Genomic DNA, 72,089 nt, shown 5'->3' with positions numbered 1-72,089 from the left:
ATTTGTAGTACAGGCTGTACAACAGAATAGAAATAAACATATACATCAGTGTTACAGGAATTATGACATAAGTAAATACATAAAAGATCAGAAGAATGTTTGAAACATCACCTTCACATGTGAGCAACAAAACAGAATAAATAATGTCTAAACATCTTTACAAAGTAAATAACAGAGTATTAGAAAAAGTCTACAACATAGCTCTCATCAGCTAAACACATAAAGACAGCAAAAACACAAATACACAAGGGTACACAAACATATAGAGGGATGACACAAAAGGAAAGAACAGGGTTTGTTTTACTGCAGTATTTTGCATGGAGATCTCCCTTCGTTCATCATTATTCCCAAAAGTCCTATCTAAGCATGCTTTCTGTATTCTGTTCACATCCTCTTTCAAAAATAGTTTTTCTCCACTGTGCACTACTTTTTTGGCCAAACTATTTTCTTATAGCTTCTTAATGCATTTCGTCCAATTCATCATAGTTAGTTTCTTATATAGTCTACCCCCTCTTAAGCTAACTTAAATCTACTGAGCTCAGATGCTAAACTAAGGGACGAGGCAATGCAGCAGCACATAACAAATTAACACAAACAGCAATGCAAAAAAAATGGAAAATTGCAAAGCAAGCTACAGTAAATCTAAATTACCAAGCAATGCAACATTACAACTAATATGAGCCAATGTGCAGCAACAAGAAAAATAAATGAGTAGCAAAACTAGCTTAGAAGAGTAATACAAAGTGAAAATTTAGTAGCACTATGCCTGGCAAACAGCAGCAGCAAATATAAAAAATATAAAAAATATAAAACTTATATCTATACATGACAAAGCTCAAGCAGAAAAAATATTACACTAAAATGGCCATGTCTAATACCTATGTCACATCTTAACACTAGAGTGATGCATCACGAGAACTTACACTAGCAGATAAGTTACCAAATCGTAATGAAATTATTTATGCAATTCCTGTGAAGGGAAATGTCTATTTATGTGCCCTCGTTTTCTTGGAAGTATATCATAAATTTCTTATTGACTGAATCTGTAGGCATAAAATAACTATATTAGTACATATATTAAATTTTATTTTAACCAATGCTGCAGTGCAGCTAGGAACTAGATATCAAAGGAAATGAGCAAATATGTACAAAGGACGGCATGAAACATCATTCATTAGCCATATGTCATTTCATAACGCAGTAAAAATTCCCTCAATTCTAGAGAAAGACGCTTGTCATAATCAGGTGTGCAGATGTAAGTGTGTCGTGTTTGCGGTGCTTTCTACAAAGGTATGTCAAAAGCGAGGATAATGGCCTCCCTTTTTTTTTCTTTTCTACCTGTGCTTCCAGGAAAGGCACACCCTAATGGCTTGTTCTCCAGGTGTCTGACACAGCTGTGTGCCGAGGACGCACGTGCAGGTGGTCACTTAACTTTCTTACGGAAATATTTACGGCAGCAGTTTCGGCTACAGTGACAGTCTCATATAAAAATATCACAGGTCGAGAATTTATGTTGCAAATGTGTAGAAACAAAATCCTATGAATATAACAGTGTCCAAAAAAAATTTTCGTCGGCATTGTGATACATTCACGCATATACGCACACATATCATAACTCTTAAAGTACGATTCTTGGTTTCCAACAACCTTTTTCACAAATCAGCGTCCCTAACCATTATTCCTTATTCCTTACCTTATTTGTCGACACTTCTTCGATATTTCATCATAAGAGATACGTAGCATAATCAAATAACTCATATAGCATCAGCCTATTAATCATAAACATACCTCAACAGCATAATACACATCGTCGTCATAAAAATAACATCATAACACCTCAGTCAAATCTCAAAAACGTCGTAGCTTTCTGCAATAATTTCAAAACCTAAGGAAAATTCTCTGCTCATTTCAGTAGTGTCATCTACCTCAAACGTACTTTAAAAATCATGATCTCATACCAAATATATCGTTCAAAGCTCTCATAGTATCACAATGGGTCCGAAAAAATATGAACAGTTCACAAAGTACAGACAAAATACAATTTCATAAGTGTGAAGTTATCCAACGGTGTAATCACGTAAACATCTGTCACTGACGTAGAAAAAACATGTTTATCTCTCAGTTAAATGATCAGATAGCTGTGTAATTTATGTTTTAGAGAAATATGGTACCGATGTGTAAAGTTGTATAAGCAAATACCATATTAGCTAGGGTTCCTTGTGCTTGCCAAACACATGTTACACAAAGTAAGCGTGTACCCCCCTGAGGATTAATGTAATTATACCCTCAGGTGTTACAGATTACAAGAATGGAATTAAATGTATTACGGAAAACCTTTGTATCATTGTACTTCAAATATCTTTAAAAATAAATGATTTAAGTACAAAACTAATCACTCAAATACGTGTCCTGTAGCGCTAAATGTGCAACTAGTAGTAAGATAAACTCTGTGGAAGTGTCGTAGTTATTTTCCTCTGAAAGCTAAGCTCTGCAGAAGCCAATGTTCTTACCTCATGATAAACAAAAGTGAAATGCTTTGCATAGAGATATCTTAGTTATTACGATTATTATTGTGATGATGAAAGTACTGTGCTGTAACGTATTGTTGTGCTATGGAAAAGGCTGTCTCCTTGTAGCTATACCACAAAAGTTACTACTAAAACATATTTTACTTTCCAGAATAATACAGAAAAACTGTGCAGATATAAAACAGATACACCGCAAAAGAAACATTGTAAATTGTCACTCATTAGTAGCGTCGTGATAAAATCGTGTATCTGTCACATAAACTAACCACTGTGTCATCTGGCATTTCACAGAAAGCACCTCAAATCCAGAATCCACTCTCAAGCAAACCAAAATGTTGCATTAAAATCTCATTAGCAGTGCCGGTATATGTTCTAAGTATGTAAGCCGTATATTCGTTACGTAATCGTGCAACTAACAAGGAGGAATGTATAAATAACAACACTGTGTCGTCTGTTCGCAATAACAATGCATTGGTAATTACTGTCTAAATATGTACCCTAGGTTCTAGACTGGGTAGTTAACTTCAAAACATAGTTGCATGATAACAGTTTCTAAGTGTGACAATGCATACTAGAAGTGTGAAGCGAAACGTTTTATGGCAAAGACAAAGTTAAAAAGCAGATTATTTTTCAATAAACGGTTTTACATGTGAAATGTGGTGTAAACCTTTACTCTTCCTAGTACGCAGAGTTTCAACTTGAATGCAATTATCATGTGGTATTCGTCCGTAAAGAATACTGGAATTTTGCTCAAGGTTAGCGTCAATGTTATTTTTCCCTGAGCCAGCGGGCGCAGGTGGCCGCCTGCGGTGCAAATCATTGTCTGTTTCTTTGTTGGCATGTGCCGTTACTGGGATTTGGTGTCCTAAGTTCCACAAATTTGCCTTGCCGAGAGGGCCCAGCTCTGTTTAAAGCTCGCCGGTTCTGATGGAATTCAGGTCCGTCGTTTTGTCGGTAGTTTACACAGTTTCTTTCGTGTCGGTCACGTGGTGGAGAATCTCTCCCTGAATCGTAACTACGCGCTGAACTGTTGCATCTGAAGTTATTCTGTCTCCCGTGATAATAATTATTTTGGTTCCCATATTGTCTGTTTCTCTGATTGCCTCTGTCATATTCATTACTACGGAAATGCGATCTTTCTCTGTAACTATTACTCTGCCAGTGGTTGTCATATGGGTAGTGTCTGTTTTGGTCACGATTTACGTTGTAAGAATAGGCTTGTCGTGGCCATTTATTGTTTCTGTCGTCACGGAATTGTGACGGATGTGACCTGTAGTGATTGTTTTCCTGTTTTTGCATCGCGCGACTGTCTGTGTCAATTTCTAATTCTTGTAAGAGTCCCTGAAAAGCTTCAATGTCCTCTTTGCAACGTCCTGCCAAAATAATATGCCGTAAATGTTCAGGTAATTTGATTAAGCAAATGCGGATGAGTTCTGAGGGGCTGTATGGGTTTGACAGGTACTGATTTTCGTGCAACATGTCTTCAAAATATTTGACAAGACTGGAAAATTCAGATTGTTCAAAGTGTTTCATCATCATGATGCTATGTTTTACTCGGTCTTGTGTAGCTTGTGACCAATATGCTGAGAGGAACACATGGTAAAATTCTCCTTCACTGTGACAATCGTGAATGACCGATCACATTCTTACAGCTGGTTCATTCTCCAAGTAGTCACACATAAATTCTAACCTGTGCTCCAATGACCAGTTGGGAGGAAAACAATGAGAGAATTGATGGAGCCACGCTTGTGGATGAATGTCGTTGGCAGAATTCTTAAACTTTTTGAATTTACGTGTAGTAATGAACAGCTTATAGTCAAACTCATCGTGTCGGCGAGTAGCATGTCGGTCATTGTTACGTCGTATCGGCGGTTCCATCTCAAAATTCGGTGCACATTGCCAATTTCTTTCATAACTTCCGAACTGCCCTGTGTTATTATTTTGTGGCTGTTCCGTATTTCTATGTCCCTCTTCCCGTATTGGGGCGCGAGTGTCCTCTGAAATACGTAATTCTTGTATTACCTGTGTCAGCTGATCTTGTACTTCCCGGATTTCTCTTTTGTACTGTGTATTGATTTGATTCAGATTTTGTTTCAGTTTCCTAATTTGTTCGCACTCTTCTGTGTCATTAAAGACTACCGGTTTTGTGTCATTCAGATTATCATCTACCTTCGTAGATAAGTTAGTGACCTGATCCGAAAGTTCGGCTACTTTCTCCGATAGTGAACACATTTCCTCAGTGTGTCTTTCTGAACCAATTTTCAGAGTATCTACTGTATCCTTTAAGTTTTCTTGAGTTTTTGCAAGTTGCGTAACCGAATCGGTAGATGCAACTGAGTCAATTTTAGCTTGCAGGGTCTCATGATTTTCATGAACAATGGTTTGCTGTTCTTTTATGGCTGCTTCGTGATTCTGTAATGCATTTTCATGCCGCGAAAAAATAGGTTGAAAATGCTCACAAATTTGTGTTTTTACGTCATTACAGACCTTTTGACATTTCGATTCGATTTTATGTAACTCAGTAGTTAAATCTTCACGTGTTTGTTCAAGCGCATGTTCTACTGAGTCTAACTTTTGAAGCTTTTGTTCCATTGTGTCTAACTTTTGAAGCTTTTGCTGTGTTTGTCTCTGATTTTGTTCCATTGTGTCTAACTGTTGCTGTGTTTGTCTCTGATTTTCCATTGTGTCTAACTTTTGAAGCTTTTGTCCCATTTGTTGCATTAACTGTAATAACAATGCACTGGTGTCTGAAACATGTTCCTCAGTGCTTTTCGGCAGTGAATTTACACCGGCAACATTCACATTTTGACAAGCAGAAAATGTGTCTTGACTTATTTGAGAAAAGGGTGAGGACGCAAAACCTGAATCTACAGTATTTGCAAGATTGTGTCCTGTCATTTCCGATTCCTGAGGCAAGCTGTTGCCGACCGATCGATTGATAATGCTTCCCTGTCCACTAATTGTTTCACTGTCTACACCACTGTTTGCAGGCCGCTCCATTTCCCTATGTACAATTACCAAATTACTACTTTGAACATTAGTTAATTCATTACTCGGTGGCGTTAACACACTGCTTTCGTCTTCACTGTCATTTCTCAGTTTACTTTGGAGCCTAGTGTTACGTTTTTCACACGCCATTATTGTCACAATATTTCACACGACAACACAGAAAAGCACAATTTGAAGAGCAAAAATAAGAGAACACATTAACATAGCACTGAAAATAATATGTAGTTAATTGCAAGCGCAGCTGCGAAATACTTGGTGCAAATCCGCATGTGTGCCACAACTGTTTTACAGTACAACAATGAAAGACTGCAACTACAAAGGAGATTCTCTCTACAATTACGCGCTAGCAATAAACAAAATCTACACTAATTACACAAACTACAAGAAAAAATCTGAAGATTCCAGTGAGGTATCCTAGGCTAAGGGTCGACATATGAAACGTCCCCTTAGAACAATTTATACACGACTGTGCTTAACCTGACACACAATATTTCTAGCGCAACGCAATCTGACTTTCAATAATCCCTACAAAACAATGGCCCTGACTAACATTAAACTATACCTTTCAAAAATAACTTACCTCACAAAAATCTTCGTTACTGGAACTACTGCAATACAGCGAGCGCCACTACTGCCAGCTAAATAAAAGATTCAAACTACTGAAGGCACTAACTACTGATAGGGATAGTTAGCAAATGAAAGATTTTAATAGAGAACAAACACTGTATTTACCTTAATAATCATAATATATATAGCAGTTCAATTTCAAAACTCCGCCATCTCTCTCCCCACATCCACCACTGCTGGCGGCTCACCTCCAACTGTGCAACGCTACGCGCTGTTCACATCCAGCTGCCGCTGCCTAACACTACAATGGCAGACAACAATGCAAACTAGCCACAGGCTGCACACAGCACAGCCAGTGATTTTCATACAGAGCGCTACGTGGCATTACCAATATAAAAATCTAAACAGCCTACTTACACTTCAATCAGCCTCTCGTAATCTCACAGTGCCCAAATGTTAAGGGACATACAATATAGACTGAAGACGGTCCTTAACTGTCCGCTTTGAGATAAAGAACAAATGTTCAGAAACAGAATATACATTGGTGCTGATAAACCTTTCAGGGTATAAGGTCGTCGTCCACGAAACTCTTCTGTTCCTGATGTATCGTCCAGAACTGCGCTGGACGTCTTCAGAGTCGTTGATCCTCCTTTGAGTCTTACGGACTGAATGGAGGAGGAGCGCCTTTGAAGATGTGCAACGCAGTTCTGGACGAAACGTGAGGAACAAAAGTGTTTCTTGGACTACGATCTTATTATATTCCTAAAGATTTACCAGCAACAATGTCATCCGGTCGTGAAAGCCTTCATTGAAATGCACATTTTTATTGACATACATAACATTCATTATACAGCAGAAACTTAACCTCACAGCAAAAGTTCGAAATGATGACGACCAGTAACAATTAATACATTACAACGACGGATAAAAATGCGCCACACACTGTCTTAAATCCCTGTTGTCTGTTGTACAACCAGAGACAGGCAATTATCACCCCACATACCCGGTCATCTACAGTTTCCAGTGTTGCTTCATACATCAACGACTTCATGTAACCCGGTAGGACTAAAAAATGATAACGGTGAGATTGCACTGGCAGTGGAACAGGACTTTCCCTTCCAATCCAGCCATGGTGTTCTATTGTTCAGGTGTTAAGAGACATATGCATCCAAACTAAAAATTAACCTGGCCGTGCGGTTCTAGGCGCTGCAGTCTGGAACCGCAAGACCGCTACGGTCGCAGGTTCGAATCCTGCCTCGGGCATGGATGTGTGTGATGTCCTTAGGTTAGTTAGGTTTAACTAGTTCTAAGTTCTAGGGGACTAATGACCTGAGAAGTTGAGTCCCATAGTGCTCAGAGCCATTTGAACCATTTTTAAAAATTAACCTCACTGCCAGTTGCAAGTTGCCGGTTCATGTGGCTGCCATTAACGTACTTCCTGGGGCAGGTCTTTTGTTGGTTCATTATGCAATATGCTTTGAGTCTACAAAGTGATAATGCAGCTGCAAAATAGGCAGCTAGCTTATCCTCTCGCTCGTTCATTACTCAATATACATTGTGTCTATAAGACGATAATACAGCAGGGAAAGGGGCAGGTAGCTTGATGTCTAGCTCGTTCAAAAAAATGGTTCAAAGGGCTCTAAGCACTCTGAAAAAAATGTGTGTGGAATCTTATGGGACTTAACTGCTAAGGTTATCAGTCCCTAAGCTTACATACTACTTAACCTAAATTATCCTTAGGACAAACACACACACCCATGCCCGAGGGAGGACTCGAACCTCCGCCGGGATCAGCCTCACAGTCCATGACTACAGCGCGTTAAACCGCTCGGCTAATCCCGCGCGGCAAGCACTATGAGACTTAATATCTGAGGTCATCAGTCCCCTAGACTTAGAACAACTTAAACCTAACTAAGCTAAGGACGTCAAACACAACCATGCCCGAGGCAAGATTCGAACCTGCGACCGTAACGTGATTACGGACTGAAGCGCCTAGAACCACTCGGCCACAGCGGCCAGCTCTATCTCGTTCATCACCTAATATACGTGAGTGAATACTGCGATAAGGCAGTTGCAAAAGGGGCAGCTAGCTTGTTCTTTCACACTTTCATTACCCGATATGTTTTGTGTCTATATGGAAATCTCTCGTTCGTTCATCACCCAATATGCTTTGGTTCTGTACGTCTATAACGCAGCAGCAAAAAACATTTAACTATGGCACCATTAGCTCTTAAATGCTGGTTATTTATCCAAGACGAAATCCACAGATTGAATCCATGTTCTCGTTCATTATGAACAGCGCATTCATTAGAGTTTTGCACGTAGTCTACGGAAGTCCACTCGTCGTCCCAGCCAAGATTTAGCCATTCTTCATTTGCCTTGTCTGTCTGTCGTGTCTTGCGGTGAGATTTGTGTTTCAAACCGTGCAAGATTCAGCTGCTACAAGCCCTTCATGATGGTAACAAACAACAACGTGTGAAAATTGTCAATTCGTTCTGGGCGTGAAAATGCAAAATAAAAATGTCCTTTCACGTGTAGTGTTCAGTAATGGAGGCTACGTGCCATTTAAGTGGAGAAGTCCATCACTAACGACGCAAGAATATGGGGACACATCAGTCACATACCATAGTCGAGCTCCACAGGGACTTTCCAAAGCTCTTCACTATTGTGAAACCATGCTAAAAATTTCATTTTTCAAAATGAATCTACATGTTATCGCATTTATTGACAATGCGTTACCTTGGTGATGGATCGGCCCCAAGGTGTGACCGGGCCTTGTATTATGCTATTGGCTTCACAGTCACCTGAGCTCACTGTACGTAATTTTTTAATTCTGTTTTCAAGGGGGTAGAGTTGGGTGCGGTGATAAAGTGCCTTTACAGCTACTTTGGATGAATGCGATGCCGCTTGGCAACTGCAGTAAATGCAGTAACTCCAGACATGCTCGCATAAGAACTTCCTTATGGAAGTGTTGAACTAATTTCACCTCGCCGACACTAGTTCTGCAGTCGTTGCACTAGCGCCAACTGCCTGTACAATGTATCGGTATGATGTCTTTGTGTCTCATGACAGACGTCCGACCTTTCTCAAAGTCCGAAGAAATATGCACGTTCACGTTCTCTGGGCACTCTGTGTTTCGATTTACACCAGAAAAGTCCTAGCTACAGCCAATAGCCATCATGCATTAACATAATTGTTCATCTGTAGGAACACTGTTTTGTTTATGGAAAATAAGCTCGCGTAACGATGAAATTTTAATCAACGATTCCCATAGGCATGGGAATGTTGGAGTTTTCGACCGGTAGCGATCAGCCATGGTGTGACACTTCAACTTCCATCCATGTATAGTGGACTTTCCTCCCGTTCTATTCATAGTTGATCAAAAGGAAGATTTACTAGTAATACAGTCCGCAGCTTGTGGTCTCGCTACCCGAGCACGGCGTCCCGGGTTCGATTCCCGGCGGGGTCAGGAATTTTAACTTGCCCCGAGATGACTGGGTGTTGTTGTGTCATCTTAATCATTATTATTCATCCCCATTACGGTTGGAGGAAGGCAACGGCAAACCACCTCCATTAGGACCTTGACTAGTAAGGCGGTGCGGGTCTCCCGCATCGTTCCCGTACGCTCTGTAAAGAAGCATGGGACTTCATTTCTATACTAGGAATACGTCTGTCTGTCAACCCCTATTACTCCACTCTCCACGGTTTGTGCAGGAGAGACGCAAAATTGCCCGATGAATTTCCGTAGACTAAACCGCGAGTACAACTTCTTGGAGTTTTCTAATTAGATTTTCGCTCGGTATTAAGGCAAGTGAGTTTTTTCACTACGTCTGTTTCACTCTTCCACAAGTCAGAAAAGTGTTATGAAGACCCCCCACACGTGAACAATAACCTAGTGTGGACTGTAGAAGCGTTTTGTCGCCAGTATATTTCTGAGATGAAATGTGCGACGTTCATCAACATTAATGGCGCGTGTCTGTAGCATAAAAGCAAAAGGTGGTAAAGTACAGGGCTATTACAAATGATTGAAGTTATTTCATAAATTCACTGTAACTCCATTCATTGACATATAGTCACAACACACTACAGATACGTAGAAAAACTCATAAAGTTTTGTTCGGCTGAAGCCGCACTTCAGGTTTCTGCCGCCAGAGCGCTCGAGAGCGCAGTGAGACAAAATGGCGACAGGAGCCGGGAAAGCGTATGTCGTGCTTTAAATGCAGTCACATCAGTCAGCCATAACAGTGCAACGACACTTCACAACGAAGTTCAACAAAGATCCACCAACTGCTAACTCCATTCGGCGATGGTATTTGCAGTTTAAAGCTTCTGGATGCCTCTGTAAGGGGAAACCAACGGGTCGGCCTGCAGTGAGCGAAGAAACGGTTGAACGCGTGCGGGCAAGTTTCACGCGTAGCCCACGGAAGTCGACGAGTAAAGCAAGCAGGGAGCTAAACGTACCACAGCCGACGGTTTGGAAAATCTTACGGAAAAGGCTAAAGCAGAAGCTTTACCGTTTACAGTTGCTACAAGTCCTGACACCCGATGACAAAATCAAACGCTTTGAATTTTCGGCGCGGTTGCAACAGCTCATGGAAGAGGATGCGTTCAGTGCGAAACTTGTTTTCAGTGATGAAGCAACATTTTTTCTTAATGGTGAAGTGAACAGATACAATGTGCGAATCTGGGCGGTAGAGAATCCTCACGCGTTCATGCAGCAAATTCGCAATACACCAAAAGTTAACGTGTTTTGTGCAATCTCACGGTTTAAAGTTTACGGCCCCTTTCTCTTCTGCGAAAAAAACGTTACAGGACACGTGTATCTGGACATGCTGGAAAATTGGCTCATGCCACAACTGGAGACCGACAGCGCCGACTTCATCTTTCAACAGGATGGTGCTCCACCGCACTTCCATCATGATGTTCGGCATTTCTTAAACAGGAGATTGGAAAACCGATAGATCGGTCGTGGTGGAGATCATGATCAGCAATTCATGTCATGGCCTCCACGCTCTCCCGACTTAACCCCATGCGATTTCTTTCTGTGGGGTTATGTGAAAGATTCAGTGTTTAAACCTCCTCTACCAAGAAACGTGCCAGAACTGCGAGCTCGCATCAACGATGCTTTCGAACTCATTGATGGGGACATGCTGCGCCGAGTGTGGGAGGAACTTGATTATCGGCCTGATGTCTGCCGAATCGCTAAAGGGGCACATATCGAACATTTGTGAATGCCTAAAAAAACTTTTTGAGTTTTTGTATGTGTGTGCAAAGCATTGTGAAAATATCTCAAATAATAAAGTTATTGTACAGCTGTGAAATCGCTTCAATCATTTGTAATAACCCTGTATCTCCGTCCCAGTAGACGTTTGCCATTAATCGACTGACTGCGTCTTCCGTCCTCACCTTCTCGGGTTACATGGTGCCGGTGTGTGATGCTGGGGCGCTGACTGACGACTCGTCTGAGTCTTGAAGAATGAAGCCTAAGCTGTTACACTAGTCATCTTCGTTGCAGATACTTTTCGGGAAATAAAGGCAGCGTATATTCGCTTCTTTTTGTGTTCGTATGTTCAACCTGAAAAATATTTTCATACTTCAGATTATTTAATAGCGCAATTAAAATGAGAAATATGCAGAAAATAATCATTGATGTCAGAAGCTGATATATTGATCAATCTTTATGAATACATCAAGTGTGTGTAGCAATTCATCCATAATGACAGGCGTCGTGTTGTTTCATCATGAATGTCCTTTTCCCAGTGGAAATTTCGGCATGACCGACAGTATGAGCAATGCATTAAATTGTTCTATGAACCTCCTCGATGCGACATCGATGTGTCGAATTTGTCAACATTTCAGACATTGATTGAATACAACCGTTGGTAACACGACATAACATACCTTAGAGAAACTGGCAGTCACATGTCACATGAGTCGATTTCACCATCAGTAGTGGCTAATTAAAGCACTAGGTAAGTACTCGCTAGAAAAAGGGGGACTCCGTAAGAATTATTAGCACGTGTCTAACATATTAGACTAATGTTCTGGAGAAGCTGGACCTAAATTTTTGTCTGCCCTTTGTAGTTACCGTAAATAACTTCAAGTTTATTTCTGCGTTGCATTAGACAAACAGGTCATGATCGATCTCCCGCACCATCCTCCATCAACTTTAGTTGTCCGTCTCTAATGATTAATATCGGCGAACAATAAACTCAACTCTTATTCCTTATTTCAAATGGTAATGAGGTCACGAATATACAAACGAGTTCCTTTGCCCTTGTATGTCTAGACAAGAAATCTCCCAGTCGAGGGTAGAATTTTTATTTTCACGAAATGTTCATGTCATTGATTTTAATTTACTTATCTTCTTTCATGTGAGCAATACACGCGCACACACACGTAATATTTGTGTACTGAACATAGATAGTTTTATCCAGTGTGTACATCGCAAAAGAATTGTGCGAAGCTGAGTTGGCTACTTTTTGACGAAACTTATAATTCACTGCATTATGATTTTTTCTGATATTGTTTTTCAATCGCATTTGTTTCTCCAAAATTTTTAGGCATATTAATATGAAATCAAATAAAGAGTGAAATAGAAAGCTGTAGTCAGTAACACAGCTGATATAAAATAGGCATAACTACACATGTATTATCTCTTTCGTCTTTGGGATGACTGCAAGATGTTTGGCACAAAGGCCTTTTTGTTTTGAAAACTTATCTTCTCTCTCTGTCTCCTTCTGAAAAAGTTACTAGCATTAGCCACTTAGAAAAAAGCGATAGCGTAATTTTGACATTCTATGTATCACTGAATACTTACAATATTATAACATACAATATACAATATTAAAACATACAATATACAATATTATACACAATATACAATATTATAACATATTGCATTATTTCCGTAGACATAGGACATGTATTATAATATTTACAAAATGCATTTCACAATTGTATGTTTTCTTTGGAAGTCAGAATGGGCATAATTGAAAAAAAAAGGCTTTTCAATCCCATGAGCCATTCTTCACTCTGGCGTGGCGATGTATTGTTGGTTGAATTGGCGCCTGACATTAACACATGGCATTTATTATGTAACCAAACATAAAGTACCTGTGTTCGAATATTATGAAATAGGTTGAAGATAACGTTATATTGACTCAGAGAGAACAGGCTCAGAAAACGTCGTACTTGTGAAACGCAACAGAATATTTATTCACAGGAAGTCATGAGTGATATCGACAGGGAATTTCAAACAAACTGGTTCCGTATTTCTAGATTTCTGACATGGTTCCTCACAATCGGCTTCTGATCAAATTGCGTGCCTGTGAAGTATCATCGTAGTTGTGCGTCTAGATTCGTGATATCCTATCAGAAAGGTCACAGTTCGTAGTTACTGACGGAAAGTTATCGAGTGAAACGTAAGCCATATCCGGCGTTCCCCAAGGAAGTTTTAGAGGTCCACTCCTGTTCCTAATCTACGTAAACAATTTAGCACATAATCTGAGCAGCCCCTTACATTGTTTGCGGATGATGGCGCCATTTACCGAACGGTAAAGACATCGGAAGATAACAAAATCGATTGCAAAAATGGAAACTTTAAAAATCAAAAAGTGTGTGGTCGTCCACGTGAGTACTAAAAGGTATCAGTCAGTATCCTATTACAAAATAAACCACACAAATTTCAACGAAATACCTAGGGATTACTGTTACGAACAGGTTAAACTGGAACTATCACACAGAAAACGTTGTGAGAAAGGCGAACTAGAGACTGCGATTTATCGGCAGAACAGTCAGAAGATGCAGCAAATCTACTAAACAGACTGCCTACATCACGCTTGTACGTCCACTTCTGGAGTATTGTTGAGCGGTATAAGATACCAGACAGAAATTACTGAGGTATCGAAAAAGTAAAAACAACGGCAGATCGCTTTGTGTTGTCATGAAATAGGAGACAGAGTGTCACCGATATCTACGCCATTTGGGGTGACAATCATTAGAACAAAGGTGTGTTACGTTGCGGCGAGATCTTTTCTCAAAATTTCAACCACCAACTTTCTCCTCGTAATGCGAAAATATTTTGTTGACTCTTACCTACGTAAGGAGAAATGATCATTATAACAAAAGAAGAGAAATCAGAGTTCGCACGGGAAGATATAGGTGTTTAATTCTCCCACGTGCTATTCGATAGCGTAACAGTAGAGAAATAGACTGAAAGTAGTTCAAGGAATCCAGTGAGAAGAACTGAACTGTGAATTGCAGAGTAGTCTTGTAGATGTACATCTTTCCTCGATTTCCATTTACTTGATAGAAATAAATTTTCTTTGAAAGATTATTATGATTAACTTTACTGTATGTTTCTTGAACGGCCCTTCCAAATGCAAACCGTAACTGGATATGAGCAAATGTCTCAAAATGTAGTACAAGTATATCATGAAACTGTTACAAATAGGTGATATTTGTGCGATATTTTTTTCTAGTATTTCATTCGCCTGTGCAGGCTGTCGGGAATGTTTCTGTGAATTTGTAAGTAGGCTGTTTATGTTTTCTTATTGGTAACGCCACGTAGCGCTCTGTATGAAAATCACTGGCTGTGCTGTGTGCAATCTGTGGCTAGTTTGCATTGTTGTCTGCCATTGTAGTGTTGGGCACCTGGATGTTAACAGCGCATAGCGTTGGGCAGTTGGAGGTGAGCCGCCAGCAGCGGTGGATGTGGGGAGAGAAATGGCGGAGTTTTGAAATTTGTAAGACTGAATGTCATGAACTGCTATGTATATTATGACTTTTGAACACTAGTAAGGTAAATACATTGTTTGTTCTCTATCAAAATCTTTCATTTGCTAACTATGCCTATTAGTAGTTAGTGCCTTCAGTAGTTTGAATCTTTTATTTAGCTGGCAGTAGTGGCGCTCGCTGTATTGCAGTAGTTCGAGTAATGAAGATTTTTGTGAGGTAAGTGATTTGTGAAAGGTACAGATTAATGTTAGTCAGGGCCATTCTTTTGTAGGGATTTTTGAAAGTCAGATTGCGTTGCGCTAAAAATATTGTGTCTAGTTTAAGCACAATCATGTATAAATTGTTCTAAGGGGACGTTTCAAATTTATGACCTATCTCATTTTCTTTATCTTAAAGCTTGTCAGTATTAGGTTAGTAAAGGTTAGGCTATGTCAGGCACCGTGGGGATAGGCTGGATGTGGCTGTTATCTCTAACAAGGCAAGCGCACACCAAACGTTTTCGCACGGCTGTAGTATACACTTAGGTGTAACGAACGCAGTACCCTTCTGAATCGTTTTCAAGAAATCGAGGTTCAAAGTTATATGAGCCTAAATACGAAACGGGGATGGTAGCCGTCGAACAGCAGTGTTAGCATAAATGGCTAAAGGCGTCAGAAAAGCAGTCGGCTCGTACTGTATTCGAGCCTCGTTATTTTCTTCTGATTTTCCACCAGACCCTTATATCGCTATGACGAATCAACTTTCTTCGTAAAGCAACAGCAATAGTAATACTAATCATAGTATTGCAGTCCTGGCGGGGAATATTCGAGGTATTATAAAGGATCGTAATGACATGAAGGTACGAGGAGGCGCTCTTTTGTGTCGTCTCGTTGTTATTGCAGAGCTGTACCATGGGAGAGCGTGTTGTTTGGTGGGTGGTATCCTCTTTCTGTAACACAAACTGCACGCATATATTAACTGGATTCTTTATCCATAAGAACAGAATGTTACCTAACTCAAAATAGTCGCTGTGGTACAAGCTCTAGTCCACGTTAGCCCCCACCGCTGGTGAGGTACAAGTCCAGCTATGTACACTACTCTGATCGCTAGGTACTGACTGACTCTGAGCTAGAGGCTGAGCTAACTGTGACTGCGACTACCACTGGGCTGCGACTGATGACTCGACTCGTTGACTCAGTGGATGATGGACTGGAACTAACTAGGCCCTCCGGTCCGCGGTGGCGACCCAAATATTGGCGCCCAAGAGGGCGTTGGCGGCGCGTTCTTGCGAGCCTTGCCTTGGCCTCTATCGATCTTGCAACCTCTTTGCTACATGCTGTGCTGGCGCCAGCTTACGCCAGCACACCTTCAGTAAGTAAAGCAACAATTTTTTTCCGAAAGCAGGTTGGTTTTATTCAGTATTCCAATACACCATATTGTTTCCCACTCTTTTGGCTATAAACCCCTGTTTTTGAACATAATCTCTATCAAGTGTAACAGCCTTACGCCACATTAACGAGAGTTCCTGTATGCCATTCTACTGGTCGACATCCTGTTGCATCAATAACCTCCCCGTAATTCACATACTAGTTCCTGCAGAGTGCATGCTTCATTATGCCAAAGAGGTGGAAGTTGGAAGGTGTGAGATCCAGGCTGTGAGGTGGATGATGAAGAACAGTACAGTGGAATTTGGTGAGCTACTCTTGGGTATGCAGACTTGTGTGAGGTCTTGCATTGTCATGGAGAAGAAGTTTGTTTGCATTTTTTGTGTTGCCACAAACACATTGCAGGAGTCACAGCTGCGTGTGGTCCACTGGCATGAGGAAGGTTGAACTGCTTTGTGCGACCTTGTTGTGATGATGACAGACGCCTCATCTATGACTCTCTGTACTGTGCTTTCGTTTTCTGTTGGGTTTCCACACACATTCTGCAAGCGCCCATGAATATCTGTGATGCTCTGGTTTTCCACAAAAAGAAACTCAATGACAGCTATCTGCTTGCAACACACCTCCGTAACAGATGCCATTTTGAATTTTACATACACATCGCCACCTACTGGCACTTCATGAAATTATAGGGTTTAAGCGGGATAGTCCACTATGTCCTGCAACAAATTTCGCATTATTTTTAGCCTGATGAGAACTAAACCTCAAGATATAGCTATTGTTGTCTGTCATCTAATAATGCCATAAAATTTATTGATTTGCAAATTATTTTGCATTAGAATGCGTTTTCCAGCATGGAAGAGTTAGTGTACCGAGAAACATATAATGTTTCTGAGTTGGTACTTCAGTCCAGTGACTAAGTTTAGAACCACGTGAAGGAATGCATATTAGAGACTGCCATAAGCACTTCCCGCCATATTCTACAGATTTTAGTTGTTGCTAGACATGAGGTTGTGCAGCATTTCTAAAAATTTCAAGTTCTACACATGTAAGTCATTTATAATACACACATCAAAAAAAGTTTTGCATCACTTCGGTTTCGAGAGTTCCAGAACCTGTGCAAAAAATTGGAATAGATATCAACATAAACACCATTTCCACCATTTATCATGAAAACCACGCATTGCATGTTGTACCACCATACAGCGAGAGCTTCAGAGGTGGCGGTCCAGATTGCTGTTCACACCGGTACCTCTGATACCCAATAGTACGTCCTCTTGCATTGATGCATGATTGTATTCGGTGTGGAATACTATCCACGAGTTCATCAAGGCACTCTTGGTCCAGATCGTCCCACTCCTCAACGGCGATTTGGCGTAGATCCCTCAGAGGGGTTGGTGGATCGCGTCGTCCATAAACAGCCATTTTAAATGGCTCAAATGGCTCTGAGCACTATGGGACTTAACATCTGTGGTCATGAGTCCCCTTAAGAACTACTTAAACCTAACTAACCTAAGGACATCACACACATCCACGCCCGAGGCAGGATTCGAACCTGCGACCGTAGCAGTCGTGCGGTTCCGGACTGAGCGCCTAGAACCGCTAGACCACCGCGGCCGGCGCCATTTTAATTCCATCCCAGGTATGTTCGATAGGGTTCATGTCTGGTGAACGTGCTGGCCACTCTAGTCGAGCGATGTCGTTATCCTGAAGGAAGTCATTCACAAGATGTGCACGATGGGGACGCCAGTTGTCGTCCAAGAAGACGAATGCCTCACTAATAGGCTGCCGATATGGTTGCACTATCGGTCGAAGGATGGCATTCACGTATCGTACAGCCTTTACGGCACTTTCCATGATTACCAGCGGCGTAAGTCGGCGCCAGATAATGGCACCCCAAAACAGCAGGCAACCTCGACTTTGCTGCACTCGCTTGGACAGTGTGTCGAAGGCGTTCAGCCTGACCGAGTTGCCTCCAACCACGTCTCCGACGATTGTCTGGTTGAAGGCATATGCGACACTTACCGGTGAAGAGAACGTGATGCCAATCCTGAGCATGTTGTTGGACCCATCTGTACCGCGCTGTATGGTGTCGTGGTTGCAAAGACGGACCTCGCCATGGACGTCGGGAGTGAAGTTGCGCATCATGCAGCCTATTCTGCATAGTTTGAGTCGTAACACGACGTCTTGTGGTTGCACGAAAAGCATGGTGGCGTTGCTGTCAGGGTTCCTCCGAGCCATAATCGGTAGGTAGTGGCCATCCACTGCAGTAGTAGCCCTCGGGTGGCCAGAGCGAGGCATGTCACCGACAGTTCCAGTCTCTCTGTATCTCTTCCATGTCCGAACAATATCACTTTGGTTCATTCCGAGACGCCTGGACACTTCCCCTGTTGAGAGCCCTTCCTGGCACACAGTAAGAATGCGGACCGGTAATGTCCGTCTAGGTATGGCTGAACTAGCATGGTTGAACTACAAACAATACGAGGCGTGTACCTTCTTCCTGTTGGAATGACTGGAACTGATCGGTTGTCGGACCCCCTCCGTCTAATAGGCGCTGCTCATGCATGGTTGTTTACGTCTTTGGGCGGGTTTAGTGACATCTCTGAACAGCAAAAGAGACTGTGTCTGTGATAGAATATCCAAAGTCAACCTGTATCTTCAGGAGTTATGGGAACCAGGGTGACGCCAAACTTTTTTTGATGTGTGTATATTAAAGCTATGCCATATACTGCATATAATTTTATGGCAAGCGAAATTCTACATATTCTTAAAATTGGCGATATGACTTGTGGCCTGGTAAAGCCATCCTTCGTCTGTTGTGCACCATGTTGTACCTTGAAACAGAAGAAGGTCTTTAATTTACCAGAATAATTTTTGAAAAAAACTACCACACTTAATATCATGCACTGACGGAAAAAAGTATCGCAGCATCAAGAAGGAGTTGCGCAACATAAAAGAAAGTTGGTCGGCGTGTTTCTACATCTGACGGATGAAGTCTGTTCAAATTGCACGCCAGTGGCATAAGAGTGGCGCTAGTAGCGCGACTATGAGAATGCAAATCAGGTTTGCTTTAAATACACGCTGTAACGGTTGTGATCGTTAGTTACCTTTGAGATTGGTTTTGGTTAGTTGATTTTAGTGAAGAATGCCTCTTAGGTGACAAAGACGCCATTGTGAATACCTCACTGAGTTCATGTCGTGTAACAGGGCTACGAGAAGCCAGATGTTCTCCCTGTAATATTGCAAATAGACTTGGCACGATTGTAGCCACTGTACATGACTGATGGAAGCGATGGTTACGAAAGTGTATGGTCGCAGGAAAACCGGGCTCTGGATGGTCACGTGCCACTGCCAAAAGGGAAGATCTTTGTGTTCAGTATATTGCTCTGGCGAATCGTACTGCATCTGCAGTCAGGGCGCTGATGACCTCGATGTTGAGCGCCCATAAACCCCAACACACACACACTGCATCTGCAGCAGCAATTTGAGCAGCAGTTGACAACACAGTGACACAACGAACTGCTCCAAATCGGTTACTTCGAGAACAGCTTCGAGCTAGATGGCGTGTAGTGTGCGTTCCACTGACCCCAAACCACTCCAATTTGCGACTTCAGTGGTGTCAAGCGAGAGCTCTTTGGAGGTCTGGGTGGAGGTCTGTTGTCTGATGGAAGCTGGTTCTGCCTCATTGCCCGTGATGACCGTTTGTTGGCTAAACGGAGGCCAGTTGAGGTCCTGCAGCCGATCTGTCAGCGTGCTAGACACACTGGACATACAGCTGGAGTTAAGGTCTGGGGTGCGATTTCGTATGACAGCAGGATCACTCCCGTGGTTATCCCAAGTTCCCTGACTGAAAATTTGTGCGTCAGTCTAGTGATTCGACCTGTTGTACCATTCATTGGAGGGAGTGTTTTCCAACAGGATAACGTTCGGCCACATATAGCTGTTTCAACGCAACATGCTCTACAGACTGTCGATATGTTGCCTTGGACCGCTCGATCACCAGATCTGTCTCCAGTCGAGCACATATGGGACATCATCGAGCGACTACTCCTGTGTCATCCACTACCAACATTAACCGTCCCTGCATTGACCGACCAAGTGCAACAGACATGGAACTCCATCCCACAAACGGACATCCGGCACCTGTACAATACAAAGCATGCACGTTTGCATGCTTTCGTTGAAAATTCTTACGATTACACTGCTTATTAATGTACCAGAATTTCGCATTTGCAATGGCTTATCTCGTGCTTATATTAACCTGTAATATTGCAATGTTAATCACTTAAATATGTTACCTAGAGAAATGTATTCCTGAAATTTCGTAACTCTACATTAATTATTTTGTGGTGTTGCGTTTTTTTCCGACAGTGTATAAAAATGGAACAATAAAAAAACTGCCTCCAGGCTTCTGTCTCGGGTTCCTTGTCTGACGTTTGATGATTTTTCTGTCGTTTCGCCAGCAGGAGTGGCTGGCATTCTTAAAGTTTCACCCTCCATTGCTGGTGGAGGACTGGAGTCGAGATCGTGATGGCAGATTACATGTACCTGGCGCTGCAAAGTCCAAGGACTTTTCTGTGGTCATTTCCGGTGCAGTTGTCCTCTTGCTACCTGCAGCGGTTGTTCGCTGCAGCACGGGAATCCAGGATCCGTTCTCCTTGAGGCCTTCCACTTTCTTGTTGAAGCTATTGTCATGCTTCTGTTTTTCTATAGTTTCTCTGAACACGCGCGTGTGACAGCTCTTCTCTCCAGCGAGAACTTCCCTGTCGGAGAATTTTACTACAAATATATGATCGGTCTCACACAGCGCGTGCTCCGCCACGACCAATTTCTCCACCGACCCACACCTGTTCGTTGAACCTGACGTTGATTTATATCCACTCTCTCCAACATACAATTTTCTGCACGTGCGTGATATGTGATATAAAGTGCCGGGCCCCTTTTCTGCATTGCCGATCTGAAACACTTTTTGATCTCCTTTGTCGGTTTATAAATAGTCTCTACGCTGTGTTTGCGTAATATACGGCCGAGTCTGTCCGTCACTCTGGGAGTGTGTAGTACAAAAGACCGTACCGGACATTTCTTTGTCCGATGTAGCACTTACAGGGTTGGCTAGACGCGGATGTCTGAAAGGTGTTCCAATGTACAAAACTCTCCCCTACTCCAAATAAACTTTCCGGGTCATGAATCGAACTCTATTCCTTTAACAGAAGTTCTAAATCTGTTTTCGGATACTGCTGTTCAACCACTATAATGGTTCAAATGGCTCTGAGAACTATGGGATTTAACTTCTTAGGTCATCAGTCCCCTAGAACTTAGAACTACGTAAACCTAACTAACCTAAGGAGATCACACACATCCATGGCCGAGGCAGGATTTGAACCTGCGACCGTAGAGGTCGCGCGGTTCCAGACTGTAGCGCCAGAACCGCTCGTCCACTCCGGCCGGCTCAACCACTATAAATGAGAGTTTATTTGTTAAGATAGCTTAAGTCATTTAGAAGTTATTAATTTTTGAAGGTAGTAGGTACAGTCACGTGTTTTAACGTCAGTATCTAAAGAACTACGCTATGTGATCAAAAGTATCCGGACACCCCCAAAAACATACGTTTTTCGTAGTATGTGCATTGTGCTGCCACCTACTGTGAGGTACTCCATATCAGCGACCTCAGTAGTCACTAGACATCGTGAGAGAGCAGAATGGGGCGCTCCGCGGAACTCAAGGACTTCGAACGTGGTCAGGTGGTTGTGTGTCACTTGTGTCATACGTCTCTACGATTTACACACTCCTAGGTCCACTGTTTCCGATGTGATAGTGAAGTGAAAACGTGAAGTGACACGTACAGCACAAAAGCGTACATGTCGATCTCGTCTGTTGACTGACAGAGACCGCCGACAGTTGAAGAGGGTCGTGGTGTGTAATAGACAGACATCTATCCAGACCATCACACAGGAATTCCAAACTGTATCAGGATCCACTGCAAGTACTGCGACAGTAGGCGGGAGGTGAAAAAACTTGGATTTCGTGGTCGAGCGGCTGCGCATAAGCCACACATCACTCCGGTAAATGCCAAACGACGCCTCGCTCGGTGTAAGTAGCGTGCACATTGGACGAGTGATCAGTGGAAAAATGTTGTGTCGAGTGACGAATCACGGTACACAATGTGGCGATCCGATGACAGGGTGTGGGTATGGCGAATGCTCGGTGAACGTCATCTGCCAACGTGTGTAGTGCCGTCAGTAAAATCCGGAGGCAGTGGTGTTATGGTGTGGTCGTGTTTTTCATGGAGGGGGCTTGTAGCCCTTGTTGTTTTGCGTGGCACTATCACAGCACAGGCCTACATTGATATTTTAAGCACCTTCTTTCTTCCCACCGTTGAAGAGCAATTCGGGGATGGCGATTGCATCTTTCGACACGATCGAGCCCCTGTTCATAATGCACGGCCTGTGGAGGAGTGGGTAAACGACAATAACATACCTGTAATGGGCTGGCCTGCACAGAGTCCTGAACGGAATCCTATAGAACACCTTTGGGATGTTTTGGAACGCCGACTTCTTGCCAGGCCTCACCGACCGACATCGATACCGCTCCTCAGTGCAGCAATCCGTGCAGGCTGTCATTCCCCAAAAAACCTTCCAGCACCTGATTGAACGTATGCCTGCGAGAGTGGAAGTTGTCATCAAGGCTAAGGGTGGGCCAACACCATACTGAATACCGGCATTACCGATGGAGGGCGCCACGAACTTGTAAGTCATTTTCAGCCAGGTGTCAGTATACTTTTGATCACATAGTGTGTTTACATGCTTGTCTAAGAGAATGCACACTGTTGACGAACCTCAGCCGTAGGCAAAACTTTCTAAATTTGTTCGCCGACTGCGAATTCCTTAACGTGAGCTGTATTAGTTATAGGTATACTACACAATGATGTGAAGGAATTCGCAGTTAGCGAATAAATTTAGGAAGTACAGCTGTGGATTGTCAACAGTTCTTTCAGACACACATGCACGTTTATAAGACTAGCACGGCGCACGACGATAACGACGTTGGTCTCGATTCCTCATTGTCTGGTTCTCCCTGTTGTGGGAATCCAAGTAGTGTTGCGAGCATTAGGTAATGTATTTGATGGACTACTACATAGGGATGCAGACAGTGTGACGTTTGGAAGTTTGGGTCAGTCTGGGAGCGTGTCCTCCCTCTTGGTGGGGATGGACTGTGTCTTGCACATGTTCACGACGGAGGGGCGCCCTGTATATCTGCACGATGTTAAAACTGTGGATACGACATTAGACATGTATTGCAGGAATCTTATGGAAGACCTAGCACCAGTTTCTCGTATGTTACCAGTGGCGGTCCAGCACATTTCCCAGTGACTTCGCCATATACGCGCCTTTTATTATTGAATACAGCCAAGGCTGAAACCAGACCTGCGACATCAACCGGCATCTATCAGATTCTTACGGCCGGACGACTTAGCAATTCAATTGAGAGAAGGCATCCACATATCAACTGGCATGCGGTATGGCGATCGATACACCAAGTTTCCTCAGACACAGAGACACGTGCAGTGTCATACCTAGCAGTGAATGGTAAAAATGTCACATGATCCAGACTCCATGCGATTCAAATGAGTGGTTCGCCATTATGTCCTCAGTGCCAAACTCTGGACAGCACTGAATACCGCGTCATATGCGGACCTCGGCAGATGTGTGGCGTTTGGTGACACAAATGACGACTTTCTTGGACCATGGACTGTATTCTTTCCGGAGTGGACGTAATATGGACGTACTAACACGAATGAAGTAACGTGGCTTCGAGACCAGGCGGTACTCTGTTCAGAGATGGCCCGAGAAACATGCAATATGTTTGCAACTTTTTGTAGGAATGACATTTGAACACCTCGTGCAGTTAGAAATACCGACAGTATTTCTCTAACTACCTACGCACTGTGTTTCAAGAACCGCTGTGCAGCTGGAAGGCCCAGGGTAGCAGAACTTAAATTATCACTGCGACTGAAGAACGAACGGAAGATAAGAACCGGTGAATACCATATACATACAAGGAGACATAGCCGGAAGAAAGAGCAGTGGGAGGATTGTGTGCAATCGATAACTACGATGCCACAACGTAGGTGCGTTCTGCTAGGCTGGCACTACGACACACACCGACGACAGCGCACTCTGGTCGGAGCGGGAGAGCTCTACGAGCTCCGCTCCAGATTCTCCCCGTTTCATCAAGAGCAGACGGCCGGGACACTTCGGTTGCTTTGGAGACTATGTACTACTTACGACGGGTCTAAGGCTTCGCACCTCAGTGCAAAGTTATGTGTTCAGTTAATATTGTGACATAGTAAAACCATTTCTAAGAGCAGTACCTAGAGATTTTCACCTTTTCCTGCTACTACTCACTTCCTGCATTCGGCCAACCTTTCAGTTTTCAGGAGCAGATCCACGCGCCACCTTCCAGGCGCGATGAAAAAGATTGGAAATTAAATTTTTCAGTATGGTAAAATGGCTCTGAGCACTATGCGACTTAACTTCTGAGGTCATCAGTCGCCTAGAACTTAGAACTAATTAAACCTAACTAACCTAAGGACATCACACACATCCATGTCCGAGGCAGTATTCGAACCTGCGACCGTAGCGGTCACGCGGTTCCAGACTGAAGCGCCTTTAACCGCACGGCCACACCGGCCGGCAAATTTTTCAGTCTGCTGCGTATTTGTTTCTTTATGTTATGCGAGAATAGTGCTACATTTATATCTTTAAGGGGCCCCGGAACGCCCTATACTTGCAATGTTAAAATAACGCTTATAAATTACATCTCTCCTCACAAAGTATTTGAGGTAGGAAGTTGAACTTTTTACAGATTATTTATTGGAATATGGGCTACAACTTAACACAGGGATTTTACAAAATTTTAGTTCAGTTATTAAAGATGATTTTTTTCAATTGTAATGAAAATTCACAACATTTTTTTGCAATTTTTTATTTATATATTCAAAAATATACAGTTTTTTGGAAAAAGGCTGTGTTAATTATGCAGAAGGTACTGTGTAACATTTACTGAAAGTTTGAAACAAATATGTTTGGAAGATCCTTAGAAAACATGTAATTAGTATGAGAAAATAAAAGTTTTGGGAATCGAGCGACAAAGATTGGATTAACTTTTTAGTGCATTCCAGGTCCATAGGATGGATTATCTTCATCCTCTGCAAACTCCTCCTCCAGCTTCCTCTTGTTCCTCCTCCTGTTTACTCTTGCTTGTATTTCTAGACTCTTTACAGCCCTGTCTGCAGCCCGAAGGCGTTCCTTGTCTAAAGCAAGCATCGCTCGTACCATGTTAGAATCTATCTTCATTCCCATATTTCTAAATACCTTGCACCTTACAATGTTGCCATCATTGAAAGTTGCAACAGCATCATACACACCAAAGTGAAGTGTTTCTATTCCAACAAATACAGTCTTGGGGATTCTCGACCATATAACACTATTTACACTTTCATTGGGGTTTTGAGTTTTTCCGTGAATACACTTTTTCAACAGTTCAGGTGCTGCTAAGTCTCTGAAAATAGGTTTTATCACCTCCATTATTGCATGAGGCAGACTATGCTTATGAGTGTACACTTCACCAGTTAGCAATCCTTTGTTATATTTACACCAACTGTCTTCTTCTTTGGGACACAAGCTATGTTGTTTACAGTAATAACACATACCTTTGGCTTTCCAACATTTCTCCTTTTCTTAAAAGCCTTCAGAGGATTTCTAATAACTTTACTTTTACTCATTATTATACTTCACCAAAACAGAGACTCAAGAAACAGAATTAATTACGAATATTTTCGAGATAACGACAGAGTAAATAAACATGAAACGATCAACAATCACACCAGCGATATATATTGAACCATCACAGGTTAGCCACAACACATACTTTATCTCACATCACTAAAATGTACCTGATGAACACGGACGTTAATAATAACACCATTTGACAGCAGTTTAACAGCGCCACAGTGGGTCACTCCCATGTAGAACACATTTCAAAAAAATTTAAAAATAGTTGTAGTCTTCAGAATTGAATAAATTATATATCTATTAAAAGGTAATAGTCTGCAGATTCAGAAAACGCAAAAAAGTAAAAATTGAACTTTTCATGATTTTGAGCCTTTCCGGAGCCCCTTAAAATAATACAGAAATCCTATTTGAGATATGACAATGAAGTGGTTGTTGCTGAAATTAAAATATACTTAACTGTGATACATGTAAGAGAATTTGATTTATTTTTTTAGTGTGTTATGTGGAAGATCCTCAATAAAATTTGAAACATAATTGTAGAAGTGACATTTTTTTGAAACTTTCATTGTGTTTGTCAATTTTTGATATTTGTTTAACTATCCTAAGTGTACGACTTTATTATAATTGTTATAATGGGCCTTGGAGAGTGGCCCCGTGGTTTGAGGCGCCATGTCACGGATTGCGCGGCCCCTCCCGCCGGAGGTTCGAGTCCTGCCTCGGGCATGAGTGTGTGTGTTGTTCTTAGCATAAGAAAGTTTAAGTAGTGTGTAAGTTTAGGGACCGATGACCTCAGCAGTTTGGTCCCTTACAAGTTCACACACATTTGAACATTTATTATAATGCTCGTTTTATGTCAGTCTAAAAGAAAGTTATAAATAAACAATAATCATGAAAAAAGGTCTTAGTTCGATCCCGGCCATTCACAAATCTTCGTATGTCACTACTGCGAAGTGTGTCTATGCCTAATACACCTGATGTCGAGGAATTCAGTCAGCGAATAAATTTCGAAGTAAAGTACTACCATATATCTACATGGTGAATGTTTACACGTGCTTCTTCGCTTCGTTTCTATCTTCCATCCCATACCATTGCCTGTTCTATATCTCTATTAGTATTGATGTTACTTACGCAGGGGCCTTCAAATAATTTGTGGCCTCGTGAGGTTACGCTTTGCCGGGACCCTCTTTCAATGTACTGGCGAGCAACAGTCGGCACGTGAAAACCACTTAGAGAAACTTTTCAGACTACCTGCTGCACCTAACTGTCGGCTTACTTCGCGGATCCCGTATTCCGCAAATTGCTGAAGCCTGGTTTGTTGTTATCGGCTCTAACAGACAGGCGCCACACGCTCTATCTCCCCGCGAGCTATGTCCGCCTGTGGCAGGAGTCGCGTTATGTCACCTGTCACATCGCTGCGCCTCTAGCTATACGCCTGTCTATCAACAAACAAGTGGAAAGCCGACAGCATTTAACAGTGGGATCTATCACAACAGGATGATTAACGTGGCGCAGACTTGCACCAAGGAAATTTTGTGAATGCCACTTTCTGACACGCACAATTGATTTGTAATACTGATGGCAGAAAACACACCTCATAAACGTTTAAAAGAATGTCCTTCATATACAGTTTTTCATGCAAACAATGTGCATTTCAGCATACTTATTAATAGTAGAGCCGTTAACTACAATCGCAGGGTAGTAAGAGCAACGAAATCTTCACAAGATGATATTTCCTTCTAACATTGCTAGAATCTAGAAAAATTCTGCAATCGCTGTAGGAAACATTTGAATTGCCTATAAAAGTAAAAATGGCAAGACAGGCACAACAATATCACGATTCCTTTTTATATCTCGATTATATCTCGGCACGAATGTACCAATGTGATTATCCTTATTATTGAAATGTGCCTGGTACTAGAGCAGCATTTCTTACATTTAGGCATGTACTACAATCGTGCGGAAGATGAGTAAATTCGGTAAATCACACGGTGGGTGCTTGCCTCGTAAGCTCCACATGCAGAATCTCTGGTTACCAACTCCTACAAAGGAGGAACTGCTTTCGTTATGGTGGAGTTGGTACACAGAGAAGGAAAGGAAAGAGAAGATTATATTCATAATTATTACTTTGGCTAGGTCTTCACAACTGAATAAAACATTTTCTTCTTGCCATACTTGTTTCACCTTTATTACCTGCGACGCATCTACAGTCACCGCGACGCTATACATAGTTGTGTTTAAACTATTTTGCTTTACATTTTGGACTTTGTATACAATAGTTATAAGCAATTCTGGCACAATTTACTTATCTATGATGAAGTGATAGTATAAATTTTCTACTTACAAGTTCGTAGTTGCTAGTCTGCGTGTGTTCTTTTTCCTGTTTTACAGCTGTTCTACTTCTGCTTACTGCCATTGGAATTTAGTTTTCACAGCAATTGGAAATGAACACGTTATGCTTTGTACATGTATTACCAACTGTCGACTGGTGAATGTGTGTTTCTGATATCATTGATCTATCACAGTCCGTGTGTGTTTGTGTGTGTGTGTGTGTGTGTGTGTGTGTGTGTGTGTGTGTGTGTGTGTGGGTGTATGTATGTTGTGTGAATATCTATTGTTTTGATATGGTTGTACTTGGTGAAAGGGATTTTTTAAATTAATGTTTCATTTCCTTTATCAAGTCTAGCAGAGAGTTTGTGTCGACGTGTTTCTGATGGTTTATCATATGTCTGTTCCTCCTATGGCTTTGTGGGTGTGATAGTGTTCCTGCATTGGTATAAGGCATTTGTTGTAGTCGTTTGTCCTAATATATTTTGTATCTTATTCTACGTTCATAGGACGAAGGTTGTGTTTTAAGTCTCTTGCAAAAGTAGAATGATTTGTTTCACATTTACGACACCTGATGTGTTCCTTGTACTGTTTTTTAAAATTCCTGCCTGTCATGCCATTGTACAATGTACAACAAGAGTCACATTCAAGTTTGCATGTTCCTGATCCCTGGAATTTGTTCCTCTTGGTGTTGGTTTTCTAAATGTTGGTTTTGGTTCCTGATGTTGGGAATCCCATGGGTAGTCCCTCACTTTACAGATAATATTCATACTCAAACTGGTAGCGGTTTTGTTCAGTAATGAGTTCAGCATACTTATTATTTCTGTTACAGCTTCTGCACCACTGAATTTCCAACATTAGAAACGTTCGCCAGCATTTTCTTAGTCATTTAGAAAATCAGATACCGAAAAGATAGCCACTGTTGAAAGTTTTGAAGCTCATACTTGAAAAAGAAAACGAAGACCAAATAAAATTTTCTTGACATAGCAATAACAAAGGAAAATGACAAAAGCCGTCTTAACATTCAAAGAAAACGAACAGCCACAGACACAATAATACATTCCACATCCAATCACATCCACAACCACGAGCTAACTACACTAGGACACCTGTCATATAGAATAAACAGGATCTGATTCAGTAAGAGAAATTATGAAAAAGAAATGAATACTGTCACAGAAATAGGAACATGGGTGTGAAAGAGCTAAAACACAAATGGGAAACAAATACAACACATCAACACATTCAACGTATCCAGAGTACAGGAAAGATTACAAGCCTCAAACCCACCAAATTCACTCAAACACACATACACAACGACAAAACTACACCGTGACTTACACACATAAATTAACACACAGAATGGAAAACATACTAACGAAACAGGTCCTCCACATAGCATGTAAAAATGTTCAAACTCTCCAAGGAAACGTAAGCCAACCAGCAATCAAGCGGCACAAATTCTATTGATGAGGGATACACAAATATTAATCTCAAAGTTATTATGTATTGCAAATAGGCATGAAATGCAATATAAAGAGCGGATCAGGCGCTGTAAATATGAAATGCGTCTTTCCACATTTGCAGAGCTCTTAATACACCATAATTTCCTACCAACTTTGAACTACACTACTGGCCATTAAAATTGCTACACCACGAAGATGACGTGCTACAGACGCGAAATTTAACCCACAGGAAGAAGATGCTGTGATATGCAAATGATTAGCTTTTCAGAGCATTCACACAAGGTTGGCGCCGGTGGCGACACCTGCAACGTGCTGACATGAGAAAAGTTTCCAACCGATTTCTCATACACAAACAGCAGTTGACCGGCGTTGCCTGGTGAAACCTTTTTGCGGTGCCTCGTGTAAGGAGGAGGAATGCGTACCATCGCCGGCCGGAAGGGCCGATCGGTTCTAGGCGCTACAGTCTGGAACCGCGCGACCAGCCTCGGGCATGGATGTGTGTGATGTCCTTAGGTTAGTTAGGTTTAAGTAGTTCTAAGTGCTAGGAGACTGATGACCTCAGTCAACAGATGGGGACGTTTGCAAGACAACAACCATCTGCACGAACAGTTCGACGACGTTTACAGTAGCATGGACTATCAGCTCGGAGACCATGGCTGCGGTTACCCTTAACGCTGCATCACAGACGTGAGCGCCTGCGATGGTGTACTCAACGACGAACCTGGGTGCACGAATGGCAAAACGTCATTTTTTCGGATGAATCCAGGTTCTGTTTACTGCATTATGATGGTCGCATCCGTGTTTGGCGACATCGCGGTGAACGCACATTGGAAGCGTGGATTCGTCATCGCCATACTGGCGTATCACCCGGCGTGATGGTATGAGGTGCCATTGGTTACACGTCTCGGTCACCTCTTGTTCGCATTGACGGCACTTTGAACAGTGGACGATACATTTCAGATGTGTTACGACTCGAGGCTCTACCCTTCATTCGATCCCTGAGAAACCCTACATTGCAGCAGGTCCTGTACGGGCCTTTCTGGATACAGAAAATGTTCGAATGCTGCCCTGGCTAGCACATTCTCCAGATCTCTCACCAATTGAAAACGTCTGCTCAATGGTGGCCAAGCAACTGGCTCGTCACAATACGCCAGTCACTGGCAATTTTAATGGCCAGTAGTGTAGATGTAAAAATCACGAGGACAAACAACCACAGCAAATGCCTTATACCAATGCAGGAACAATATCGTACCCAAAAAGCCATAGGAGTGAACAAACATGTGATAAACCAATAGACACACGTCGTCACAAACTCTCTGCTGAACTTAATAAAAGAAACGAAAAAGTAATTTTAAAAAAATTCTTTCATACATACAATGACGTTAAAATAATAGATATTCACATAACGGGAACATGCGCACACACGCCCACACACACACACACACACACACACACGCACACGCACGCACGCACGCATTCGTATACATTCGCATACACTAGGATAAATCACTGATATCATGTACAGACCATACCGACATTCAACAGTCTGTAATAACGTTCAACAGCTGGCAACACAATTCAAAACATAACATCAAGTAAACAAATAGTCATTTCCTATTGCTATGGTAGTAAGCAGAAGAAGGACGGTTGTAAAACAGGAAGAAGATCGCATGTAGACCAGACTCTACGAAATTCGTAAGCAGAAATTTATACAATCACTGCACCGTAGTTAAACAGGAAGTGCCTGAACAATTTATAGCCCCTATTTATAACGTCCGAAATGTGAAGCAAATAGGTGAACACAAATGTGTATATATTACATGCTAATGAAGATGCCTTGTAAATAACAAAGGCAAAACGAGCATAGCAGGAAAAAATTGTTTTATTCATTTGTGGTTAGACGGACCTGAAGTGCCACCCGGGGTAGCCGTGCGGTCTCAGGCGCCTTACCACGGTTCGCGAAGCTCTCCCTGTCGGAGGTTCGAGTCCTCCCTCGAGCATGGGTGTGTGTGTTGTCCTTAGCGTAAGTTAGTTTAAGTTACATTAAGTAGTGTGTAAACATAGGAACCGATGACCTCAGCGGGTTGATCCCGTAGCAACTTACCACCACCACCACCAACACCAACACCACCACCGCGGACCTGAAGTACTAATTATCAAAATAATATTAGACGCAACTGAGGACAAAAGCCGGCCTCTGTGGCCGAGCGGTTCTAGGCGCTTCAGTCCGGAACTTCAGTCCGGAACCGCGCTGCTGCTGCGGTCGCAGGTTGGAATCCTGCCTCGGGCATGGATGTGTCTGATGTCCTTAGGTTAGTTAGGTTTAAGTAGTTTCTAAGTCTAGGGGACTGATGTTCTCAGATGTTAAGTCCCATAGTGCTTAGAGCCATTTTTTTAGGACAAAAAATGGCTCTGAGCACTATGGGACTCAACTGCTGAGGTCATTAGTCCCCTAGAACTTAGAACTAGTTAAACCTAACTAACCTAAGGACATCACAAACATCCATGCCCGAGGCAGGATTCGAACCTGCGACCGTAGCGGACTTGCGGTTCCAGACTGCAGCGCCTTTAACCGCACGGCCACTTCGGCCGGCTTTTTAGGACAACCTGGCAGCAAATAGGAGAGAGAACAATTGGAAGCGAAAACAGAGATGGATAAAATCTGAAACAGACAATACGCCTGACCTATAGAGAGGAAGAAGAAGACGATGAAGTTTATTATTTAGCTAAGTTATGTGAGCTTCAAGATCCAAGATATAACATGAAGCACGGCGACTGTCTGTGAAGGGAGCTATCACGACAGTATGATACGTGACACAGCGATACTGACAGACGTAAATAACGCTAAGAGTGACATCAAATTTCCTGTTCATTCTGCAAAGACTTGGCCGGGCAATAAACAGTCAATGATCTTGCGAGCGCAAGCAATCAAAATTGGTCGCTGCGCCTTTCTGTTCCTCCAAGTCTCAAATTATGACTACAGACACAAACCACGCGCAAACAAAGCCACTACACGCAAGAAATACGTCCACGAGGACTGCTCACGGCCAACGAAATGGCTTCGTGACAGTATGTCACGTATTTACGTGTCATTCCGCCGCAGTTTACACCATACAGTGTCGTTACAACTCAACGGAAGTTAGCCAATGGAGACAAGTGAATTATGGATATGACAGTTTGAATTTTGTTCCATTAATTCCAGAAGGACCGTTTCTCTGCACCAACCACTCGGTTATTTCTTGGCATTAATCTCGTTTCATTGCTTTAATAGCTAATATGCTGACTATATACGGAAAGATACACCTGGAGTTCGTGCGGAGAACTCCCTGCTTTGTTCTGTATTTTTATAAGAGAGACAGCCATTAACGGTTCCTTTAATACACGACACTGCAGGCCGTCCCATTACGGGCTGCCAGCAGTTGTGTGTGGTTATAAAATCCTGTAATGGTCAGCGGGACTGATTAGGGGAACTGACTAACGTGGTAGTTAATGCAGGTAAACGGCACTGTGTGCAGATTTTCTTTTTTGTGGTACAATTAAGCAAACTGTTATCGCGATGCGTTAAATTGGCAGCTGGTCACATTTTTATTTTTATGTAGTGTGTACCATTCATATATCCGTTTAATTATTCCTCATTTCTTTCAGTTCAGTTAAGAGTTACATGAAGTAGCTGGACTTGCGGAATATTTCCGTTTTACAATAAAATACATCACTTGCGAAACGTTACGAACCCGACGGAACGAATGTAGCTATTTTATGAGATGAAAATCATCAACAGTTACATAAAATGTATCAGACGATTTATTAACTTCAATATTTACCGCAGTTTCAACGTTCTCCAGGAGACCACATGCGCAAAAATATCAATATGTGAAAATCGATCTTGATTGTAAATCGGAGCCGATGGCATTGTACAGGGTGATTCAAAAAGAATACTGCAACTTTCGGAATTTAAAACTCTGCAACGACAAAAGGCAGAGCTAAGCACTATCTGTCGGCGAATTAAGGGAGCTATAAAGTTTCATTTAGTTGTACATTTGTTCGCTTGAGGCGCTGTTGACTAGGCGTTAGCATCAGTTGATGCTAAGATGGCGACCGCTCAACAGAAAGCTTTTTGTGTTATTGAGTACGGCAGAAGTGAATCGACGACAGTTGTTCAGCGTGCATTTCGAACGAAGAATGGTGTTAAACCTCCTGATAGGTGTGTATTAAACGTTGGTATAAACAGATTACTGAGAATGGGTGTTTGTGCAAAGGGAAAAGTTCTGGACGGCCGAGAACGAGTGATGAAAATGTAGCACGCATCCAGCAAGCATTTGTTCGCAGCCCAGGAAATCGACTCGCAGAGCTAGCAGAGAGCTGCAAATTCCACAATCAACGGTATGGAGAGTCCTACGAAAAAGGTTAGTTATGAAACCTTATCGTCTGAAATTGGTTCAAGCACTGTCTGCAGCTGATAAGATTAAAAGAATCGATTTCTGTGATTTTATCCTTGCTCAAATGGAAACAGATGAATCTTTCGTTTCAAAGATTGTGTTTAGTGATGAAGCAACTTTCCACACTAACGGGAAAGTCAACTGTCACAATGTCTGTATATGGGGCACTGAGAATCCGCGGGAAACAACGTGACTCGCCTAAGGTGAACGTTTTCTGTGCCATTTCAGCCAATAAAGTTTTTGGTCCCTTTTTCTTCGAAGGTGCTACTGTAACTGGACTACAGTATCTGGAGATGTTAGAGAATTGGCTGTTCCCTCAGCTCGAACAAGAAGCACAACAATTCATATTTCAGCAGGATGGAGCGCCACCTCATTGGCACTTATCTGTCTGTAACTACCTGAACGTCAACTACCCGAGGCGATGGATCGGCCGCCAGGCAGCCCGTGACAGAGCACTTCATCACTGGCCTCCAAGAAGCCCTGATCTTACCCCCTGCGATTTTTTCTTATTGGGGTATGTTAAGGATATGGTGTTTCGGCCACCTCTCCCAGCCACCATTGATGATTTGAAACGAGAAATAACAGCAGCTATCCAAACTGTTACGCCTGATATGCTACAGAGAGTGTGGAACGAGTTGGAGTATCGGGTTGATATTGCTCGAGTGTCTGGAGGGGGCCATATTGAACATCCCTGAACTTGTTTTTGAGTGAAAAAAGACCTTTTTAAATACTCTTTGTAATGATGTATAACAGAAGGTTATATTATGTTTCTTTCATTAAATACACATTTTTAAAGTTGTGGTATTCTTTTTGAATCACCCTGTATATCCGTACATACAGTCACAATACACGTTATCCATAGAGTTCCGTTACCATTTCAAAAAATCATAACTTCGAAACTATTAGAGACAGAACATCGCAATTTTTGTAAAACGTGTAGATGGTGTCAAAGCTTTTTTCCTGTTATGTCAGGATATCAGAATGTGCCTCACTAGTCGAACGTAGAACATCAGTTCCATATGCGAGTTCTGCCCATGTACAGGTCATTATTGCAACCTCAATAGTTCTGACTACTTAACTGATTCGTCTACGAAGGGTATCAGTGTTACTGACTGGTGTTGTATACATGCAATCGTTGATGTAGCTCCACAAAAAAAAATCTAATGGTGTGACAGCAGGAGAGAGCCTTGGCCATGTGATGAGACCATCACGCCCACCGAAGTGGCCGAGCGGTTCTAGGCGCTACAGTCTGGAACCGCGCGACCGCTACAGTCGCAGGTTCGAATCCTGCCTCGGGCATGGATTTGTGTGATGTCCTTAGGTTAGTTAGGTTTAAGTAGTTCTAAGTTCTAGGGGACTGATAACCACAGCAGTTAAGTCCCATAGTGGTCAGAGCCATTTGAACCATTTGAGACCATCACGATCCACCACATCTCAGGAAACCCTTACGTTCAAACTCCAGCGTGGATGTGTACCGTCATGCTGGAAGATGATGGACCCCTGAAGCTCTTCGATCTCCGACACACACACACACACACACACACACACACACACACACACACTCACAGGCACACCGTTTCCGGCCGTGCTCTCAGATTCTATAACATTTCTCGAATTTTTTTTACGAGTGGTTTCAATGTCATCACTAACAAACGCTATATCACTGTAATTTTGTCTTATCAAGAGCTAATGAATGCAGTTATAAAAAGTATAATATTCCGTTTAAAAAATTACTTACTTCAATATCCCTGTTGATACCAGCGTTAAAAACATTAACCAAAGGAAAACATACGTGCCTCTCGACGCTCTAATTTTTGCGGAAAGCCGCATTTCGGTATGTGTAACGGTTCACGAAATAAAGAATAAAAGTGGTGTTACTTCTTACGTGACTCACCCTATATATATATATATATATATATATATATATATATATATAACGCGATGAGTTTTCATGAATGCTTTTCCGGTCAACAAAATTAAACATTACTACAAAGAAAAATCTTTTTAGCTGACGTGCGGTTAAATGCCTTCGAAGTTTCTAACATACAAGTAAAGTTTTAATAGCTGCAAAGAAGTATGTTGAATTCCGAATAATGGTTATGGGAATTTGAATCTTCCTCGAAAACAAATTATTCATCTGGCTTGACTGATCGTGACCCATAAAATCACACAACTCCCAAGAATAGCAGTACGCTGCTACGTAAACAGGTTGCCACCTATAAGCGTTTACGAAAGTTCTCCAGAGATTAGTAATAGTGTCTGTTTATTTGTATATTCAGATAGCCTTTACCCGCTGTTTCGCTCGCGTATCTGCAGCACTGTTTCCCATGAGTAAATGCAGGGTGTTACAAAAAGGTACGGCCAAACTTTCAGGAAACATCCCTCACACACAAATAAAGAAAAGATGTTATGTGGACATGTGTCCGGAAACGCTTTATTTCCATGTTAGAGCTCAGATTAGTTTCGTCAGTATGTACTGTACTTCCTCGATTCACCGCCAGTTGGCCCAATTGAAGGAAGGTAATGTTGACTAGGGTGCTTGTGTTGACATGCGACTTATTGCTCTACAGTACTAGCATCAAGCACTAAAGTGCTTAGCATCAACAGGTTAGTGTTCATCACGAACGTGGTTTTGCAGTTAGTGCAATGTTTACAAATGCGGAGTTGGCACATGCTCATTTGATGTATGGATTAGCACGGGGCAATAGCCGTGGCGCGGTACGTTTGTATCGAGACAGATTTCCAGGACGAAGGTGCCCCGACTGGAAGACGTTCGAAGCAATTGATCGGCGTCTTAGGGAGCGCGGAACATTCCAGCGTATGACTCGCGACTGGGGAAGACCTAGAACGACGAGGACACCTGCAATGGACGAGGCAATTCTTCGTGCAGTTGACGATAACCCTAATGTCAGCGTCAGAGAAGTTGCTACTGTACAAGGTAACGTTGACCACGTCACTGTATGGATAGTGCTACGGGAGAACCAGTTGTTTCCGTACCATGTACAGCGTGTGCAGGCACTATCAGCAGCTGATTGGCCTCCACGGGTACACTTGTGTGAATGGTTCATCCAACAATGTGTCAATCCTCATTTCAGTGCAAATGTTCTCTTTACGGATGAGGCTTCATTCCAACGTGATCAAATTGTAAATTTTCACAATCAACATGTATGGGCTGACGAGAATCCGCACGCAAAAGTGCAATCACGTCATCAACACATATTTTCTGTGAACGTTTGGGCAGGCATTGTTGGTGATGTCTTGAATGGGCCCCATGATCTTCCACCTACGCTCATTGGATCACGTTATCATGATTTCATACGGGATACTCTAACTGTGCTGCTAGAACATGTGCCTTTACAAGTAGCTACGACACAACATGTGGTTCATACACGATGGAGCTCCTGCACATTTCAGTCGAAGTGTTCGTACGCTTCTCAACAACAGATTCGGTGACCGATGGATTGGTAGAGGCGGACCAATTCCATGGCCTCCACGCTCTCCTGACCTCCACCCTCTTGACTTTCATTTATGGAGGCATTTGAAAGCTCTTGTCTACGCAACCCCGGTACCAAATGTAGAGACTCTTCGTGCTCGTATTGTGGACGGCTGTGATACAATACGCCATTCTCCAGGGCTGCATCAGCGCATCAGGGATTCCAAGCGACGGAGGGTGGATGCATGTATCCTCGCTAACGGAGGACATTTTGAACATTTCTTCTAACAATGTGTTTGAAGTCACGCTGGTACGTTCTGTTGCTGTGTGTTTGCATTCCATGATTAATGTGATTTGAAGAGAAGCAATAAAATGAGCTCTAACATGGAAAGTAAGTGTTTCCGAACCCAAGTCCACATTTTGTTTTTTCTTTATGTGTGAGGAATGTTTCCTGAAAGTTTGGCCGTACCTTTTTGTAACACCCTGTATAGGAGAAGCACAGCTGGCGATGTGTGCCGTCCTCTCCACTGCACCACCAGGCGAAGTCAGGTACTGTAGGTTTAATGTCTTTCTGTGTACGTCAGCACAACTCCAACATGAATACATTGATTTCAGTGCACTTCTTTTTATATTTATTTGAAGCCTAGTTTAATCAGAATTATCGCGACGTATGTTCGATGAAAATCTGTTCAGCCTTTTAAAGGTATCTGCTACAAAAAGTGACAGGTTTGTCGCCAACAACACGCTACCTAATTAGTATGTGGTACGTAACTTGATGTCATGCTAAAGCACAGATCTCAAAAATATTTACAAAGAAGTTCGCGAGAACATACGAGTATGATTATCTTATGTGGTTCATCCAGAATTTTTGTCTTTCCGATTCGCTGCGCCAGGTGCAATCAAAAGACAAAAATGGTGTTTGTTGATGAACCGTGAAAGATAAGCGCAAGCTCTCGTGGAGTTTTGTGTAGATCTTTTTGAAATCTACAGTTAAGTGTTTTCCAGTTTGGCGTTAGCTCGTATCGCCTGCGTAATGTAATGCAAAAGACTGCATTGCCAGCAAGCTGCCTCGAAGCACTATTATCGACTATAATAGCCTCTGCCAGCTGATTTAATTTTTTTTAAGTAGCTGAAGTTCTTCTTCAGGGTTCAAGCTATCTCCATACCAAAGTTCATCAAATTCGATTCAGTGGTTCGGCCTTGAAAAGGTGACAGACAGAGTTACTTTCACATTTGTGATATTGGTACTTTATGTATTATTCACTGTGCCTTTCATCAAGAAGTGAAGTGCTATATCATGACTGAAATACGCTGGTTCGTAATGAAAATGCCAACCTGAACACCAGATGCTACTTGCCAACAGGACTTTGGCGAAATGTCAAGGCGCATAGGAAAAACGGAATTACTGACTGTAAGAAACCTGACGAAGGTGAAAAATCGAAACGTGTAGCTTCAGATAAAGCTATTTATAGTAACTATGGCAGTACTATTTCTTACAACTTAGGAAAAGATCGAAAGAGATCAAACATTTATCGAAAATGTATGAATGTGTTAGCCTGAATGCAGCTATAAAAATTTACAAATTTTTCACAAAGTTAAAGATTTAACTTTACTTGAATAGTGAGTATAACCGACACAACAGCTGATCTATCTGTTACGCGATCACGAAACGATAAAATACCTCATGTTTTATTTTAATTTTATCATAAATTCTGATGAAAAAGAGACAATAAACAAATAAATGAAGGCATAACACTGCAAATCACACTTGCGTTACCGTAATTCCAGGCTTTTTGCGTTTTTTAAACTCACAGTTACATGCTGCCCGCAAGTAAAAATTGTGATTATGCCGAGATTCTCTCCCTCTCTGTCTCTCTCTCTCCTCTTTTTTTATTCGGGACAGTCTGGAGTGGGAGGAGGGGAGCACATGCCCCCGTGCCCACCTTCCCTCAGAATACGCCCTTATTTCCAGGTAAATATTGCCTGTTGCGGTTTTCTTTGCGGAGAAAAAAATTAGCCTATCACCCAGTCGAATATTAGGCGATGTCAAATATTAATCTTTGGGACTTCGCGGATGTGTTATGTTGGTTTTCGGAATAGAAAATCATAATCTTTAAGCAACATAATTGTCCCTAAATGCGGGCAGTGCTTCGTCTGAAATAGCCACTTTTTCAAATAGTCGGTGTCAGCATCTGTGGAGACCAACATGGAACATGTGAATGCATATCACAGGGGAGGATCATTTGGCTGCAACGCGTGGACCATTTCCACTTTGTAACAGGAAGGCCTAACCGCTTATGTGACACTGCAAGTTTAGATAATTTTGCTTCCTGTAATTCGCGTAATACACGACGAACTGATTTCTGAGAGCTGCGTTAAAATGCAGCTTGCACCCTGTCAACTCGTACTTGAGACATGGATGAACGTCCACGTCGAGGAAGGTTTTTGACACTGCAGGTCTTTTTAAAGCCTTTGACCACCTCATTACGCTTGTTCCCGCCAATGGTGCCCTTCCATATTGCCGTCGTCGCACAACAGGTTTTGGTAGTGCATACCAGGTCGCACATTGCGCCATCTCTTGGGCTATCGCCATTTTTGTGTACTCCAAGTTAAATCTGCATCAAAGGGCAAAAGAAAAAAAAATCTTTGAGAGCTGATAAACGTTTTACAACAAACCATGATTCTCCATCTCTAGCAGTTTCCAAGTTATTATCTTTCGAAGTGAAAGAGGGACTTTATGGACACCCAGTCAGGACTATACTCTTTATTTTCCCATTGCTACTGTGAGGTGTACTCTAGTGTCATGTGCTGTTGTTCGAGCACGACGCTGATTTCGAAACGTACCAGTATAAATATAAATTTGAATAATTATAGTAAATATAGAGATAAAGGCTTATGAATTTCCTAACTTTACAGGCATACCAGAGGGAAGATTGAGGTACATTTTCCAATCAGACTTAACTATGAGAAAGCTCTGTACATACAAAAGCGGCATTTCTTAGGTGTTGATCGAAAATAAATTTCTCTGCAACATTAGACCGTTTTGAGGTTAATCTGTTTGTGAGCCCATTTGTTGGAGCGAATGAGAGGTGAGTACAAACCAGACATGAAACACCAGTCAAAGCAGGGATTGAAAGTCGGTGGCCAAACAACATAAAGGCAAAGTCTTTTCCTTGTGCCGAAAAGGCTGTGACAAGTGTTGTCACAGAGAAAGCCAACATTTGAAAAGTTAATGGAAACGTAGGATCTTGGAGAGGCAAAGCAAAGTCTTTTCCTTCTGCCGAAAAGGCTGTGACAAGTGTTGTCACAGAGAATGCCAACATTTGAAAAGTTAACCGAAACGTAGGATCTTGGAGAGGCAAGCTCGGCGCCTTAAGAACTGTTTAAATCTTAATCGCTGTAGTTACGTTACCAAAAGCAAGTGCGATATATTTCACAGGGGAGCGAGTGGTTCTGCTAGTTGAAGAGTAATGGTCGCATATACACTCCTGGAAATTGAAATAAGAACACCGTGAATTCATTGTCCCAGGAAGGGGAAACTTTATTGACACATTCCTGGGGTCAGATACATCACATGATCACACTGACAGAACCACAGGCACATAGACACAGGCAACAGAGCATGCACAATGTCGGCACTAGCACAGTGTACATCCACCTTTCGCAGCAATGCAGGCTGCTATTCTCCCATGGAGACGATCGTAGAGATGCTGGATGTAGTCCTGTGGAACGGCTTGCCATGCCATTTCCACCTGGCGCCTCAGTTGGACCAGCGTTCGTGCTGGACGTGCAGACCGCGTGAGACGACGCTTCATCCAGTCCCAAACATGCTCAATGGGGGACAGATCCGGAGATCTTGCTGGTCAGGGTAGTTGACTTACACCTTCTAGAGCACGTTGGGTGGCACGGGATACATGCGGACGTGCATTGTCCTGTTGGAACAGCAAGTTCCCTTGCCGGTCTAGGAATGGTAGAACGATGGGTTCGATGACGGTTTGGATGTACCGTGCACTATTCAGTGTCCCCTCGACGATCACCAGTGGTGTACGGCCAGTGTAGGAGATCGCTCCCCACACCATGATGCCGGGTGTTGGCCCTGTGTGCCTCGGTCGTATGCAGTCCTGATTGTGGCGCTCACCTGCACGGCGCCAAACACGCATACGACCATCATTGGCACCAAGGCAGAAGCGACTCTCATCGCTGAAGACGACACGTCTCCATTCGTCCCTCCATTCACGCCTGTCGCGACACCACTGGAGGCGGACTGCACGATGTTGGGGCGTGAGCGGAAGACGGCCTAACGGTGTGCGGGACCGTAGCCCAGCTTCATGGAGACAGTTGCGAATGGTCCTCGCCGATACCCCAGGAGCAACAGTGTCCCTAATTTGCTGGGAAGTGGCGGTGCGGTCCCCTACGGCACTGCGTAGGATCTTACGGTCTTGGCGTGCATCCGTGCGTCGCTGCGGTCCGGTCCCAGGTCGACGGGCACGTGCACCTTCCGCCGACTACTGGCGACAACATCGATGTACTGTGGAGACCTCACGCCCCACGTGTTAAGCAATTCGGCGGTTCGTCCACCCGGCCTCCCGCATGCCCACTATACGCCCTCGCTCAAAGTCCGTCAACTGCACATACGGTTCACGTCCACGCTGTCGCGGCATGCTACCAGTGTTAAAGACTGCGATGGAGCTCCGTATGCCACGGCAAACTGGCTGACACTGACGGCGGCGGTGCACAAATGCTGCGCAGCTAGCGCCATTCGACGGCCAACACCGCGGTTCCTGGTGTGTCCGCTGTGCCGTGCGTGTGATCATTGCTTGTACAGCCCTCTCGCAGTGTCCGAAGCAAGTATGGTGGGTCTGACACACCGGTGTCAATGTGTTCTTTTTTCCATTTCCAGAAGTGTAGAACGGAAACATATTCTTGCTATAAAAGACACGTATGAGCTGTGCTGGGGTCCATCTGCCAAAACATTAGACGGAAATAAATCCCTCCTACAATGGGCACACGTCATTTCTGTTACAACTGTTAGAAGTCAATAGATGATGGGTAAAGTAATTTATCTCTTCATTTCAGGAGCTGTCATAACAGGTCCTGTTAACTCTGGGAGCCAGAGTGGTCTCGGGGTCAGCTGTTGTGGATTTTAGGCACTTTCTACGAGAGGAGTTGTTTGCAGCACAGCGTCTCTCAGTGAGTTATGCAGTGTTTGATGTTGTTTCCTGTTGAACAGACAGCCTTGGCCGAGGCCTGAGTGGAGCGGGGCGGGCAGCGTTGAGCGCTGTTTGCCCCACAGCGTGGGACACGAACCTATTTGCTGATACGGAAATGTCCTGGTGGCAAGCGCTCCGGGGAACGCGTCCAGTTGATAGTAACAGCGCGCAGAGGAGCGTGTGCGTGCAACGCAGACCAGTTCGTGTCTCACGAGCGAGCAGCGAGCTGCGAGCCATGTAATGTGAAGAAATTATCACAGTGGTACAAGAAAGGCCAGAGATTTGGCAGCTTAGTCATTATCAGGACAAAAATAGGTCGATTCTAAGGAGGATATGGAATGAAATAGCAGTGAAGCGTGTAACCTCCCCACAAAAAATAATATAAATAAATATTACGGATAGTGATTCTAATGTTAGTGTAAACTCCCCACAAAAAATAATATAAATAAATAATAATATGAATACTGATTCTAATTTTAGTGTAACCTCAGAACAAAATTTAATAAAATGAATAATAATAATATGAATATGATTCTAATTTTTTTTTTGTGTAACCTCAGAACAAAATTGGTTCCCATTTATAACCTCCCTACAGAAATTCATTCACATTTAACCTCCACACAAAATTTGTTTCCCATTTAATGTAAGCTCGAAACAGAAAAATTCCTAAACCTCGTAATAAGAAATAAATTCAATAACCTGGTAAATTTTGGACGTCAGCAGTGCTGCGTCATGGCCCTGTAAGATCATTCTGAATAAAAAGCAAAATTTCTTACCTCAATAAAGACGGCGAATATATCTGCTCTTACCTAAAATTTTTCCGGCACAGCTCTGTGCAATGCTGGCCGATAGATTTGTCATTTATGAAAGGAAGCAACTGATTTTTCTTTTGCAACAATAGGAATGATCATGGATTGGAGAAATTAGTAAATTCTTTAAATTGAAATGAATGCTTGTTAAAAATTACTTTATATCACAAAGATTATTATTAGGACATTTTTTTTAAAGATTTACATGGGAGTTCACATAACATTACTAGATATGCGCGAGGCTGCTTTTTACCTTATACAATAATACTCAGGCTCCGGCATCGCTGCACCGCGACCGGCCCAGCCAACATGATACACTATACCAGACCAGAGCAGACTCCACACAAGCGCAGACTAGCGCAGACTAGCAACTACTCACTGCTACAGCTACACAGTACCTACTCAGTCACCACTGCTCTCTGGTCAGCGATTCTCTTATACCTTGCATATCGCAGGCAGCGCATGAGCAATACATCGAAATTACATCTGCTCGGACCTCTTACAAGCGTAATATTGACAGCAAATAAATATGTTTATTGCACCATTCTGTTGTGACCAAACCCATGCACAAGCCCCCCCCCCCCCCCCCCTCCCAGTTGGCCGTGCGGTCTAACGCACGGCTTTCCGGGCGTGAAGGAGCGCCTGGTCCTCGCACAATAACCCTGGGTTCGGTGTGGGGCGGCGGAGGGGTGAAGTGGACTGCGGTAGTCGTCGTGGAGTTGTGGACCACTGCGCTTGCGGCGGGGACGGAGCCTCTCCGTCGTTTCTAGGTCCCTGCTTAAAATACAATACAAATACAATACTATGCACAAACATGTCTCGCACATTTCTTGCCGCTAGTGATGTTAGATACAAAGAAAAGTTGAATTCACTATTACCTATGGTTCAAATGGCTCTGAGCACTATGGGACTTAACATCTGAGGTCATCAGTCCCCTAGAACTTAGAACTACTTAAACCTAACTAACCTAAGGACATCACACACATCCATGCCCCACTATTAATTACGTCAAAGTAACTCGGCCCTCTGAGTTTTTCCTCTGATTATTTAGTTGAATAGAAACTGGGGCAGGGTACTCTCAAGTGTGCATCGATCTTTCTCAAAATGTAGTCAAATGTAGACACAAACATTATCGTACATTCTTAGGATTTATCAGGATCTAATCGTAAACTCTCATACACTGTGTTAAATTCTCCAAACAACAAACTCCGTTTCTCTCTGTTTCCCTCTGTTCTCTCTGTTTCTCTCTGTTTCTCTCTGTTTCACTTCGACCATTCCGTATACTGAATAAATCGCCTTTCAGAAATGTTTGTCCTTACTGAACAAAATCAGATAGCTATTGTTTGCCTGATCTCTACAGAACGCTATTGCAGACTGCTAAACAAAGAGCAGCTGCTCGGGACACTAGAGCGTCGGATCGTTTTCCGACGTCATCAAGCGTTCTAACCGCTCGCCGCTACTATGCACGTAGGCCGCATCCAATACTCCGCGTAGATGGAGTAGTGGCAGACTGTTTAACTGCTTTTGGACTTGGAATTTCGTAATGAATGCACTTCACTTTAGGACAAAGCGTATTTTATTCCGAATTAACTCCTAGTAATTTTTATGCTTTGGACTTAATAGCTTTCGTAGTCATCTTCCTCTCCTGCCGATTACCTATTGTACTTCCTGTCAGTCAGATCAAAGTCTCTTTCTCACATCGGTAGCAAGGCTTATTCCAGTCCAAGAACCATGTCGCCCAGGCCTTTGGCGACACCGAATTTCGGAATGTGGAAGTGAGTTACGGATGCTCCTATGCTCGTCTTCTGGAAAAAATGCAGAAAGAAATACGAGAGAATCGAATTACCATTCGTCAAGACATTCCACGTGCCTGTCTAGTGCTTCGGGAATGGATTAACAAAAATATTAGAAGTAAGAACTGTTGAAACAGCCACCTTATTCACCAGATTTGACACCCTGCCACTGCCACTTGTTCCGAAATCTACAGGGTGAAAAATATTTAAACCGACAAACTCTGGGAGGTTGTAGGGGACATCTAAACAAATATTTTTCCCTAATGTCATTTTTTCCTATGAGGTGTATTTAAACCGGTAGAGCAAGATTTCTCTAGCGGCAAATTAATTAAACCAACAAACACTTTTCCATTTTTATGACCAAGAGACAACATATTAACACAACCCAATTTCAATTACAGTAGATTTTCAAAAATTCCTCCATTGGCACATAAACAAAGGTTACACCGTCGGATCATGTTCTGTCTGACACGGGCAAAAACCCTAGGAGTATCCCGAATTGTTCCTGCTGCTGCTACTATCCGGGCAACCAGATCCTCTTCTGTTGCAACAGGAGTTGCGTAAACAAGGTTGCGCATCTCTTCCCACACAAAAAAAGTCCAGAGGGGACATATCTGGGGATCGAGCAGGCCATGGTACAGGACCAACTCTGACAATCCACGTTTCTGGGAACCGTCGGTCCAGGAATCGATACACACGACGACTGATATGTGCCGGCGCCCCGTCACTTTGCAACCACATGCGTTCTCTTGTAGGGAATGGGACGTCTTCCAGCAATTCTCTGGCGAGGAAATTGTAATAGTGTCTGCCATTTAATGGCCTAGGTAGCAAATACGGTACAATTAAACAGTTCCCAACAACACCGACCCACACATTAACGAAGAACCGCACTTGATGAGCGCTAGTTATCCTCACTCCAGACATGCGAATTGTGCGTGTTTAAGACTCCATCACGCCCGAACTTTGCTTCGTCAGTAAACAACACAGAGGATGGAGATGTTCCAGGTACCACTGCGAAAACTGTGCTCTGGGTGGATAATCAACTGTTTCCAGGTTGTGAACACGCTGTAAGTGAAATGGACGTAACAATTGCTCTCGAAGGACTGTTCTTACATTCGTCTGATTCGCCCCCATGTTACGTACAATTGCACGAGTGCTAACTGAAGGATCCCCTTCCACATGCTGCAAGACAGCTTCCTCAAATTGCAGCGTTCTTACCGTGCGAAGGCGTCCCTGTCCAGGTAATCTGCTAAATGACCCGGTTTCACGCAGACGTTGGTCCACAGCAGCAAAGGTCGTATGATGCGGGATACGGCGATTAGGATCTTGTTGTTGATAAACTCGCTGTGCAGCTCGTCCGTTGTGGTGCGCTACGTAGTACGCACCAACCATATCAGTGTACTCACTCCAGCTGTATCGCTCCATTAGTAAATAGAGACAATGCACTACTACACTGGTGTACAGCAGTTGCCTACAACTGAAGAGCGTAATACGGCCTTCACTGGTTTAAATAATCCTCATAGGAGAAAATACTTTTCACCCTGTATAGACATTGGTAGAAGGGAAACATTTTGACTGGCTTCGTCAGTCAGTGATTGGTATTTTGACGACTTTCCAGAATAGTATATCAGCCGAGTAGTGAACTATTCGGAAAAACGTTTGACAAAGTGTGTTGGTCTGAAGGGGTATGGACCTAAAACTACCGTCCTTCACTTTACCATTGGATTCCAAAATACATTAATTAACGCCGTCGCGCCGTCACGGAGAACTGTGTTTCTCGCTTTGCGTCGGCTCTTGTTCATTACAAATGGGTCGTTCGCGAACTAACGGGTCCAAAGGAACGGTTCACCAAGATGAACGGAAGGTGCGATGAACCAATTCTACGGAACGGTCTTTCATAGTTCACTTCGGTCGCCGCTTTCTACTTACAGTTCCAGGGAACGGGAAACGGTCGGTCTCGTTGCCGCAACGGCACGTCCGCCGGTCTCGTTTCAGGCTCGGTCCCGGTCCCGTTCGCGACTCTGTCCCGGTCTCGGTCTCCCTCGGCCGGACTCGTCCTTCTTCGTGTGGACACTCGTCGCAGTCCCACTGCGGACTGCTCCTAGTTATTCCAGTGTCGAGTTGTTGTTCGTTTCGTTCGCTGCGCACGGCCATTCTAAATCTGTTTCAAACCTTTTTTGAAATCTGGACTTCCTGTTCTTTTCGTATTCTACTGAACGCCCAAGACCAGCAATTAAAAGGTATTATATAATTACGTAAATTACATAAAAATTGCGATGTATGTAATACATACATCTTTTAAGGTAACAAAAGGGCATATAAGCTTACTTCACCATTTCGTTAAAAAGCAGAAGACATACTTACAAAAAGGCACGCTTTTTTGTTATTACACATGCAAAGGAAGTCGGCACGGCACACACGAGTGGCCATTTTCCGTCTTTTTTTGATCCAAGGTAAAACAGCATGTTCATTGTCGTGGTAGGCAGAGCGACATACAATCGAACGAAGCCCGCGCTCCATAATCGATATCTGGTCTCACACTTTGTAAAGAGAATATGATAACTTCTACAATATTATTTCAGTGGTACAGCGTGGCGCACGAAAAATCGGCCCGATTTTTAGTGCGCTGCCTTATATTTCACTGCGAGCAGCTACATTGCGCTATACTTTGCTAAACGAGAGGTAATGCAGAATCACGAAAATTGTTTCTACAAGAGTGTAAGAATTATGTAACGAATAAAAACTCTGCATTCGAGGGGCGAGGCAAGCCCCCTCTTGGCGCCATCCATCTTCAGTCACCTACACCACTAATTTTCAGTTTTTCATAAGAACCATATACCAGGCAGAAATGAACGGTGAACGAGTAAAAATGAACGGTTCCCAAAAAGGAGCGATCACCGGTGAACTAGTTCCCAAGGATGAACGAGTTTGCCCACCTCTAGTGTTCATGCTTTGCTTGGCGGTGTTGGTTTTCTTGTTTCTCGTTGTGGGGAAGCGGTCGTCCTAGGCAACTATTTTAATATACTAACCTCTTATTTTGAAAGTGGCAATAATTTAGCACTAAATTCAACAAGTTATATGACACCTCATTTGTTCAAAAAGCTCTCCCGTTAAAGGATCCCACAAAATTGTACTCACATCTGTTCGTTGCGCCTGGGTAACAGAAATGCTTTGAACGTCAATGTTTTACTGGTAGCGTAATTGATAGAGTGGAACGTGTGCCACAGGCGGTACATGCCGGCGTGGACATGGTAAATCTAGGGGAATTCTTTTGCAATAAAACATATGTCGCTTACCAGTAATTCGTGCCAGACGGTAAGATTGTGACAAAGGACCCTGTCTACAGCACTTGCGGCTGCATCAGAAGACAATAATGCAAATGAACGGGAAAGAAATTATGCTTTGCTGCATGGCGACGACCTTGTCGGCCGACGAATACTATTAAAAGATAAAATTAGCATCCCGCTAAAGGCGTAATATTTAATTGAAGCGGTAGTCTGTGAGTCCAGAAGAGGTTTACCTCGAAGGAAATGCAGCTTACAAAAACTGAAATTTATTAAATATTTTGTTTTCACCGTGTCACAAGAACTTTTTGACTCTGTCTGGTATTATAATTACCGTTTCCTCTAGGGGAAATATTTATGTGCCAGAAGTATCTGAATGAACTGAAGTTGTATCTCAGACCTAGGAAAAGAAACGAGAAAATCCGCTCGGATGAAATGGGAAGTTGCGGATTTGTGGCTGTACATTACAGTAGAGTAGCTGAACGCTGCGGTAATTTTTCGAAAGTTCATACGATCCGGAACGAATCAGAGAAGCCAAGTGACAGCTACCCGTGTAATATCTCTCGTTTCACGCAATTCGCTTGAGTCAGGAGGGCTTCGACGACCGAAAACGATGGCCATTTCGCCGCCCGTAATTTGACTTCCACAGACGTGCCATTAGTTAGAAATTATATTCGATGGTCACTCTGAGCAAATTGGCAAGGCATTAAAGGTAATGTCCGGAATATCTGCGCGCAGGCACAACTGGCAAACGCGAAAACCGGACAAATGAATTGCTGGCAGTTAGCGTTTCCGCGGGCCACGAAACCCGTTACGACCCGTGTAACCTGCAAATCGTCACTTCCCTTCCCTAAATGGACCCTGGAGGCGTCCGAGCCCGCGAGTTACGGCTTATGTGGCGCACTGCAACAAAGTGAGAGCTGCCGCGGCCATAAAGGCGGCCGGCCGGTCATTAACGCTGGCAAGTGCGAAACAACGGCGTCCGTCTGCCCGCCAGAGCAGCGCGGGGCAGGGCTGGGTACAGCAGAGCAGGCCAGTGATTGGGCACTGCGGCTACGGGGGAATCCCCGCCGCAGGCGCTCGGCGAGTCCACTGTGCGCTGGCCCTCTGACGTCTCCTGCCCTCTGGCGCCAGAGACGCCGTCGCTCAGAAGTCTCAGTTCTGCAGCACCTGTGCTGGTTACACTATTACGTTTTTCTACAGACTGACCTAATGATTATCATTTTGTGACCTCATGGATAACTAAGGAACCTACAAGCCTAGATAGAGTACCAGGGGCAATACAGATGTTCAAATGTGTGTGAAATATTATAGGACTCAACTGTTAAGATCATCAGTCCCTAAACTTACACACTACTTGACCTAAATTATCCTAAGGACAAACACACACATCCATGCACGAAGGAGGACTCGAACCTCCGCCGGGACAAGCCGCACAGTCCATGACTGCAGCGCCTTAACCGCTCGGCTAATCCCGCGCGGCCGCAATACAGATGTAAACTGACCATATTTTATGGACCCAAACTCGGAATACATAAAAAATATAAATCGCAAAAAAAACTTTATTGAAATGAAATGATCGTTTGGCGTTGATGGTCTGGGGAAGTTCGGAGCAGGCTGAACATATTTTCTCGGAAAACAACCGAGCTTGATTATGGTTTCTGGATACTGTGTACCTCATATTCTAGCGTAGTAGTGATTGCCTTTCCGATTGAAATGGAACGCAGTCCCATCACAGAATGCTGATCGTGAAGGAAGTCGTAATCTTCAAGATGAATTCAAAGCATGTTGTATTCTTCAAATACATTTGACGTCCAGCAGATAAATGTTACATGAACATAACAATTTACAATAATTTATTAGTATAAACTTTACACTACTTATTTTTAATACGACGATGGTGCTTGGAAACAGTTTTTAACGGTTAAAATGGCTCTGAGCACTATGGGACTTAACATCTCAGCTCATCAGTTCCCTGGAACTTAGAACTACTTAAACCTAACTAACCTAAGGACAACACACACATCCATGTCCGAGGCAGAATTCGAACCCGCGACCGTAGCGGTCGCGCGGTTCCAGACTGAAGCGCCTAGAACCGATCGGGAAATAGTTTAAAGCTCAGTTGCACTGATCTGTCTTTAACTCTGGTCTAGTGTTGAATGATAACTGCCGCAGTAGAATGCCCAGCCCAGTTTGGTTACCGATCGAAGTGACGCAGTGGTTAGCACACTGGACACGCAAAAAAAGAAAAAAGGAAAATGAAACTTCCTTGCAGAGTAAAACTGTGTGCTAGAACCTAGGACCTTTACTTTTCGTGGGAAAATGTTATACCGGCTGAGCTATTGTAGCACGACTCGACACCAATCCTCACAGCATTACTTCGTGTCGTATCTTCCGAACTTTCCCACAATCCTGCAAGAAAGGATGTACGTTTGAAACGAGGATGTTTAGGAGTGACAATGTACAGAGATGTGTGGCGGAATGACCACATATCCTCAGGAAAAGCAAACACTAGGTTGCGAATCATTGTTACGATTTGGGAAACTGTAGCTTGTGTTACAAAGAACACGGCTTACAAAACGTTGTACTGACCGTTCTTTAATGCTGTTCAAGTGCACGGAACCGATATTAGTTTGACCTAACCGTGGTCATGGAACGCATACAAAAGAACGACGGGAGTAGGCACAGGCTTGTTTGACTCGCGAAAGTGTGTTATAAAAATATTTAAAATTCTTAACTGGAAGACATTAGAAGAGCAGACGACGTAGATCTTACGAGAGCCCGCTTAGAAACCTGCAAGAACCGTCTGTCAGGGCAGAAATTATAAATATTCTTCAGCTTCTTACATAGTTATCCGGTAGAGATCGTGCAGATAAAATTAGGCAACTTACTTTGTGACTTAATCTGTGTATGGCCGGACGATACGCGTCCGAAATATCAGTGGAAGAAATTTTATTTGCGCGGCTGCGTGACCGAAATTTAATGGACTTTAAGAGCAGTTATTCGTCTGATGCTCCATCCGTAAAACAAAATAGAAAGAGATTTGTTATTGGCCGAGCAGTTATAGGCGCTTCAGTCCGGAACCGCGCTGTTACTGCAGTCGCAGGTTCGAATCCTGCCTCGGGCATGGATATGTGTGACGTCCTTCGGTTAGTTAGGTTTAAGTAGTTCTAAGTCCACGGGACTGATGACCTCAGATGTAAGGTCCCATAGTGCTTAGAGCCATTTGTTTTCTAGCACGCGCTTCACAATGGTTCACAGAGTGTAGATGTTGATGTAGACGCTCAAGTCCAGTCGAAAGTAAATGAAAGGAAGAAACGATATTTTTCTGGGGAACATGAGCACACTTCTTTCTCCTTTGCAGAATGCTCCGCTATGTCAGTACTGAGGTCCCCCAACAATACTACAACAGATGCTTTTTCTCAAAAGCAGGGGCTAATATAATTTCAAGCATACTAAGAAAGATCTTAAAGCTACGAGGGATATTCGGAAAGTAAGGTACTATCGGTCGCGAAATGGAAAACACAGTGAAAATAAAAAAAATGTTTTATTTGCAATAGTCTGTTTCAGCTTCCAGCTACTTAACATAGTTGCCTCTCCGACGTGGACATTTGTTGTAGTGTTGTACCAACTTTCTAATACCCTTGTCATAGAAAGCAGCCGCCTGTGCTTTCCGCCACTTCTCTAGACCAGCCTGCAGTCCGTTGTCTGTACCAAAATGTTGTCTTCATAGGCAGTGGTTCATTTGAGCAGGGATGAACATCAGACGAAGCTAAGCCGGGCTGTATGGTGGGCGATCAAACACTTCCCATCGAAAGCTCTGCGGGAATATCCTCATTGACCGTACAGTGTGCGGCCGAGAATTGTCATGAAGATGGAAATGCATGACAGGAATGTTACGTGGGGTTGCATAAAATCAGATGAAACAATTCGGCTGCCACACGTACTTGGTAAGAGACACTTATAAGAGGTCCATGATTAAGAAATTCGTTGCTAGCGCACTCGAGCAGATGTAATTTCGATATATTGCTCACGCGCTGCCTGCGATATGTAAGCTATAAGAGAATCTCTGACCAAAGAGCAATGTTGACGGCAGTAGGAACTGTGTAGCAGTAGGAGTAACTTGCTAGTGAGCAGTCGTGTGTATGGAGTTGGCTGGGGCGGTCGTGGGGGAGCCATGGCGGTGCCTGAGCGATATAAGGTAAAAGCAGCCTCGCGCATGTGTAGTATTGTTGTATCAAGTCCCATGTAAATGCTTTTAAAAAGAAATCTCTTAATAATAATCCTTCTTATAAAAATTAACTTTTGACAATCATTCAACTCAATTTAAAGATTTTACTAATTTCTCCAATCCTTGGTTATCGTGATTATTGTAAAGAAAAATCAGTTCTTTCTTTTTATACATGACAGATCTATCGACCAGCATTGCACTGAGCTTTGCCAGAAAAATTTCTTATAGGAGCAGATATATACGCGTTATCCGGCGACCTTATTGAGGTAAGAATTTTCTTATTTCAGTATGATCTTTCAGGGCCATGACGCAGCACTGCTGACGTCCAAAATTCACAAGTTTAAATTCACAGTCATTATTGAAAGGTTATAAGTGAGCGACAATTTTTTATTGTGAGATTAGTCACATTTTATTATTGGTAGGTTACGGAATTTATCTGTTGGGTAGTTACACTGAATGTGAATTATATACTTATATTTTTTACTGTTCGGAGAATACTATTCATATTATTTTATTGTGGGGAGGTTACACTTGTCGACAACCGGCCAGGATCGTATTTTCTTTGTGAATTTCTGAGAAGTAGTCATATATCTGCTCTTATTTACACTATTGTTAAAGGTAGTTTGCATCTGGCGCAACGCATTTACTAATTTGTCACTCATTCTTTCACAGATCATCGGCAATTTATTGCTCTTGGTTGTCATTGTAATTGTTCCATTTTTGCTTTGTCTTTGTTTGATTTTGTGCTTATCGTTGAATTGTGAAAATGCCGCGAAAAACTGCTAACAGTACATCGCGATCCGAAATGAGTGAAAAAGCCGACTTCAATAATTTGACTGATAATACTAGCGACACTCAGTGTCTTAATGATAATCCTCCAGTTACAGATAATCAGTGCGTACCGACCACCAGTAATGATTCTAATCTAAATGATGAGCAAACAAATTCAATTGTGTCCACTGTAAATTTAACGACAATTGATGACGCGACACTTTCCGTTACAATGAACGCTGCCCAGTTTGACACACCTGATTTGCAAAATCTACACAGTGAACAGATAAATGTTTCTAACGAAAATGAACAAAATACTCAAAATATGTTAGATTTATTTGATTCCGATGTAGTGACTAACAGTGCACATACAATTGGCAAACCTTTTTGTGAATCAGACAATGACCAAATGGTTACACAAAACGTGACACATGCAGATACACTGCCACACAGCACAGAAGAAAGAGTCGGTAATTTTGGCTTGTCTCAAGTTATGGCAGTATTGCTACAACAGAATGAAAGACAAGACAACAACGTCAAACAACTTAGTGAACAGATTGCAGCCGTTGCCGTGCAATGTCATGATACTAAAGAACAATTACGTGAGGAAATTAAAGCTTGTGCTAGGAACAGTAGTGAAGAAATTAGATCTGTTGCACAAGAATTAAGTAATACACATACAGCCACAACGAAATTACTTAGAGATGAAATTAGTGCAGTTGCTAAACAATGTTCAGAAAACGCAACACAGTTACGCGACGAGTTCAAATTAATGTCAGCAGAACTTTCACGCACACTGGATGCGAAAGTAGATAAGAAATTTGTTGAACAAAACAGCCAAATTGACGAACATTTTAATCACCACCTACAAAACAGTGAAACGCGTTACCGTAAATTTATACAGGAACAAAACAAAGTAAAGAAACAAGTCATGGAAACAATTACTGTACAGAGACAGGAAGATAAGCGTAAGTTATTTACGAAAGCAAAAACATACGTAGACAACAACATTGCTACAGTATCAGACGAAATAAATACTATCAAACAGTTGAACACTGAAATGCATGGTGAAATATCCGATCTAAAAACAAAAACAGATACTAATATTCAGACTTTGGAAAATAAATATACAGTAGACTTTCAGACAATGACCAACAGACTCGAACAGTTAGAATTAATACAGGATCCCGATGCCATTAAAGCAGACGTTAAGAAATTAAACAAAACCACACGTAAAATGCAGAAACAAATTAATGCTTATGACACTAAAAACGGCGATTTGGTAAAAGCACTGAAAAATTTGATGAATTGGCCAGTCGTATTGACGTTAACGAAAATAACAATGACACCAAATCAGACGATACGTCACCAGTTTCGTTTAATCAGACACCTGAATTCCAAAACATACAGCAAACAATCAGTGAGATAGGTTCGTCCAATAATATATTACGTAGAAAATTGTCATCTCTACAGCAAGAAGTGACAGAGATGAAAAATGTCTCAGCCTTTAACACGATACAGCATACGCCACTTTCCGAACATTTCTCACACTCACACAGCCAGTATAATTTAGGTCATTTACAGAGAGTACGTGACTTAGAATGTGAACAGACACAGACAAATAGATTCTCATACAATCCTGAACCTGTTCAGACATTCAGAGACGATAATTTTGATGACAAGCACTTTCTATCCGTGAGAAAATTTAAGGTATTTAAGAATGACAGAACACAGATTCACTCCTTGGATTGCATACAACAATTTAGATTTGCTTTTCCACCAACTTGGCCCGTAACACACAAACTTGAATTTATTTGCAGTTTTTTGGAAGGCGAACCGGCAACTCGTATGAAACCGATCGCGAGACAATGCTACTCGGTAGAAGAATTTCAGAATGCTTTTCTGTCAGCGTATTGGTCGAAGACGACACAGCGCGGAATCAAGGATCAATTAATTAGTTTACCGAATTATGAGAACTCAAATTTTCCCACTGTCACGCAATTTTTTGAACACATGGTCCAACAAAACCAGTACTTAAGTGAGCCATACAGTGAATCTGCTCTTATCCAATTGTGTATTTCTAGATTACCACGATCGTTAAGAGTATCACTTTTAACAGGACAGCAGAAAGAAAATATTTCGGCATTTAGAGATCTGTTACAGCTTTTGGAAGTTCAGCAATCAGACTATTCTTTCATAAACAAAAATTTTTCACATCATAACCAAGGCCAACAAACATACAGTCATTACGATCAACCACGCCATTTCAATAGCAAAGGTGATACACGCTCCAGGAATGATAACCACCAGAATTTTAATAACAGACAAAATTTTAATTATCACTACCGTCAAAATTATCAGCAGCAGCAAACGCATTTTGGTAACAATAGAGGCTTCTCCCCACAACAGCAACAAATCCAACTGGTTAGCATACCTAACCAACAATGTGGTTTGCATGGTCAACCAAGCTTTAATGTTTCGCCGCCTACACGTATAGCGTCGGCCACACCAAATAGTAACGCACAGCAACAAGGAAATCACTACGTACAGAAGACACATCATTTCAACTCGTATGGCAACGCGCCGTATAGCAATGACTATCATGACAGACGTAAAAGTAATGAGCACAATTTTCAGCGTAACAGTCGGTTTTACCAGCAGCAGAATCAATCACAACAACAGATTATCATGAATGAACGAGACAGTAGATATCATCCCGAACCTAAAACGTCAGGACGAAGTAACAAGACAGTACAAATAGTTGAAATGCCACAGCATCTTCCTGCAAATAACAGCACGTCAGATAGAATTTGACTAGATACAGTACAGGTTGCAACCTCCAGCAACGTAAGCAATACTTCAGACAGACAGAATCTTGTTCACGAAAATGTTATTACTTTTGACGACATCCGAGACATACTTTTGCATGAAAAACCAGTTATTCAAAAAGCCATTTCCCACCCTGTAATTGAAGTAAAGACTGGAGCATCCACATTTTCAGCAGTAATCGATTCTGGATCACCTATGTCAGTTATAAATGAAGAAACTTTCAGCGAATGTAACAAAGAGAATACCTATCCTACTTTACCATTAGGCAAAACTAAAGTACAAGGAGCAGTATCTGGTAAAGGAGTAGATGTAAAATTACAGACACCCTTATCGTTTTGTATTGCAGGTCATACGTTCCACTCAAATTTTTGGATTGTTCCCTTATTGACAACAGACGTTATTCTAGGTACGAATTTTTTGATACAACACGACGCAATTATTGACTTTCAAAATTCCTATTTAATGTTGAGAGGCACCCACATGCCTTGCTCATACTGTGGCATCAAGCAGTCAGGCCTGCAAGATGAGTGGTCTGCCAAGCGAGTGGATTCATTCTTATTTATCGAGTAACATGATCTCTCGTACTCAAAATTAAGTTACAAATTATCCTCCTGTATGAATAATACGCAACGGAAACACGCATCTGACTATCAGTAATTTACAGAACTCTGACTGTACACTACGCACTGGCAATACCACATTTTCTTTCCTTTTTTTATTTAACGGCTTTTGTCTACATGTGGCCACCGCACTGAATATGAATGGCACACACATTATAAATTCGGGACATTATGGCAACATACAATTCAATGGAAAAGTCCACCAATCTTTTTTCTTTTCACTATCTTATTTATTCCGATAAATTCTCTAACCTAAACACACAAATTCTATAACCTAAAACAATAACACATGAGAAATTCCGCCCAGTGGGCATGACTTCACATTGGTGAATCTCTATATTATGGTATCGTAATTATTTAACGCTACAGTGCACTTTCTGGATAAGATGGTGGATCTTTTATTATACCTCACACTTCGACTCTCACAACCATCATCACGAAACTTTCCTCCAGACCGAGCGGTACAGAAGGAACAAGCATAACCCACTAATCTTCTGAAACTACCTTGCTACTCTCTCATGCAATCCACACATACCCAAATTACATGACATACACCACACTACGACATGAAATGCTACACAGAGAATGGTCACAACATTGTCACTTTCAGCTTTCCCACTTCAATTAATATTTATCCCAGTTTCACACGACACTGCCCCACTTTGTAATTCTACTTTCCTACTAGGAACTCTGGAGATATATGCACGTCTTCCTGTGCAATGCAAGCCATGTGGCGTTGCTGGATAGACGGCCGACTCACCTTGCTTCTCTCTCAGAGTTTGAATCTAGCGTCACACGGAATCATATCACGCAGAGTAATATTAAGAACATATTCATCACACACGCGAGTCCTCAACTGATGCCATGGACGAGTACTTCTCTTTATCTTTTGTCTCATACACAGTTTGAGACTCACACAGTACTCACCACGTGGAAGTACTCGTCTCTAATTTCAAGTCCTGCACACACCATTTCTTAAATATTTCAACTTATGGTACACACGCTATTTCTTAAATATTTCAACTTATTGTACACACGCTAGTAATTCAGCTTAACTTAAGCACACGGAAGTATTTCAACTTATTGCTACACGTGGTTTCATTGTGACCGTTGGTCACTTCCGGAGATTACTACAATCCCATTAATATTACCTGCCTGACATTTAATTCTCCCCACAAAAGTTCCTGAAATAGAGAAATTATTGTTTCAAACTACTCTTAAATATTTCACATGCATACCATGTCTCCACTCTTTCATCATTACGGAGCACAACTAAAACAGGTGTTAACAGCACAAGATCCAGCGGCAGAGTGCTGAAACATGGCCGTTCTCGAGGTCCTCTCACACCTTTGTCGAAGTGGGGGAGCACCTTACTATCCTATTGGTCAGCCACATTTCAGGCGCTCAAAGCTCAGGTAAATTTCATCTCTTTGGTCCCACCAAAGGTGGCCAAAGGATCGACTCAAAGATTATCATATATTCACATTCACTATCTGTGGTTAGCAGACGACCATACATTCATTCATTTCAAAAGATCTCACCAAACTGGACGTAGGGATTTACTTTGTGGGAGTGCACATGTGATCAATTAAATAAATAAATTGTCATTCTTTCCCACACTGGTATCCGGCTTCGCTGTATTAATTGAAATTGAGTTATTTTACAAAAAAATGTGTTGTTCTGACAAAAATAATGAAGTATGTTGCACCTATTTTCAATGTCGGGCGGTACTGTACCCTTTCAATGTTAAAGGATGAAAATGTACAACTGGCATTAGAATTTCAGCACTCTTTATCTGCAGAAGTACAAACAATTAATCGGACAGAGGTCATTTCTGCATCACGTAACACAGACTGTCATTCCACATTGTTCACAGATACGAATGTTCACAACTACAATACACCAGACGAAGCCGACTATGACGTTATGCAAATGATTCCTGATAAAGTTAAACAGAGCAGTGCAAATACAGACGACGAACGTACAGAGCTACGCAAAATTCTTTTACAGCAAGCTCCAGTTTTTGACAACGTCCCTGGTACTATGTCCGGTTTTATGTATGAATTTCAACTTAAATAGCACGACACGTTTAAAGCCAAACATTATCCCATTCCATATATTCACAGAGAACAAGTTAAGAAAGAATTGCAAGCTATGCTTGACCAAGGAATTATTGAACCGGCAGTTAGTTCGTACATAAACCCGCTCCATATTGTTAAGAAAAAGGATGGCTCACTTCGCCTCGTACTTGATTCGCGTCACATCAATGACATTATTATTAATGAAACAGATCGCCCACAAACACAAGAAGAACTTCTACAGAAATTTCATGGTACTGCTGTTTATTCCACATTAGATTTGAAATCGGGATTTTGGCAAATTCAGCTCCATCCGAACTGCAGAAAGTACACAGCATTTCTCTGTTTTGGTGACTGTTATCAATTTTGTAAATTACCGTTCGGTTTAACAATTTCTTCAGCAGCGTTAATCGCGGTTTGAATACTATACTTCCGACAGAATTAAAAGACAGAATCACAACGTATGTAGACGACATTCTTATTGCAGAAGCTAACTGGTCTGAACACAATCTGATTCTTGAACAACTGTTGCAAACTTTTCGTGCACAGAGACTCACAGTTAATCTCAGCAACTCGCACTTTGGCAAAACTTCCATAAAATTTCTTGGACATGTAATTTCAGCAGAAGGTATTGCGCCTGACCCGGAAAAAACTTCAAGCTTTACGTGACATTGCTGTTCCAACTACGAAGAAACAACTACGCAGCTTTTTGGGATTAATTAACTTTTTCCGTAAATTTATTCATTACTCTGCTTTAGACACCCCTAGATTATGCCAATTGACGGGTAAAAACACTATTTGGTCCTGGGATAGGCAAGCACATTCTGAATTTCTGAACTTGAAAGAAGCTTTGTTGAACGCACCACTTTTGTCACATCCAGATCTCACTAGAAATTTTTTCATTGCCACCGACCGTTCTAACACCGCTTTAGGCATACACATTTTTCAGGAAATTGAAGAAGACGGTACTACAGTAATTAAAAACATCGCTTTTGCAAGTCGCATTCTGTCACCAGCTGAACGCAATTATTCTGTTACAGAGCTTGAAACATTATGTGTTGTACGGGCATTTACCAGATTTAGGCATTTTCTTTATGGAAGACATACTACCGTTTACACAGATCATAGAGCTATACAGTTTTTGCTCTCCGCTAAATTTACACATGACAGATAAAGCAGGTGGAAACTTTATTTACAGGAATTTAATTTTACAATTGTTCACATTCCCGGTACACAAAATATTGTAGCAGACGCACTATCCCGCTCTCTCAGCAACAATCAGCAAGACATCGCAACCAACTTCTGCCAAGCAAATCCTAGCGTCATGTACTCGTATATTCAACAAGTCGCATTTGAAAATTTAATTTCATCGTCATTACGAGACATAGCACAAGAGCAGAGCAAAGACAACGTGTGGAAAGAAATTAAACGCCTTTGGCAAGATATGAATAATGTTACCATTAGAAACCATTATACTTTACGCAATAATATTCTGTTTTGCCGCTCTCACCCTGACAACAACAACTGGTTATTATGTATTCCTGACGAACTTGTTAACAAATTAATTTGGTATACTCATTTAAGTTACGCATATTATGGAGCCAGGAAATGTTTTCTTATTCAGAGAGAACTGTTATTTTGCCAACATGGAAAACCGTATTCGACGAGTTTTAACGTCATGTAAAATCTGCCAGAAAGCTAAATCAGACACGACTTCACATATTCCTCCGTTACATCCCATTGTACCCGTTAAATTGAGACACATGGCCGCTGTAGACATTTTTGGTCCGATTCCCAGATCTAATAGAGGTTTTTGTTACATCTTTGTCGCTGTTGAACTCACTTCGAAATTTGTTACCTTCACTCCGTTACGCAAAGCTACTGTTAAAACTATTTCGAATGCATTTGTAAAAAATTTTTTATTTCATGTAGGGCATGTATTGAAAGTAATTTCCGACAATGGACCACAATTTCGATCTGCTATATGGACACGTATGTTAGGAGCTAGAAACATTTCTCCGATATATATATCCAGGTATCACGCTTCTTCGAGCCCTTCTGAACGACTGATGAAAGAAATTGGTAAACTGTGTAGAATATACTGCCATAAAAGACATATTGATTGGGATACACACATACTCCCATTCCAGGATGTAATTAACTCCATACCAAATGAATCTACTATGTTATTCCCGACTGTTATATTGAAAAATGCTGAACCACCCAACAAAATTAAAGAATTAGTATCTTTTCCTACATCTCGTCGACTACGCGAGCATGAAATAATCGACATTGCACTCAACAACATCAAACGTGCCGCAGAGCGCCAGAGAAGACAGCAAAAACAGGTTTGTACACGCCGTGACTTTCACATAGGACAGAAGATATTAGTACGCACACATTATTTATCCAACAGAGGAACAAGTAGATGCAGTAAATTTGAGCTTCTATACACAGGTCCATATAGAATTCGCAGCATTCCTCACCCCAACGTAGTACACGTCGAAACTTTGAGAACCAGAAAAAGTAAGGGCAATCACCATATTTCCAATATTAGACCCTTTATTGAATGAACATACTTTACGATTTATCACATTGTAATGCCATTTCCAGATATTTGTATGACCACTTACTGATGATGATTATATATTTTCTTGGCAAGTGCCCGGCAAGATAAGGTTAGCAGGTCGCTTTTCTTGTCGTTAGACATCAGACCATGCACATTTTCCATTTTTTGTGTATGTATGAGTGTCTTCCTATCGAAAGTAGCATTTTTGTCTGTATGCACTATGTAACCTTTAAGATATAACAAACACCAGTTGACTTCGCGTTTTGCCTGGTGATATCTCAATATCTTGACTATTCTACATTTTTTGCTACTACATTATGATACTGTGTTTACACATTTTTCACTTGAAAACTGTCTATGTTTTTGACATAATACGTTTTCTGTCATGCTATGCTGTATGCTTAGTTATATCACTAGAAACAAGTTTTTATTTAATGGGTATATGATTTAAACGCAAGATATTAGTCCATATTCATCGTTTTCAGAAAGCAATACCGTGTAAAGGAAATAAATTATACAACCACAGTGGTTTACTATGAAATGGAAATTTTACCATCAGAATGAACGAAAGAAAATGAAATACCTTGTCATGAAGAGTAAATGGATCAGAATTAACAAGCATTAACAAGAATATACTATACACACTGTATAATAGCAGTCTTAACTAATTATTTTTCTTTCAGAATACGAGGCGATTGATGCAGGCTGTCAGACAGAAATACACATGTTAATTTTAGTGATGAAATATGCTAGAAGTAAGAAACTCTATACTATAGGAAGTAATGAATGATAATGAATAGTTGTATGAAGTAAATGGTAATATGAATATGAATAATGAAGTGTGGTGTATTTTTGCAGATGATAATAAATGATGATGAAGAATATGGTAATATGAATAATGAAGTTTTTCTTTGCAGATGATGATAATGATGAAGTTTATATATTTTGTATTAGTTAAGAGATGCTATGTAGTTATTTAAGTATTTGTTGCAGTTCTTTTTGACAGTATGTCTTATGTCGCATAGTATAATGACTGAATGTTTTGGGAAAGACAGCTAGAGTACATACATATTAAGCACACGTTTCATTACCTGTTAATTCGAAATTTACTACTTGTCAGCATAATATACATTTTTCTTTCAGGTCAATAATCCATTTTATATTTTTCCAGGAGAAGCTTTTCATGATATTAATATGCTATGAGCACTTAATTATAAAACCTGTTCTAATACTTGCATTTTTTACCCAGTTGTGTCTATCATTTATGAAAGTGATCACATATACTGTACTTGTTTCATAACCTTGCTACAGCTGACTCATGACAAATGACGTTATTAATCCTTATTTCCAGCAATAAGTCAAAAACAAATATTTTCATGCCCCAGCAATTGACTATAGTTCCCAATGAAATGCATTGCTAGCACAAAAAAAAATCATTACCAGTCACTTCTATTATCAGTATATAACTAAATAATGCTACCATTTAAAGATATATTTCTATTCCTAAATTTAATTCAAATTTTTCTGATGTATTGATTCCATTATTGGACTACAGACCTTGAGTAATAGTTACAATGTCTTACATTTTAAATACATCTTATGTCACTTACATTATATCACATATAAACACTAGCAGCTTGATGCTACACTCAATAACTCCTGTTTTGAATGATGACTCGTGAATAATACTGAATAATGTTTTGTAAAACTATATGAATACTTTGCAACTGGCCAATGAGTGCCAATAATTACTGCAATCAGATGAGTTATGAATAGTGTTTTGTAATACTCAATACTTGCTACATGTTTAGTAACTGGCCAATGAATGCCAATGATTACTGTAATGAGATGTCTTATGATGCCAATGGTTACTATAAACTGTAATGAGATTACATGATGCCAATAATTACTGTAATGAGATGAGTCATGAATATGCTGTGCTATTAATTACTGTAATTGGATGACTTATGAATAATGTTCTGTAATAATTACTGTAATGAGATGTCTTAAGATGCCAATGATTACTGTAATGAGATGACTTATTCATAAATGCTATGCCAATAATTACTGCAATGATATGACTTCTTAATAATATTTTGTTATACTCCATAAATGAATACCAGTAATTACTGCAATGACATGAGTTATGAAGTGTGTTTAGTAATACTCAATACTTACTACATGTTTAGTAACTAGCGAATGAATGCCAATGATTACTGTGATGAGATGACTTATGAATAATGTTCTGTAATACTCCATATATATACTACTTAAATGCTGTGTAAATAGCCAATGAATGCCAATAATTATTCAGAACGGTTGATACAGTAGTGTAATTCTATGATGACTAGCATAAGATTAATGTATCCTTCACCTTCTGACCTAATTACCAGCAGTTACTGCAATATCCGTTTGTCCTGTCCATCCTCATGATCATGGAGCACTATATTTGGTTTTTGCACTAATTCTACGTTGCTGTAAGAATATGGATTCTACAAGAATGTGGTGTTGACATATCAAGCTGTCCACCACCTTGAACGATGGAGATGTTATTATGGTCTTACTGTTTGGTGTACCTAATGTACTACCAAAGTGACAACATACAATATTAATGCAATATTTCAGTGTCTTGGCTACACTGATAAATACTTCAGGGAAGAGAACTTCAGATTGTCTCATTTGGTGTTGTGCTTCTGTAGAAAGATATGGACTTTCAGTGCAGAGCACATGCAACCTACTGTGCTACAACCATGATGCAATCCTTCCCATTCCTTTCCTAGTTCTTGTAAAATGGTAAAGACTTATACAGTGCGTTTAAAGTCTTGTACAATGATAAAGACATATACGGTGCATGTGCACCTCATTTCATTTGTTAATAAGATCAGTTGTCCTAAATATGCTAAAGACTTATACAGTGCGTGTGCACTTTATTTCATTTCTCAATACGTTTAAATTCTTGTAAAATGGTAAAGACTTATACAGTGCGGGTGCACTTTATATCATTTGTTAATATATTTTGTACTCATTGCGTATACATTTTGTCATTTCTTAATATGTTCTGAACTCAGTGCGTGTGCACTCTATTTCATTTCTTAATATGTTCTGCGCTTATCAATAATGTATATACTTCTGTGACTGTAGACTTCGTAATTAAATATACTATAAAAAAATTTGTTGCTCATGGCAAGTCCAATTGACTCACCATCGCTGCCAGATTTTTGCCCCCCCCCAGTGGAGGGTTATGTAAGAGGTCCATGATTAAGAAATTCGTTGCTAGCGCACTCGAGCAGATGTAATTTCGATATATTGCTCACGTGCTGCCTGCGATATGTAAGCTATAAGAGAATCTCTGACCAAAGAGCAGTGTTGACGGTAGTAGGAACTGTGTAGCAGTAGGAGTAACTTGCTAGTGAGCAGTCGTGTGTATGGAGTTGGCTGGGGCGGTCGTGGGGGAGCCATGGCGGTGCCTGAGCGATATAAGGTAAAAGCAGCCTCGCGCATGTGTAGTATTGTTATATCAAGTCCCATGTAAATGCTTTTAAAAAGAAATCTCTTAATAATAATCCTTCTTATAAAAATTAACTTTTGACAATCATTCAACTCAATTTAAAGATTTTACTAATTTCTCCAATCCTTGGTCATCGTGATTATTGTAAAGAAAAATCAGTTCTTGCGAGGTGCCGGGGCTAGCAGTGTTTTTAACACTCAATTCTTAGAGAATTTACATATGTACATGATGCTCTAAGCCCCCCCCTTTTCTAACTCCAACTTTTCCTGTTGCACAAGGATAAAAAAAATACGCGAACTGACTCTAATCAACCCTGCCAGTGGAGTAGAAGAGAGTTTGGCACCTGCAATAATTTAATTTGTTAAATAAGTTAATTAAACGAAGGTTTCATTAACATAGTGAGGAATGATGGGGTTGCTCTATCTATTAACAGAATGAAAATTCTGTCCAAAATAACAATATGATTTATTAAGACTAAACACAAAATAATAAACAACAACACATGAAACATTAACAATATATCAAATTGGCTCTAATTGGATACTTAAACAAACGCTGTGAAATTGAAGTTGTCCCTAAACTAGATTGTGAGGATTATGACGAAGTGGTATGTGCAGCCAATTCCTAGCAACTCAATTCTTAGAGAAAACACATAGCCAACCCACCATTAATTGCTGCTACCCAAGACAGAACAAAGTTAGGAAAAAAAGACGAACAGGCGCACTCTGCTGAGCTCTGATTGTCACCTAGGAAAATCCCTATCTGCCGGTGCTGCGGACATACATTACCAAACCGACTTCTTGACTCCCAGAACACGATCTGCCGTACCGGAGCCGTTGGCTGGTTGCTTCGACGTCCTCGACCGAAAGGCGAGAGACGACTACTCACAAGAGCACCCGTACAAAAACCGAACACAGAACATTCCCGCCCCCACGACAGTGGCCGTGGTTAAACGTTCCAATCAGCAACTCGAAAACCGGCGGAAATTCCACTCCATTGCCGGAACGCTACCATTCCACCAATGGAGATTCTTGGCGCCAATTTCTGCGCCGATCTTGCTACGTCACGGAGCTATGCCCTGAGCAAGCCAATCACAGTTACTATTTTGCAGAAAGTGCGGGAATTTTCCCGCCACAGCTGCCTGGGTACACAAGTCATTCCCACGCCTCGCTGGTAGCCCGCCAGAACGTGTTTTCGCTAAGTTTCTGCGAAGTAACGGAACCTCTAGCCCAGCCACTACTTCAAGCTCTGCGGGCGTGCCTCTTGACAATGTCGGTGTCTGCAAAGCATTCACTCGACTTCCTCACACCCGTCGGCTTAAAGCTTTCCAGATCAGCAGAGCCCGCCTGTCACCGGACCACCCGGGTGACGAGAGACGCTGCGTGGGAAGTCCGCGCGTGAAGGAATAGCAACTTTCCACCGCATGCAATTATAGAGGAGAATCGTAAGATAGAAATATGAGAGGGGGCTCATGCCACCTCTCATAGCCCCTACGCCATTTTAGATTGTAATTGGTGAGCGGTTGGCTCACTTAGGAGCAAGGTAGTGAGTCAATCGCCCAAGAACAATCTCGCAAACTGGCTGCACATGCCGCACTCTATAAAGAAAATAACTGCAACTGAAAAATGCAGCTCATAGAGGGAGGATTATTTATGATGTAGCCAACTTCACCTTCTTAATATGGAACACTAACACTCACATCACACATCCATACCCAGGGAGCCCCTTCCAAACACCGATTCACACAGACATTCACTCTCTAAATATGGCCCGGGCATGTGAGCCAAATATGGAGCAATTTATTCTTTACAATCAGAGTTGGAGTGCTCCGCAATTAAATGCCCAAGATGTTACAACAATTTTAATCATTAAACTAACCTGAACTCACTCACACATGATACTATTTAAGTTAACAATCTCTTTGTGAGCTTTCAGAATCTAATTACGACCTCCGATTCATTCTGTCTCCCTGCAGCAAGAATAACCTTTACAAAATGTTCCCTGAACTGATGGTCCATTCACAATGACAGAGGTGGTATCTGCTTCAGTTTATGGGGACTTCAGGCACACTGTTTCCATACACTCAACAATAAATACAAGATAAAAAAAATGGTGTGGAGAACAATACAGTAATTTGTAATGAGAATTACAGTGTAAAACAAACACATACAAGGTATCACATACATTACAAAAACAACACTAGAGAAAGAAATTAAAAAAAACAAGGTTCATGGGACATTAAGTTGTGCGTGCACATTGCACACTGTTCACGACCGTGCTGAGGATGTGGCACTAAATCACATTGTTAGAAATGTTCGAAGCACTTCACAAATTCATTAGTTTCTCTGAGGGGGTTGGTATGTTGAGTCACATGCATTGATGCACGTGGTTCCATGTCTTGAGCATTGGAGGGCGGCTTTTGGGATGGGGCCACAGTACTGACATCACATAGGGCTAAACGTCGGGTGTTGTTGCTACGTTGTTGCAACAGCAATAGGGAGTGCTGGAGCGTCTGCAGTACGCTGTTGAGATTGTAGTCAGACCCATGCATATGATCACGGCAGTACGGTAGGAAGACACAGTGATAGGCCCTCCTCACGTCGATTAATTGTCTCTGATGTCTACTTGTTGGGATACATCACTAGTCTAGGTCTCTTCTCTCGCTGGGCAGTACTTTACGTTTCCCAATATTGCAGTTCGACGAGGGATGATGGCACGTGGAGTGACTCCACAAGTGTGTGAGGTCATCCATACAGGATCGAACTAGGAGCGACGATTGCTAAAAACTGCTCTCTAATAGAGAGGAGAAGTTAGAAATGAGACCATACATTTGTTAGTGTGGCACGATACTGCTTTGTGTAAGCAGATCGGCCAATGCTAGTGAGTTGTAAAAACCCAAACAGGTGAGTATATAGCGTCCCTTTCTGTCCTGAGGCACATGAGACGCCAGTTATGACACCATATGTGATCTTCTTCGTGTACTCACGACCACGTGGTCTGCCACAGGGAATCCCTCCAAACGGCTGCCTCGTGTGGGTCGCGTGTCAGTGCCAACGGCCAGCCTCACTTTCGCTTGTGGCCCGGCGAGGATCCTCCCTAATCCCTCAGGTACACGGCCCGGTGACTGTCAGCTTGTAGGACCGGACGCCCTCGCGCCCCTCACGTCAGGTAGCGCGTCGACGCTCTCCTCCTGCAGGTAGCCGATGACCTCCGGCTGGCCTCTGCGTTGCCACTATCCCAGTCCTCTGCACAATTCTTACAAAAATCATATGCCTAACTTTTCCCCATGACCTTCTATGTTATAATAAATTTACATACTGATACATTGATGGTCTGTCATTTCAGACACTGTAATTTTAATTTTATAGTTATTTATCTGTAGCTATCATAACAAAAAATGGAAATAATTTATCTTGATATTTGTGTAGAGACCGATCTCAGTATTGTACATGGTGTGTGATAACTGATGCTATGTAATGGATGAACAACTAAATGTGCGGGCCCACACTAATATTACTATTAATTATATAGATCGACAGTAGACATGCTCAAGAATTAACTACCATTTGCCAACGATCTACATTCTATGTCTTTTAATTAAATTATGTTGTTATTCAGGTCTAAGTTTTACTGTGCTATAAAGAACATGCAACTATACTACTTTCGCTCGCCGGTCGTCCCTCCATCTCGGGTCTGTGATTTGATGACCTGAAAAATAGCATCCCAACAGGCGCGCGCCACACTTGTGGTAGAAAACCCCCACAATATTAATCTAGTTATTGTTAAATCCTACAGTTTAACTTATCTTAGTATAACTTACTTTCCCTTTTATTTATTTATTTATTTATTTATTTATTTATTTTTTTTTTTTTTGTTTACCTTATACACTACTCTTACATAATTCCTGTTACGCTGAGATATCTCGCTGCTCGCCGCTATTGACGACAGTGATGTGCGCGCCGTACGACACGGCCTCCGAGTTCTCACTACGCCTCACTGAAACTCCAGAGACTGGGTTAGCCATGGCTATACAAGACAATAAATTTATAGTTGAACTTAATTTTGTATGTGATGCAGTCTTAGCAATGAAAGCGCACCTTTCCAGAGGCAATGTAATTTGACCCAGCCAAGTCTGGTTCCTGTTGAGGATTCAGTCGCCCATCACACGCCAGCTACACAGTATGTCACGAATATCCTAGTATGAGTCACTGGTTATTCATCTGTGACAGTCGCAAGCAGCATGCTAAATCCCCAACCAGCACATTGGCATGGTAGGCTTTATGCCCGCATTTCTACCGTCTAGGCCCTAGGGCACCATTGGAGTCAAACGCTCACAGGTTCACCCCAACTTGCAAGACAACGATGCTGGCGCAGCTCTGCAAAAACTATACTGCCAATATTCATCCTCGAAATCTCGCAATATACCACAATCTTGCAGTGCACTGACGCGTGCCTGCAAGCATTGGTATGAACGTCTCACGAACTGGCTGTGGCCGCTATGGAGCGTATCACGACTTCTCAGAACGCTTCTAAGAGCACGTTCTTGTATGCGCCCGTTTGTGCGACATCTCGTCACTCATCACTATCCCTTAACATGGACACCAGATTGGAAAGGACAAAAACATTGCTCATGGAAAGGTAGTGCCTCTTATCGCATTGACAGTGGAGCTTGCGAACATAAACAGAAAAAAAATTAGCAGCAGTAAATTCTTATGCGAGAAAACGCAGCGTGTTAATACTTTAACAATCTTAATCTATTAATGCAACGATTATTGTTCCCCGAAGAAAGGTTCATTTCTTTGCCTATTCTACTCTGTACACCACTTACACTACTACTATAGCAAGGTTCACGTATTTGCCCATTCTACTACGTACACCACTTACACTACTCTATTCCACGAACTCCTTTATGTGAGAGATGTGGTGGAGTCCTATGGACTTCTTTCCTTTCAGCGTCTCTAATTCATAAGCATTGTGGTGAGCTGCTCTCCTTATACGGTACGGGCCGTTGTAAATAGAATAGAATTTTTGGCATTTCATTTTTTGTTTGTTCGAAAGTCGGAAAGACTTAACGAGCACCTTTTGTCCAATGTGGAAGTGTCGTAGACGAGCTCCCCTGTCGGCACGTCTCTTCCTGACCTCTGCTGCAGCACGTATCCTCTTGAGAGCCAAATCCACTATGGCTTGGTGCTGCGTTCGCGCACTTGGTGGGAAGTTTACGACATCGGTTATCAAGTCCTTAGGAATCCGGTTTTTCAGTACTGTAATGGGTGCCAATTTTGTTATCCCATGGGGTGCCTCATTGATCACCTCCTGGAAGTCTTTAAGGAAAACGTCCCATGTCGTGTGCTGTTTGTTACAGTACAACCGGCACAAGTTTCCGAGTTCTTTAATAACCCGTTCTGCAGCATTCGAGCTCGGATGGTGCGAAGATATAAAAATGGGATCAATTTTACATCGACGCAACGTCTCCTTCCAAGTTTTTGACTTAAACTGTGGCCCGTTATCAGAAATAATTTTACTCACATGACCAACCTGTTGTAGGAAATCCCGGATTAGGGCTCGAGATACAGTTCGTCCTGTCGCCCTCTTCAGTGGCGTAAAGGTAACGTATTTGGACGTTAGTTCAACAAACACTAATACGTAAGTATATCCTCTTCTTGTTCTTGGCAAAGGTCCCATCAAATCTGTTGCTGCTAATTGTCTTAATTTGGTCGGTACGATTGGGTATAATGGTGCCTGCATGCTCACAGTGGTGTGCTTAGCCTTTTGGCAGTCTTTACACACCGACAGTACCCTCCGAATTCGACGCTCCATGTTTCGAAAGTAACACATGGTCCTTAGCTTGAGATTGCACTTGCGTGGTCCGAAGTGTCCATAGCTGAGGTGAGTATGCCATATAACCTTGTTTATTAGGTGTTCAGGGATGCATACCCCCCATTCAGTGTCATTGGCATAATTTCGGTGGAAAATTATGCCTTTCCGCAAGAGGTAGAACTGCCTGATGGTGGCGTGTCTTCTGTCTATCCATTTCTGTTTCAATAACACTAGGGCAGGGTCCTTGTCTTGCTCCTTCTTGATGTCATGCATACTACAGGTAATAAAATTTTCAAAGGCTACTTTCTGCATATAGAAAAGGCAGTAGTGATTTTCCTCCAGATCTTCTTCCATGTTGTGCTCAAATCCGATCGGTGACCGTGATAAGGCGTCTGCAATAATGTTCTGACTGCCGGGGATATATTCTATCGAAAAGTTGTACTGCTGCAGACATGATGCCCACCTAATGAGCCGCCTGTGATTAAGCTTTGCAGTCATCAAGAACTCGAGTGCCTTGTGGTCTGTGTAGACCCTCGTCTTGCGACCAAACAGAAGGTATCTGAATTTTTCAAACGCCCATACAATAGCCAGCGCCTCTAACTCGGTTACTGAGTAATTCCTCTCACTCTTGGCTAGTACTCTGCTACCAAACGCAATTGTCTTCCACACCCTGTTTCCTTCATGTACATAGTCTTGGAACACCATGACACCCAGACCTGAGTATGAACTGTCCGTTACTATGCAAAGCTCTTCTGCTAAGTTAGGGTGTGATAGGATGGGTGCTTGTAATAATGCGAATTTTAATGCTTTCCATTCGGATTCGGCCGCCTCATCCCATTCCCAAGGAATCTTCTTTCCTGTAAGTTGATGCAACCTAGGACTGCTCTGAGTTTTGACATGTATAAAGCG

Source organism: Schistocerca cancellata, chromosome 1 (genome assembly GCF_023864275.1).
Source record: "Schistocerca cancellata isolate TAMUIC-IGC-003103 chromosome 1, iqSchCanc2.1, whole genome shotgun sequence".
In the NCBI taxonomy this organism is placed as follows: Eukaryota; Metazoa; Arthropoda; class Insecta; order Orthoptera; family Acrididae; genus Schistocerca; species Schistocerca cancellata.
The sequence above is the reverse complement of the archived record's forward strand: the minus strand, read 5'-3'. Positions refer to the sequence as shown.